The sequence below is a fragment of the Rutidosis leptorrhynchoides genome, chromosome 3 (genome assembly GCF_046630445.1).
Source record: "Rutidosis leptorrhynchoides isolate AG116_Rl617_1_P2 chromosome 3, CSIRO_AGI_Rlap_v1, whole genome shotgun sequence".
NCBI lineage: Eukaryota > Viridiplantae > Streptophyta > Magnoliopsida > Asterales > Asteraceae > Rutidosis > Rutidosis leptorrhynchoides.
The window spans coordinates 614,118,920-614,191,008 of NC_092335.1; the positions used below are offsets into that span (position 1 = coordinate 614,118,920).

The window sequence follows — 72,089 nt, forward strand, 5'->3', positions numbered from 1 at the left end:
ATCATTACCTGAAAATCTTGCTGGTTCTTCAGTGATGTTTCGAAATTAGAATCCTTGGGTTTATGGGGATTAAAAGGCAATAATAAATAAATAAATAGAAAAGGAAACAGCGAATAATAGGTTATAAAAGAAGAAAGCGACCCGGAATGTGGGGAATCCTACCGACGAAAGTGGTCGGCCGGGAAGGATTGGAAAATGTACCAGAGTACAACTATTTTGGCATAGGGTACATGTGTTATTTAATCAAAAATACATAGGATCTCGTAACAATTATTTGAGTATTTTATTATTAAACCCCACTTGTGAGTTGTGACTTGTTCATTTCACGGGTGTTATAATTACAAATATGTCTTTAAACTTCTTAATTCTAATAGTGGACCGAATTATAATTAAATGAAGTCAAAATGTATTTTTCATAATTATTTCGTGGAAACCTCGTCGGGTTTGGCCAAGGTGTTTTTGTACTCGTTTCAACAAATTAGTGTCTTTTTAAAATGTGGATGGATGTTTTGTTAAGTCAGTGGTAAAAAAGCTTCTATTGCCGCGAGAAAGCTACGACGTCCTTGAAGTTGTATGTTTGTCCGTGCATTTCTTTTTTGTTTGAGTTCGGTTGGACTTTATGGGTCGGTTGTGTTCTTAATTAGTTTGGTTGGCTTTTTTTAAAGTAAGGTTAGTTGTCTTTATATTTGGTTGTTTTAGCTCTTTTTGGATTTTTGTTGTTTGGTTTTGGCTTGGCTCGCCTTAGATTGACTGGTTACCTCTTTTGTTGTACGTTTCGCTCTCTAGTAGGGAGACATGCCGAGTTCCATTGTATCATTTTGCTTGGTCTTTCATCGGTTGATGAAAACTTCATAATAAATTATTATTATTTCGAGTCGATAATTTTATGCTTGTGAATTCGAATATGGTTAAATAGTAACACTTTATCAACATTGTATTTATGTAGTTTTTATCATATAATTGTGGATTGCTTATAATCTTGTATGTTACTTGTTAAAAGTTGCTTTGATGAAAAAAAAATTTATCGGGATTTTCGAACTAAGTGAATTCAGTTTTCGATTCTGTAACAATTTGATTTTGACATACGAGTTTCATTTTTTAATTGTATTTCGATTTTACTCTCAAATAAGTGAAATTCGAATAATACAAAAAGATATAGTTTCATAAAATAGGGAAATTAATTAAAAAAAAAAAAATATTGCACATTGTACACTTTTTTCTATAAAAATGTCAAAATACATCATCCATTCGACTTTGTTCGAATTCATCCAGTTTTCACGACCTCGTTCATTGGGTTCGAACGTATATGTATTCGAACTTAAGTTTGAACATGTATACGTTCGAATTCAGTGTCAAGTTGTTCGAACTCAATTTGAATGGATAACTTTTCTTATTCATATATCGTCCGCATAAGAGATCCTACTTTTTAGATTTCTTATGAAATACTTGGATTTTCTAGATAACATTTCTTATCCTAATTTGTATATATAACTACATGTTTCATATCACAATTCACATTATCCTTACAATTCAACCGACAATATCACCATTCTTAGAATCTAACTGAGCAGTATAATCATTCTTACAATATAACTGATCAATATAATCATCCTTACAATCCAACATATCGATAATCATCCTTACAATTCAACCCATCGGTATAATCATCCTTACAATCCAACAAATCAATATAACCACAATTCAACATATCAAGTTATCCAATCTTACAATCTAACAAATCAATCTAACCAGCCTCACAACCCAACACATCAATCTAACAAGCCTTACAATCTAACTAGCCAACCACCAACTTGGAATACATCGTCGAGCTTCCATATTCTGAGCAAAGTGATCCTGAACATGATGTTTATAAGATTGATACTTTTAAAAGAAAACAAATCACCTAATTACTAATTTGGACAGTGATGATGATGAATACATAGACTTCAAACAAACTTACGTCAATCTAATCCAATCTAATCTCAAACACGTTGATATTTTTGAAAAATGCAACCTTTATTATGTGATACTCAACCGAAGTCAACCTAGATTTGTCAAAATATACGAAATTCCATATCCAGTTAAAGTTGGTCAAATATTATGAACACGAGCCAGACTTTCTTCTGCAACCACATATTAAGTGCCTGATCGAAGGGTTCTAGATTTGATATGTCGGGTCGGATTAAAATAAGTCTATCATACAACTAAACGTTGAAAGTAAAATGTCATGCATTTGAGCTGTTGAGGGGTAGTATGCAAGAATCATTTCGAATACTAACTTCATATCTACATGATCATAAGTTGTGTAACTCAGGGATAATAACCGACGTTCTTATCGATGATGAAGATAAATTTGTTATGAGTTACCGTTTCATTGTTGCAGCGGTATGCTATTCAATTTTTATTTTCTTTTTAATTTAATGAGATTTGTAGAATGTTCTTGTCTGTAAGTCGTCGTTGTGTAGATACGTTATTTCGTTCACCATGCACGACCAATAATCATAGTTGATGGGGCTTATTTAAAATATGGTTACTTAGGGACTAACTTGATTGTTGTGGCTACGGATGCTAACAATGACATCTTTCTATTAGCCTACGATATTAGTGCATGAGAGACAACTAATCATTGGACATGATATATAGGGATTCTAAGAGATGCTTTAGCATACTTTGGATGTTGTGTTGAGTGACTAACCATTATTTATGATAAAGTTTCTTCAATAGCTACGGGCATATTGTGACGACCCGGCAATTTTCGACCAAATTTAAACTTAATCCTTATATGGTTTCGAAACGATAAGCAAAGTCTGTAATGTTGAATCTCAAAAAAACTTTGAACTGTGTTTATATATACACTTGACTTTTGACTATTCCCGACGATTCACGAACAGTTGTGTGCAAATATATATATATATATATATATATATATATATATATATATATATATATATATATATATATATATATATATATATACATACATAAATAAAAGAGTATATATATATATATATAATATTCAGAATTAATAAAAAATATAATTTAGTCATTTGAGTTAAAAAAATGTAAAATAATAAAAACGAATTCAATAAGTAATTATGAGAAGTAAATCTGTATATTAATACATATGACTTCTATGAATAATTGTTATTATTCGTATAATGTAATATATATATATATATATATATATATATATATATATATATATATATATATATATATATATATATATATATATATATATATATAAGTTATAACTAATAAATATTCAATGAAGATTATCATATTATTATTAAATATTACATGATACAATTTAAAATATAAATGGTATATTAATATTATTACTTTTATTACCATTAAAGATAGTAATACTAATATTAATATCAGTATTATTATTAATATTACATCCATATGAAATTTAACATAATTAAATTGTTATATCATTAGTAATATTATTATTATTATTATTATTAATGTCATTACTATTATAATTAATAGTAAAATTGTAATTATTATAATTAATATTAATGTTATTATTAGTATCATTAATAGGATTAGTATTTTTTTACTAGTATTACCATATCTGTATTATTATTGTTATCTATTTTGATATCATTATTACTAATATAACTATTAGTATTATTATTCGTATTTGGATATTATTATCAATGATATTATTAATTTATTACTAGTATTAATATTTGATTATTAATAACATTACCAATATCAAAATATGAATTAGAGATATACATAAACAAATATATAAAACAGATATATATATATATATATATATATATATATATATATATACATGAATACAGTTAAATAAATATCGTATATATATAAATATAAATACGAAAAATACATAAATAAAAATAAATAAATACTCAATCTGTTTTACATCCTTATCAATCTGTAGGAGGTTTGTTTTCTATCTTAAAAATCGCACCAATCACGGAATCAATCACAGAGTAAACAAAAGCAGTTACACATCAACTTTTATTTCATCTCATCCGTGATTAAATTGGAGATATTAGTGGATTACTGTACTAAATTTTGTTTGTGGCTCTTTTCAATAAAATCTATATTTATATATAGATAATCTATAGATATATAGGAACACATACACTTCCCCATGATCACACCTTCCACCCTCTTCAAGCTTCCATCTCCATCGACTTCCATTTTAACCACCAACAACTTCCACGACTTACATTTTATTCTTATCTATTTCTTTCTTTTCTTAACGGGCACCACAAACCACTCCCGAGCACCACTTGTGTTCTATGTTCTGTTCACGATTCGTTCATCATCCATCACCTTTAGACAACCAAGAACTCACCATCATAAACCATCATCCAAACCTCTTGTTTTCATTATTACTAATGTTAGAGAAGACCACCACTCCACCACCGTTTACCATTTCCCTGCTACTTGATTTAATACACGATTACAACCTTGATCCTCTTTATGAATCACCTTTATCTGAAAGGACCCGTCCTAATCCATCCGGACGAAGTCCATATCGATTATAAACGAATTACAACAGTTGATTACATCGCGAGGTACTTGACCTCTACATGATACATTTTACAAACATTGCATTCGTTTTTGAAAAGACAATATTTCATTACATCGAAAGTGGACGGCATGCATACCATTTTATAATATCTAACTATAATTGACTTAATAATAATCTTGATGAACTCAACGACTCGAATGCAACGTCTTTTGAAATATGTCATGAATGACTCCAAGTAATATCTTTAAAAATGAGCAATTGCACAGCGGAAGATTTCTTTCATACCTGAGAATAAACATGCTTTCAAGTGTCAACCAAAAGGTTGGTGAGTTCATTAGTTTAGCATAAATAATCATTTCATAATTTTAATAGACCACAAGATTTCATATTTCCAATTCTCATAAACATATGTCCCATACATAGAGACAAAAATATCATTCATATGGATTGAACACCTGGTAACCGACATTAACAATATGCATATAAGAATATCCCCATCATTCCGGGATCCTCCTTCGGACATGATATAATTTTCGAAGTACTAAAGCATCCGGTACTTTGGATGGGGCTTGTTGGGTCCGATAGATCTATCTTTAGGATTCGCGTCAATTAGGGTGTCTGTTCCCTAATTCTTAGATTACCAGACTAAAAAGGGGCATATTCGGTTTAATAATCCAGCCATAGAATGTAGTTTTAAGTACTTGTGTCTATCTCGTCAAACATTTATAAAAACAGCGCATGTATTCTCAGTCCCAAAAATATATATTGCAAAAGTATTTAAAAAGGGAATAATGAAACTCACAATACTGTATTTTGTAGTAAAAATACATATGACGTCATTGAACAATGCAGGGTTGGCCTCGGATTCACGAACCTATATCAATTGTGTATATATTAATACGTATAATGTAAGTTACAAAATTTCATTTATTAATATGTATTATTTATATATTATAGTTTTGTAGAATTTATTCTAACTTCTATTTTAAAACGTATACTTATATTATATTTTAAGTTATATTTTATATGTATCGATTTTATGTATATCTATTTATAATGATTTACGTTTATATAATTAGTGACATTAATATATTTATATACATATATTTGTGGTTAGTATTGTATTTATGAAATTTTGTTAGTTTGTTATGTGAATTAATAATACAATCCTAGTATATACCATAAGTATATATATAGTGTACAAAAGATTTATTTGTTCAAATAATAATTTAGATAATAATAATTTATTAATAATAATAATAATTTTATTAATAATGATAATACTAATAGCAAAAATGAAAATGATAACTGTTAATGATACTAATAATAATAACTCTAAAATAATATTAATACTAATACCATACCTATGTTAATAATAAGGGTTCTAATATTTATAAAATGATAACTAATAATCATAATAATACTAGTAAATATTTATGATGATACTGATAACTATGATATTATTAATTGTAAATGTAATGATGATACTATTATTTATAAAACGGTACAAATTCTAATATTGAAGATAATAATATATTTTTACTTCCTTCATAATAATAATGATGATAATCATAATCATAATCCTGGTGATGATAAAATACTAAAATGATAAGTTTATTACTAATAATAATATTATTAATACTTATCATAATAATAATAGTAATGTCTATAATACTTTCCAATATGATAACAAATATGATACTAATAATAACAATCACAATAACAATCAAAACAATCACAATGATAATAATAATACTAATAATAATTATAATTAATATATATAATAACAATAATAAAATTAGAAAAGAAAACTACCTCACATGAAAAGAGTTTTAAAGAAAAAAGAAACTGCCTTCCTCTGGACTCGATCTCGTGACCACATGCTCACACGCAAACACTCTCGACCATCCCACCAATTCTGATTCTTTGTACTAATATCGAATTTAAATTTTATATATAAACTGTTTTCTTCTATTCCTCTTCTTCTTCACAAGTCCCATGGATTCAAAAACATCACTAACCAAATAACAAAATCGGGGTTCCTTTTAAAACTTCAAAACATTTCAGAAAAAAAAAAATTTGGGTTCTAAAATAAAAAAAAAAAAAAATAAGGCCTACAGCAGCGTCGGTCTTGGAACAAAAAAAAAAATTGATTTCGTAAAAGATGACGTTATAGATAATGTTTATAACACGAAATAGTTTTCTAAACATGTATAAAATCTACTGGAATCGTCAATTTGATCAGAAACATATACACGAACGCAAATTTATTTCAAGAACAATTGTTGACTTTTTTTAAACTAAACTTTGACTTCAAAATTCAAGATCGATATAAAGATTTGAGAGTTGAGATTTTGCAGATAGATTCAAAGAAAGATTTCTAACCTTTCTGCATTTTTAGATTTTGCTAAATGGTTCGAAATCGAAATGTGAAAAAAAATATATATACAGAGGTATCGCTGACGAAAAAGAAAAAAAAATATAAAGTATCTCTTTCTGTATTCAATTAGCAGAGTGGTTGATAACATGCTGTTTGAAAGATTGATTTTTCAATAATAATGATCAAAGACCTGTGGTTTTGTTGATGGAAGCTATACACTCACGGATGAGTTTTAAAAAGTCAGGAGATAAAAAAAACAAAAAAAAATAACAATAATATATAGATGGTGATGTTTACTGAACATATCGTACTATATCTGTTTTTAATATATATTATAAATACGAATTAATTTACATTCATAACTAACAAACATACTAATAACTATAATTCCATTAATATTAGTAGTAATAATAAAAATACTAATATTAATACAATAATAATAGTATGAATGACAATATTAATAATTCTAATAATTATAATAAATACATATAAAAAAATATATAATCTGAATAAAATGATAACAATAATGCTATTAATAACCCTACTTATGATGATATTATTAGTAATGATAACCTAACAACTTATTCATATTAAATTTTATATATTTTTATAGTAAAAATATAATGATATTAATAATACAAATATTAATATTAATATTAATTTTTAACATTAATAATAATAATAATAATCATGAAAGTAATAATCATATTATTAATATAACACTTATACCTTGTCTTGTATTTACCTATAATATATTGACTTACATTAAGTATTACTTATTTTATATCTTAACATATTTGAATATTTATATATTACAATATATATATAATATTTATTATACATTGTAATCATATATATTTATATATAAATTTCATTTTAAATTTACACTTAATTATTCTGTAGCTTATTTACATATTTAACTTTAATGTTTACATTATGTTTTATAATTTCAAATTGTTATATATACTTTGGTTTATAATATATATATATACATGTATATCTATATCTACATTATTTACACACCAATGTTCGTGAATCGTCGGGAATGGTCAAAGGTCGAATAAATTCATAATACAGTTCAAAGATTTTGAAACTCAACATTACAGACTTTGCTTATCATGTCGAAATCATATAAAGATTAAGTTTAAATTTGGTCGGAAATTCTCGGGTCATCACAGTACCTACCCGTTAAAGAAATTTCGTCCCGAAATTTGAGTGAGGTCGTCATGGCTAACAATAAATATGTTTTCCTGATGAATATGAGCTGATAAATAGAGTTTTATCATTATGGAATAATACAGATAAAATAATTCGATTATTCGAAGAGCACGAATGAAGTTATCACAAAAGAGTGAAATGAAGAAATGAAATTTGTCTTCAATTCTGACGTAGTCACAATTGAATTTAGAAAATAAGGTGTGTCTTACCTTACTACTTTGCCTTGGTTGAATTCCAGAATTCAAGGGATTTAAAGAAAACCTTGAAGATCTATAAGATCTGATTCTTCGGGATTTATGGAAATTAAGATCTCTTTAATTAAATACGGTGATCTGCCCCAATTACTACGTCTGATATTTCCTTTATAAATTTACCTTTTCCGTTCCATTTATTTTCACCACTTCTATACTCAATTCCCAATTTCAAAGGATTTATGAAAATGCTTAACCCTGTTCTGATCCTTGTTCTTATTCTAATTATCGCAATGATCGTTCTTCTTTTCCAACTCCCACTTGAGGAATCTGTTTATTTCTATTATGCTCTAGGGATTATTGTATTTATAATCCTCCCGTGTCTTTATATTGCTATACGTACTGATATCTATGGTTTGTAATTTCGATGTTGTCATTGGGCTTTATATTTTCTCTTATATTTTGGATCTCTTTGCCTTTTTATTATTCTCCCGACCTCTAGTAAAGCGAGTAATGATCCAGAATTCGTAAGTATGGAATTTCGGATAAACATCATGTTCTAAATAAGAAAGAAGGTATTAGCACGATTTGATTTGTCAAATTATCAGAATTACTGAGTATAGAACTATCAAGAATATATTTTCTTGATATGTTCAGAAGTTAATCAGAATGAAAGAGTTATGTAACATGACACATGATGACGTTATAATATGTGAATCATCATGTTCCATTTAGAAACTCAGCATGACTTACTGTAATATAATCACATTGATCAAGTGTCATTATATTATACTAACTCATGCATCAGTTCCCAACATTACTTCAATAACATTCATATTTTAAGCTCGAAAGTTTACAGAATATAGAAACTAACAGTTTCTATATGATGTAACACTGATATCATGAAGAGATTAATGATTTCAGATAAGAATACTTATGAAAATATCTTCAGAAATATGGAGGAGATTTATAATGAAAGATACGATGATATCTTAGAATTTCTAAGATCAGAGGATGATAGAAACTATTGTCTGCAAGGGTTTAGAGTAAGGAGCAAGATATTCACTAAAGACTTTAGTAGACATTGAATCATTTGGATTCTTTGAAATCAAACTTATTCTTTGTGATTTGTCCACGGATTTCTTCATAGTTTCGCATAATCTGCTTTTCAGTACTAAATATTCTATTGAATGTTTACAATATAATGATACACAGGAATCACGAAGAGGTATATAATTTCGGACAAGAATATTTATGAAAATATCCTCAGAAATATCGAAGATATTGATGATGATATTTTGGAATTTCTAAGTTCGATGGTTGATGGAGAAAGATTTTCCGCAAGATTTTAACATGAGTACGGAGCCAGATATTCGTTGAAGGTTTCATCGGATCCAGAATTACCTGGATTCTTTGAATATATGGTATGTGATGTTTTAGCAGAGTAGTATATAAAATACCTTATATTTTAGCAGAAAATACTATTAAATACGATACAATTTTACACAAGATATTTATTTATTTATAGAATGGATATACTTAAACCTTGCTACAACACTTATAGGCAGTGTACCTAATCGTACAGTAGTGTAGTTTTTAGTAAGTCCGGTTCGTTCCACAGGGAATCTTTTTAAACAAAGCTTAACGCTATATTAGTTTACTTTTATAAAAATACAAATATATATATAAGTAATATTATTATTATAAAGGGGAGTTTTTACCGTTTAATGACCGGTTTGTCGATTTTAAAACTTTAGTCGCAGTTAAAACCAAATGTAAAATATTAAAAATAAATACAAGACTTAAATTAAAGCATAAAGTAACTAACGATAATGAAATTGCGAATAATAAAAGTGCGATAAAATAAACTTGCGATAATTAAAAAGTACGATAATTAAAAGTGCAATTAAATACAATAACAATAAAAATGCGATAATTAGAAGTGCAATTAAATATAAAATAAAGGAAATTAAATATGAAATAAAAGAATTATGCTTATTTAAACTTCCGTAATCATGATGTTTGACGTGTTGATTTTAGTTTTATGCCCATGGGTTAATTGTCCTTTGTCCTGGATTATTTAATATGTCCGTCTGGTTTTTGTCCATAACAGTCCATCAGTCATAAATATAAAGTGCGAGTGTCCTCGTCAAATTATCCTTATACCCGAAGTTAAATATTCCAACTAATTGGGGACTTAAACTGTAACAAGATTTTAATACTTTGTTTAATAATTACACCAGGATGTCGACTGAGTGTAACCCAAGGTTTTAATATTTTGTTATCAATTATACCAAGTGTCCTTGTACATAATTTCACCCCTATTTTAATTATTCTAATGGCTATTAATCCATTCCCGTGTCCGGTTAAATGAACGATTATTCGTACATATAAATACCCCGCCCATCGTGTCCGATCGAGTGTATATGGTAATTTATAGGGACGCCCAATTGTAAATCTTTATATTAACATTAACAAACTATCATTTAGTTAAACAAATATAAAGCCCATTAATAGCTCATAGTCTAATTTCCACAAGTGTCGTTCTTTTGTCCAAACCCCAATTATGGTACAAAGCCCAATTACCCAATTTTAATAATTAGCCCAACATCATGATTACTTCGTTTTAAATAAGCATAATAATAACTTAGCTACGAGACATTAATGTAAAAAGGTTGAACATAACTTACAATCATTAAAAATAGCGTAGCGTTACACGGACAGAATTTCGACTTACACCTTTACAACATTCGCTAACATACCCTTATTATTAGAATTATAATTAAAATTAAAATATAAATTATAAATATATATATATATATATATATATATATATATATATATATTTTACGTATGAATGAGGAGAAGAAAAAGATGATGATTAGGATCAGAATGCGCGAGCTTTATAGGGAGTTTCTGAAATTGGGGCTCCGCGACTCGCGGCCTTTTTGGCCTTCAAACTCCGCGAGTCGCGGAGTTTGCTTTTACAGCTCAGAGGAGTTTGGCTCTTTGTTTACCGACTGTTTTAAATAAATATAATATATTAAATAATTATAAGAATTATTTAAATATTATATTATATTTATGTGCATAGTTGACTTGTAATTTTTAGTCCGTTGCGTCGAGCGTTGAGAGTTGACTCTGGTCCCGGTTCCGGATTTTCGAACGTCCTTGCGTACAATTTAATATCTTGTACTTTGCGTTTTGAATCTTGTACTCTTGTAATTTCGAGACGTTTCTTATCAATAATTGGAACCTCTTTGATTGTCTTTTGTACTTTTGAGCTTTTTGGTCGTTTGCGTCTTCAATTCGTCGAATCTGTCTTTTGTCTTCACCTTTTATTATTTAAACGAATATCACTTGTAAATAGAACAATTGCAACTAAAAGCTTGTCTTTCTTGAGGAATAATGCTATGAAATATATGTTCGTTTTTAGCATTATCAAATATTCCCACACTTGAGCGTTGCTTGTCCTCAAGCAATATCATCTTGAAATACTAGAATCACTTCTTTATTCTTCACACTTTGTACATCAGTGATTTTCTATACGGTGGTATAAACAATGGTAGTAACGATATGGTTTACAGTCCCACATGACTATAAAAATTTAGATCCATTAAGGAAATTGGATCTTTATGAAAACATTTGATCTTTTAAAAATTAAATCTAGTTTTTACCCTAGATAAGTTTTCCGGAATAACCCTTTACCGGTGTTTGCAAAATATTTTTGTGGGTTTGGTGGGTTTCAGATTTGAAAATTTTAGCTCAAAACTTATGGTTTTGTGTCACCCACTTGCTAACCTTGTATTTGGAAAGCAACACGTCCAGTTTACTTGTCCCGTATATTACCTTTCGGTAAACTACCGTCCGGTTGTAAAGGAAAGTGTTGAACAAGCAACTGTTAAGGCAATGTCCCCTGACATGCTTTTAATTATGGTCTATAACGTGTCGGACGCAATTACTATCCTTGGTAGGAGCAATAGTAAAGCTCACCCTTATAATTTTTCGGTATGGCACAAGGTCCTGTCTTTGACCACTATGCAACCACCGTTCTTACGGTTGACACCCGTTTTAGTTCAGGTGACCTAATGAATTCCAGGTGAATTCCTAGGATTTTACGTTCAATGGTAATGAACGCATTGAAAATAGGGTTTTCAGAAAACAAATCGGTTTGTAATTTTGATCAAAATATTTTCTCGTTCAAGCTCGAGTTTAGATATCATTGAATTCCATGAGTTTGAATTCTCAATCTTTAAGGTCAATCTCTAGGATTGAGTAATATCAGTCTTAAAAGCTGATTTTTAATCTTTAAGGAGATTATCCTTTCTGGGGATCTGATTCATTAGTCTTATCCAGCTAATTTGCATGGTGCCCCCCCATTTTACAAGATAAATCCTTCTCATGGTTAGGATAAATCTGACCACTTGGCGACCCTGTTTAATGCTGAGGTCCGTGAATTTCCTGCTGATTTTAGTGATGACTTTTCTAGATTTTTCGTCAACCTACAGTTGGTCTGGACGACAACTTCATGACCTAAATCAAGAAGCGCGTGTCTTTTTCAGAAGACTTTACTTCCTTTTAATGATGGAATTGATTCATCGTGTAGATCCATCTCTTCTTTTCTTTCATCGGGTAAAACAGTTTAGTTTAGTCCAAAGCAAAAGTATTTTCAGTTATTTGTTACAGATATATGTGACATATGTTTAAGATAACTTGGTAAATTTTCCCACACTTGGCTTTTATTTTCCTTTTTATCGTCCTCTATTCCATTTTAAATGAATTTTAACATTTTGGTTTGTTTCTCAATTTATGTCCTTTCCGAGGTAACAATAATTTCGGTGTTAAAACCTAGTTTTATCGTTCATAAATATGCATAAACATGATTTTGAGTTCATTTAATTGAAAATTTTGAAAATTTTTTACTAGAATTGGGTAGTCAGTAAATAAGACTAGGGTTGTTCTTTATTATCAGAGAGCACTAGATTCTAATACAACTACTGCTTTACTAGTATTTTTAATGGTAACCAAGTGTATAAAGTAAAAAATTTTAAAATCCGAAAGAATTTAACCCCTTTCCACACTTAAGATCTTGCAATGCCCTCATTTGCAAGAAATCAGTAATAATTTAAATTATTGAGGGTGATTTGTGTGAAAATGATTAAATTTTTACCAAAGTTTCCAAATATGTTGGCGTTTGTTTGCTGAATGATAAATGGTGCACATCATTTGTTCATTCCGTCTTGTTGTTATTTCACATATATTTTGCATCTTGTCGTCAAAATTAGTTGCTTTTGCTAAACTTAATGCCAGTCTTTGAAAATGCGTTGTTTTACCCTGTTGTGTACATAAGATAAACTGCAAACATATATACATATTTTTGAAGTTTGGTATATTACCCCACATTCAAAAATTATTAAAATCTAAGAATAAAAGTTAGACAATTATAAAAACTATTACAATATTAACAAAAGTATTAAACGTATCAATCATTACAAATTACAAAATAAATAAAACTAAGTATACTAGGGATGATACTGGTACCAATAGGGGTTCCAGGCATAACCATAGGTGCTATAGAATGCTTCGGCAGGGTTATACGTAGGATACGGTGGTTGCATCTCTATAGACCAGGGAGGGAAGATGGGTTTCGGTGTAGGAATATAGTTTCTACCTATATGTTGGCAATGAGCTATGATTTGGTTCTGATGAACTTGCCAATCTTCAAATGCTCTCTGTCTAGCATTTTCGTACTCCTGTGAAGCTATAAACCTTTGCATTTCTTGCATCTCATTTCCCCCTCCTACATTACCTTGCTGTTGGTTTCTCTCAACCTGTGGATGTCTACCATGGTATGGTACTGCGGTGTTATTTCGCCTTTTCAAAACTTTCGCACCATGGTATACATTTAAACCTATAGTATCGCGGGGTTCTGGTTCTTCGACTAATAATCCCCCCCGACTTATATCCACACCGAGATATTCACCAATCAAAGTAATAAAAATACCACCTCCTATTATGCTATGCGGTCTCATCCCCCGAACCATAGCTGATAAATAATAACCCACACAATACGGTATACTTACAGCGCTTTGTGGGTCTCGAATACACATATGGTAAAACAAATCCTGTTCATTTACCTTTTCCTTGTTCTTACCCCTTTGTGTAATCGAATTAGCTAAAAACCTATGAATCACTCTTAATTCGGCTCTATCTATATCCAAATAAGAGTAATTTCCCCCTTTGAAACGGTGATGGCTTGTCATTTGACTCCACACACCGTGTGTATCAAAATTTTTATCTATCTTTCTACCGTTTAATATCAACCCTCTACAATCGGCAGATGCTAACTCCTCAGGCGTATATATACGTAAAGCCTGAGCCATGTCCAGTAAAGACATGTGGCGCATCGAACCGCCTAACAAAAATCTAATAAAAGAACGATCGGTTAAACTAGCTACCCGATCATTCAACTCTATACTACACAACAATTCTTCACACCATACTTTATATACAGGTCTACGCATGGTGAATAAACGTACCCAGTCATTAAAAGTAGAATTACCATACCTCTGTACAAGTAATTTCCTAATTGGCCCGGCCAATTCTACAGCTTCTAAGGGTCCCCATTCTATGACCCTCGGTACCTCAACAACCTTAGAATGAAGAGTATGCAAACCCCTTTGATATTTTGGATAATCTATCCAAAGTCTGTCAAATCTCAGGTTCGGGTGCAACTCTTCCAAGTGCATATCAGAAAATGTCATGACTGGATGCGGTATATCCTGCTTGTAGTAGTTATCCACCTCCTGTTGTTCCGCATTCTCAGCAGGAGCATTGCGAGCTTGGGATGAAGATTCACCCCTTTCAGTCTGCAAAACACATCAAACACAATTTTTGTGCATCCAAATATGCATTAGTGTCAGCAAAATCATCAATCAAAATAATTACAATGACATGATCAATTTATATCAAACTTAAGCTCATTTTCATATTTTCATCAAATCTACACTTTTTTCAAATAAGCATATACGAAAATGTTCGTCAGGTTCATAAGCATTCAATTCAAATAACATGTCAAAATAATCATTACTAGCAATTAAACAAGTTTCAAATGGCATTATCTCTCAAAAATCAAGTTCATGAATTTTAGACTTGAAAAAGTCCACTTTAATTCTCAAAATCATGTTTAGGTTCAAAGTTTGGATCATTTAACTACTTAGACATGTTACACTACTTAATTTAGCAACAATTCATGACAAAAATCGGCCATAACCTGTTTATATCAAAAAGCCCCAAATTTGCTCAAGAACACAAACCCTAGATTATTCTAAATTTGAAGTTTAAGGCTTCTAATCATGTTAAACAACATCAATCTAGGTTATACAAGCATAATACATAAACAATTTAAGCCTAATTACACTAAAAAGCATCAAAATCAAATTGAGAAAAAAAAATTGCTCAAGAACACTAATTTCGGATTAAATGGTGTTTAGGTGTAGAAATTTACCGTTTTTCTTGAGTAATTCCTTGATAGCATCCTTCTCAACATGATTTTAGTAAAAGATTTGATGATTAACGGTTAAAAATTGTGATTTTGGGGGTATTTTTGCGTGTATTTTCGAGGGTTTTCGTAGTGTTTTTATTTCTGTGTTGGGTGGACTGAGCTGTTTCAGCTCTTTTTATTTTTTTCTGTAATCCGATCCCTCCGCGACTCGCGGGGATTAAACCTCCAAACTCCGCGAGTCGCGGAGTTTGGTATATTTTTTTTTATAATCTTTAACTTATTAAAACAATTAAGTAATTAATTCTAAAATTTTGTTTCCCTTGTTATTTAGGACGAGGTCGTTTCGGATCGATGTCCTAGTCCGTCCCTCGACAAAATTTTAAAATTTGTCTTTTTGTAGCGATTGTTTTAAAAGCTAAGATTTTTGGGTTTTTTTTATTGTTTTTGGCATACTTTAATTCAATAAGATTAAAAATAATGATAATAAAAGTTCTCGTCCCTCCCTCGGGTAAAGCAATTTCGGTTCAAAGACCTAGTCTTCAACTTACGACGAATTTTAAAAATCATATTTTTAACTTAATGAGATAAAGTAAATTTTTGTTTTTAAATTCACACAATTTAAATATAAAATTCAAAATTAATATTAAAAATTCACACCAAACTTAAAATTTAAAATGCATAAAATTAAAAATTCATATTTTAATAATTAAAAATTCACACCAAACTTAATTTAAAAATTCATATTATAAATTCACACCAAACTTATATTAATTTTTCAAATATTTACAAATTTAAATATATTGTTTTTACAAAGTTTACAATATTAATTTAAGATTTAAATATTAATTTTAAAAACATGGTAAAAATAAAATTAAAAATCTTTTTGGCTTTTTATCCCACTTTAATCAATCAAATATTATCAAAAATATGCGCCCCTCTTTTCGGTAAAGTAATTTCGGTTCCAAAACCTAATTTAACTCATGACGAATTTTTGAAATATTTTGGGTTGATTGATTAAAGATATTTATACCTTAAGAATAAACGTTAAATTGCGCAGTGATGTAATAATTTTTTTTTGAATGATATCAATAATTTCGGTCGCCAAACCTAATTTTATTCAATACCAATTTAATACTTTATAGCGAACAAATTAGCGTTTATTATCAAAAGGTTAAAAATAAGAAAAAAAAATAAAATCTGTACAGACATACCTGTGAAATAGATTTCTTAGTTATATGATCTATCCCATTCATAAGATAGTCGGTTTAATTGGTTTTCCATAGCTACATAGGCGTAACCTCGAGCATTCAGTGTCTTTTCTTCTAAACATATGAACGGTCCGTCTCTGCATAAAGTAACAAATTCGGTATTTGAATAGGTTTGATTATTTGAACATTTACCTCCATGTGACCATTTTTCGCATTTGTGACATCTTTCTAGGTGTCGTGCTCTTCTTTTCGCTGCGGATTTTGATTTTCCTTTACCAAATTGTAATTTATTATCTTCGCATCTGGATTCTTTTCTAACTCCGTCCATTCTTTCTCTGATTACTGATACTAATTCACTCGGTAGTATGTCATTATTACGTTTAGTGATCAAAGCGTGTAGCATTAGACCATGGTTTAGTTCACAGGCAGTCTTCATTTTGTAAAAACCTAAAAAAAACAAAAATTCAGAATGGGGGGAGAAGACTAATTCTTTAGGGTCTGCTAGGGAAAGACCATTCGGGTTCCATTTTCGAGAACTACACGAAAACAGACAATCTAACTCTAAAAGAAATACATATTATCCTTTAAAGACTTGATTCTCCCCACACTTAGTTAGCTATGGGGTCGAAATTGTGATTAACTTCGTTGTCGACTTCCATCGGACCATGTATGTAATGTTTAACTCTGTGACCATTAACTTTAAATTCAATCCCATTTGAATTTATTAATTCTATCGTTCCGTATGGGAAAACCCTTTTGACTATGAATGGTCCAGACCATCTTGATTTCAATTTTCCAGGAAATAGCTTGAATCGTGAATTGAAAAGAAGAACTCTGTCTCCTTCTTTAAATTCTTTTGAACTTCTGATTCTTTTATCATGCCATTCTTCGTTCTTTCTTTATAGATTAACGAATTTTCGTATGCTTCATGTCTTAGTTCTTCTAATTCGTTTAGTTGACTTAATCGTAGACGTCCAGCTTCATGTAAATCAAGATTACATATTTTCAAAGCCCAAAATGCTTTGTGTTCAATTTCTACTGGAAGATGACATGCTTTTCCATAAATAAGTCTAAAAGGTGTGGTTCCAATTGGAGTTTTGTAGGCTGTTCTAAAAGCCCAGAGTGCATCCTCCAATTTAATGGACCATTCCTTCGGATTTGATCCTACGGTTTTCTCTAGAATACGTTTTAAAGCTCGGTTGGTATTTTCAACTTGTCCACTTGTTTGTGGATGATATGCGGTGGAGATTTTATGAGTTACTCCATATCTTTTAAGAACTTTCTCAAGTTGATTATTACAGAAATGAGTACCCCGATCACTTATTAAAGCTTTCGGTGTTCCAAACCTTGCAAAAAGACGTTTTAAAAAGTTGACTACAACTCGTACATCGTTAGTTGGGAGAGCTTGTGCTTCCGCCCATTTAGATACATAATCAATGGCTACGAGTATATATAGATTATTATGAGATTTTGGAAATGGACCCATAAAGTCAATACCCCAAATGTCAAATACTTCACATACTTGGATGACATTTTGTGGCATTTCATCACGTTGACTTATTTTTCCGGCCCTTTGACAAGCATCACAGGATTTGCAAAGAAGGTGTGCGTCTTTGTAAATTGTAGGCCAATAGAATCCAGCATCATAAACTTTTCTTGCTGTTAGTTGAGGCCCATAATGCCCTCCTGTTGGTCCTGTGTGACAATGGTTTAAAATTTTACTAGCTTCATCTCCGAATACACATCGGCGTATTATTCCATCGGGACAACTTTTAAACAAATGTGGATCTTCCCAGAAATAGTGTTTTATATCACTGAAGAATTTCTTTCGTCTTTGGTACGATAATCCTTTTTCAAGGAATCCACATACTAAATAGTTTGCATAGTCTGCAAACCATGGAATTTCTTTATAATCTATCTTCAATAGATATTCATCAGGAAAGTTGTCTTGTATGGCCGATTCATTTAGAACTTCTAATTCGGGATTTTCAAGACGAGAAAGATGATCAGCGGCGAGATTTTCTGCTCCTCTTTTATCTCGGATTTCAATATCAAACTCTTGTAAGAGTAAGATCCAACGGATTAATCTTGGTTTAGCATCTTGTTTTGAAAATAGGTATCTAAGAGCAGAATGGTCGGTATAGACCACCGTTTTTGCTAGAACGAGATATGATCGAAATTTGTCAAAAGCAAAGACAATAGCAAGGAGTTCTTTTTCAGTAGTTGTATAGTTCGTTTGTGCTCCTTGTAACGTCTTACTAGCATAATATATAGGTTGAAATCGTTTTTCAATCCTTTGTCCTAAAACGGCTCCCATTGCAAAATCACTTGCATCGCACATTAGTTCAAATGGTAGATTCCAATTTGGTGTGATCATGATCGGCGCATTAGTGAGTTTTTCTTTAAGAATATTAAAAGATTTGATACACTCATCTGAAAAGATGAATGGAGCATCCTTTTCTAGGAGTTTATTCATAGGAGTGGCAATTTTAGAAAAATCTTTTATGAAACGTCGGTAAAAACCGGCATGCCCTAGAAAACTCCTAACTCCTCTAACATTGGTGGGATGTGGAAGTTTAGCAATTACATCTACTTTAGCTCTATCCACTTCAATTCCTTCTTTTGAAATTTTATGTCCAAGAACGATGCCTTCTTTAACCATGAAATGGCATTTCTCCCAATTAAGAACTAGATTTGATTGTTTGCATCTAATAAGCATTCGTTCAAGATTAGCTAGACATGATTCAAATGTATCACCGAAGACTGAAAAGTCATCCATGAATACTTCCATGCATTCTTCTATCATGTCGTGAAAAATCGCCATCATACACCTTTGAAAGGTTGCAGGGGCGTTGCAAAGTCCAAATGGCATGCGTTTGTAAGCAAAAGTACCATAAGGGCACGTGAATGTGGTTTTTCTTGATCTTCGGGTGCTATTGGAATTTGAAAATATCCGGAAAATCCATCTAGAAAACAATAGTAACTATTTCCGGCTAATCTTTCCAACATTTGATCAATGAAAGGTAAGGGAAAGTGATCTTTTCTGGTGGCGTCATTTAATTTTCTATAATCAATACATACACGCCATCCTGTTACAGTCCTAGTAGGAATAAGCTCATTTTTCTCATTTGTAATGATAGTCATGCCACCCTTCTTAGGCACGCATTGAACTGGGCTTACCCATGGACTATCAGAAATTGGATAAATTAGACCTGCATCTAGCAGTTTAATAATCTCTTTCTTAACTACATCTTGCATATTAGGATTTAGTCTTCGTTGGCGTTGCACATACGTTTTATGACCTTCTTCCATAAGGATTTTATGTGTGCAATACGAAGGACTTATTCCTTTAATATCATGAATCTTCCATGCAATGGCTGGTTTATGAGCTTTCAACACAGAAATGAGTTGTGATTTCTCATTTTCAGTAAGAGAAGACGATATTATTACAGGTAATTCAGATTCACCATGTAAATAAGCGTATTACAAATGGTTTGGAAGTGGCTTTAATTCTAATTTCGGTGGTTCTTCTATCGATGATTTATATCGATATTTGTCTTCTTCTTTTAGCATTTGAATTTCTTCTGTTGTTGGTTCATATCCATTAGCTATTAGTGTAGCTAACATTTCAGCTTCATTAATTGGTTCATTACCTTCTCCTAAAGAACATTCTCCTGTTCCTTGTAATTCTGGAAATTCTTCTAATAATTCTGCATGTGCATCTATAGTTTGAATATAATAACATGTATCATCTGCAGATTGCGGTTGTTGCATTGCTCTATCAACTGAAAAGGTAACACTCTCATCCTCTATACTTAGGGTCAATTTCTTACCGAACACGTCTATCATTGCTTTAGCCGTGTTTAAGAATGGTCTTCCTAATATGAGAGGAACTTGAGAATCTTCTTCCATGTCCAGAACAACAAAATCTACTGGAAATACTAAAGTACCAACTTTAACTAGCATGTTCTCCATTATCCCTCTAGGATATTTTATTGATCTATCGGCTAGTTGTATGCTTATTCTGGTTGGTTTCAATTCTCCAAGGTCTAGTTTAGTGTATAGTGAATACGGCATTAAATTTATACTAGCACCTAAGTCTGCCAATGCTTCTATTGAACTAAGACTACCCAGAAAACATGGAATTGTGAAACTTCCTGGATCAGATAATTTTTCTGGTATCTTATTCAACAGAACTGCTGAACAATTAGCATTCATAGTAACAGCCGAGAGTTCTTCCATTTTCTTTCTATTTGAGATTAGATCTTTCAAGAATTTAGCATATCTAGGCATTCCTGAAATCACATCAATGAAAGGAAGATTTACATTTATCTGTTTAAACATATCCAAAAATTTGGATTGCTTTGCTTCAAGTTTCCCTTTCTTCATTTTACTCGGGTAAGGAAGTGGTGGTTGGTATGGTTTAACATAAGGTTTATCCTTAGCTGTGTTATCTTCATTAACCTTTTCAACTACCGGTTCTTTTTCCTTATCTTGATCAGGTTGTGGTTCTTGTGGAGTAGGAATAGCTTCATCAGAAGTTACAGGTATTTCAGGTGGTTTAAGTGTTGTACCACTTCTTGTGGTAATGGCTTTAGCTGTTTCATTCCAGGGGTTAGCATTTGTATCACTAGGTAGACTTCCTGGTTTTCTTTCACCTATTAACCTTGCTAGGTTACTTACTTCTTGTTCCAGATTTTGAATAGAAGCTTGTTGATTTCTAAATGCTTGAGCATTTTGTTCATTGGTTTGTTTTTGAGATGTGAAAAACTGCGTTTGAGTTTCAACTAGCTTCGTCATCATATCTTCTAAATTCGGCTTTTTATCATCGGTTTGTTGTGGTGGTTTGTTTTGAAAATTAGGTCTTTGCTGATTGTAAGTATTATTGGATACTTGTTGATTTCTAGGACCTTGTTGGTTGTTGTATGGAATATTTCGGTTATAATTTTGGTTTTGATTGTAAATTGGTCTTGGCGGTTGATAATTATTCTGATAATTATTTCCAGGCCTTTGGTTTATGTATGAAATATTCTCTCTTTGTTCCATTGTTAATTCAATACTGAGACAATCTTTTGTCAAATGTGGTCCTCCACACTGCTCACAACTAATTCGTATTGAGTGAATATCTTTAGTCATCTTTTTCATTCGTCTCTCCACAGCATCTATCTTTGCGAAAATAGAATCTAAGTCATGGCTAGAATCGGCTCTAGCTGCTTTAGATGTTCTAACGATATCTTTTTCTTGGTGCCACTCATGTGAGTGGGAAGCAGTGTTATCAATAATTTTGTAAGCATCAGTTTCGATTTTCTTCATAATAGAACCACCAGCTGCTATATCTATGTCTTTCCTTGTAGTGATGTCGCATCCTTGGTAGAATATTTGTACTATTTGACAGGTGTCTAAACCATGTTGCGGACATCCTCTTAACAACTTTCCATATCTAGTCCATGCCTCATATAGAGTTTCATTCGGTTTCTGTGTAAACGTAACAATTTCTGCTTGAAGTCTTACGGCTTTAGATGCAGGAAAGAATTGTTTAAGAAATTTGTCAACTAAAACATCCCATGTATCAATCGCCCCTTCAGGTAACGATTCCAACCAATCTTTGGCTTCTCCCTTTAAAGTCCAGGGAAATAACATGAGATATATCTGTTCATCCTCCACTTCTCGAATTTTAAATAGTGTGCAGATCCTATTAAAGGTACGTAAATGTTCATTTGGATCTTCCTTCGGTACACCACTAAATTGGCATTGATTAGTCACCATGTGTAGAATTTGTCCTTTGATTTCATAATCTGGCGCATTAATGTCTGGATGAGTAATTGCGTGACCTTGGCCAGTGCGTTTAGCTCTCATTCGGTCTTCCATACTTAAAGGTTCCAGATTCTCCATAATTGAATTTGTTGAATCGGAATCACTAGAGGATTCTGATTTAATGGTTCGTTCCTCAACAATCTCTGTTTGAATGATTGGTGGTTCCGGAGGAAAGTTTAGTGGTTCAGGATCTACGAATCGTTCCTGAATATTCTCCGGATTCTCAATTGTGATGTCGGGTTCAAAAAATGGATTATCGGAATTTTGAACTGAAGTACTTGGTCGACTGGATGACGATTCTAAAGAAAAATCAACGGCGGTTATATTTGCTAAATGTCTTGATCTAGTTACAGGTGGTGAACGTACAAAAGGTGGTGATCGTCTTGCTCGGTGCATTCACTGAATATCCTATTAGTTTTAAAAGGAAAGAAAAATTATAATAAGTTATCCAACCAATAGACTTTTCTGATTTTGCCCACGTTTTGAATAGCCAAAAGATGCAGCAGAGGGGCAGGATTCGTTTGGTCTCAATATAATTGAGGACTGTTTGGCTCCAATAACCCGGTCCACGTACAAATCCAACTATTACTACGAACCAGAAAATTTTGATGTCTATCAATTTAACCACTTAAAATAAATTTTCGTAATTTTAAGAAAATTAGATAAGAAGTAGAATAAAAATCTATGTCCTAAAAACTAGAATAGCGAGAAATAAGAAAGAAAAAGAGTTCGTCGGAAAAATGGTTGAAAAATAAAAATGGTTGAAAAATAAAAGGTGACGGAAAAATTAAAGAAACTTATAAAACTTAAAAGTACTTGACTAACCTAACCTTATTACTACAACTAACTTAAAATTATAATCGCAAATTGAGATTACTAATTGGAATGATAATTGATACATAGGTAAAAGGTGTCTAAAAATATTAAAGCTTACAGGAAAAACTATATCCCAAATGGAAATAACTTAAAAAGAAACTAAAACTTAAAAAGGCGTCGCAAAATTTCTAAAGCACCTAAATCTTAGTCTAAATAAAAAGCACTTAAGGGATTTTACGGCAAAGCCTAAAAATCTAGAAGTAAAAATAACTATGGCAAAAACTAAGTTTAAAACTAAATATGAGCTAAATATACAAATATTACGCTAAAACGATTAAAAAGGGACAAAATATAAAAATATACAAAAAGTTGTAAAAAGTACAATTTTTATAAAAATATTATTTTTATATTATTTTATAAAAGTATTAATTTAAATATATAAATAAAACTAATTAAAACTTAATATAACTAAATAATTAAAATTAAATATTAATTTAATTAAAACCTAAATCTTAATTAATTAATAATAATAATTATTACTCCGTATTAATTGCAATTAGGGTTTCTGGCAGGCGTGTCAGACAAAGCTCCGCGAGTTGCGGTATATCATGCAGAAAACCCCGCGAGTCGCGGGGTTCAAAAATTCAACTCTGGTACAGTTTGAATTTGACGCGTTTTTTTTTCTTTTCTGTTTTTAATTTTTCTGTTTCTAAAAGATATTTAAATAAAACTTTATATCTTTATAAACTAAAATAAAAATAAAGAAACTTATAAAACTTAAATATTTAACAAAATCTCAAAAATACATAAATTTTTGTTTTTCTTTTTATATTTTCGAATATTTAAAACGTATTTTTATAAAAAAGAAGTTTAATAAAAGTAAAATAAAAATCTTTTTTTTATATATATATTAGCGTTGCGCTTTCGGCGTTTAAGAGAGTTCCCCGGCAGCGGCGCCAAAAATACTTGATGTTTTAGCAGAGTAGTATATAAAATAGCTTATATTTTAGCAGAAAATACTATTAAATACGATACAATTTTACACAAGATATTTATTTATTTATAGAATGGATATACTTAAACCTTGCTACAACACTTATAGGCAGTGTACCTAATCGTACAGTAGTGTAGTTTTTAGTAAGTCCGGTTCGTTCCACAGGGAATCTTTTTAAACAAAGCTTAACGCTATATTAGTTTACTTTTATAAAAATACAAATATATATATATATATAAGTAATATTATTATTATAAAGGGGGGTTTTTATCGTTTAATGACCGGTTTGTCGATTTTAAAACTTTAGTCGCAGTTAAAACCAAATGTAAAATATTAAAAATAAATACAAGACTTAAATTAAAGCATAAAGTAACTAACGATAATGAAATTGCGAATAATAAAAGTGCGATAAAATAAACTTGCGATAATTAAAAAGTACGATAATTAAAAGTGCAATTAAATACAATAACAATAAAAATGCGATAATTAGAAGTGCAATTAAATATAAAATAAAGGAAATTAAATATGAAATAAAAGAATTATGCTTATTTAAACTTCCGTAATCATGATGTTTGACGTGTTGATTTTAGTTTTATGCCCATGGGTTAATTGTCCTTTGTCCTGGATTATTTAATATGTCCGTCTAGTTTTTGTCCATAACAGTCCATCAATCATAAATATAAAGTGCGAGTGTCCTCGTCAAATTATCCTTATACCCGAAGTTAAATATTCCAACTAATTGGGGACTTAAACTGTAACAAGATTTTAATACTTTGTTTAATAATTACACCAGGATGTCGACTGAGTGTAACCCAAGGTTTTAATACTTTGTTATCAATTATACCAAGTGTCCTTGTACATAATTTTACCCCTATTTTAATTATTCTAATGGCTATTAATCCATTCCCGTGTCCGGTTAAATGAACGATTATTCGTACATATAAATACCCGCCCATCGTGTCCGATCGAGTGTATATGGTAATTTATAGGGACGCCCAATTGTAAATCTTTATATTAACATTAACAAACTATCATTTAGTTAAACAAATATAAAGCCCATTAATAGCTCATAGTCTAATTTCCACAAGTGTCGTTCTTTTGTCCAAACCCCAATTATGGTACAAAGCCCAATTACCTAATTTTAATAATTAGCCCAACATCATGATTACTTCGTTTTAAATAAGCATAATAATAACTTAGCTACGAGACATTAATGTAAAAAGGTTGAACATAACTTACAATGATTAAAAATAGCGTAGCGTTACACGGACAGAATTTCGACTTACACCTTTACAACATTCGCTAACATACCCTTATTATTAGAATTATAATTAAAATTAAAATATAAATTATAAATATATATATATATTTTACGTATGAATGAGGAGAAGAAAAAGATGATGATTACGATCAGAATGCGCGAGCTTTATAGGGAGTTTCTGAAATTGGGGCTCCGCGACTCGCGGCCTTTTTGGCCTTCAAATTCCGCGAGTCGCGGAGTTTGCTTTTACAGCTCAGAGGAGTTTGGCTCTTTGTTTACCGACGGTTTTAAATAAATATAATATATTAAATAATTATAAGAATTATTTAAATATTATATTATATTTATGTGCATAGTTGACTTGTAATTTTTAGTCCGTTGCGTCGAGCGTTGAGAGTTGACTCTGGTCCCGGTTCCGGATTTTCGAACGTCCTTGCGTACAATTTAATATCTTGTACTTTGCGTTTTGAATCTTGTACTCTTGTAATTTCGAGACGTTTCTTATCAATAATTGGAACCTCTTTGATTGTCTTTTGTACTTTTGAGCTTTTTGGTCGTTTGCGTCTTCAATTCGTCGAATCTGTCTTTTGTCTTCACCTTTTATTATTTAAACGAATATCACTTGTAAATAGAACAATTGCAACTAAAAGCTTGTCTTTCTTGAGGAATAATGCTATGAAATATATGTTCATTTTTAGCATTATCAGTATGATACTTGTATTTGTCCTTGGTCTCCTTCGTGGTTAGCTCAATCCGTTTTCCAGTTTCAACTTTTCTGAGCTTTTCCAACATACTATTCTTTATCATCAAACTTTCGATGATTAAGGTCATTTACGGTTGTCTATGGTTTCTGTTGCTTCATTCAGCTTTTTCAGCATTCAGAGTATTGATTTGTGACTGAGTGCTTTTCAGAATTTCAGAACGAGAGCTCATAATTCTAAGAGATAAATGTCATACATATAACTGTGTATATAGATATGCTGTGAGTTTTCAAAGTACTGATTGCTGATTCCTGGTAATTGTTATGGTAGTTCTCGTTACAAGATGTGGATGAGTATATGATAGGATTTCAATGGATAAATATAGTGATTTATCGGAGAGGTTTAAGCCAAGGAGCAATGAGATTGCTGGTAAGTTTACTGCTAATGTGGTGGAATATAAACGATTCCCCGATAACGATGATGAAAGGTAAACTTATATATCAAAGTTATAATAAGACTTATTCGAATGAAAGGTCGATGTACTAGCTGGAGCTGTGACAAAATTTGCTACTTTGAAAAGGAATTGCAAAGTTTTTTTTTTTTTTTTTTTTTTTTTTTTGCTAATAATTGACAAAGGATCTGACGCGGCTACGTGTTAAACTTTTACTCAGTTGTCGAGAGCTTCTCAGGTGCATAACTATATGCACAAATCTTTCCTTCCGTAAATGAAGTGCGGTTGATTCATCCTATCGATTAAGGTGTTTTCAAGAATTATGAAAGTTTGAATGCAGATTGGAATCGTCAAGGTACAGTTAAGGTAATCAAGTGGCAACTTGAAGAATTGTTTAGTTTCATATGTTATAATCAATATTTTAATTTATTTTAATTGTTTAATGTTATTAGTCCACAGTTGATAGTCCACAGTTGTCAGTCCAATAATTAATATATATAGTTTAATATATAATATTCGAATTAATTAATACTTGTCGTGACCCGTATACGTCTCAGACTCGATCACAACTCAAACTATATATATTATTGCAGAATCATCCTCAACCCTGTATAGAGAACTCGATCATTACTGTATATAGAGTGTCTATGGTGATTCCAAATAATATATATAGATGCGTCGATATGATATGTCAAAACCTTAAATACGTGTCCCGATATTTAAAGTGCGTAAAATAAAAATAAAGTGCGTAAAGTAAATAATAGAAATTAAATAACAATAAATAAAATTGCGAGAATTAAATTGCGATAAAATAAATTGCGATAATTAAATTGCGATAAATAAAATGTAATACGGAATTAACAGTTAGCTAGGATTTTGTTAGCGTGGATTCTTAACAAAATTTCATATTGTTAATTAGTGTGTTTCTAATCAATTTTTATTGTGTCCATTTTTCTTCATTATGCCACTTGTTGGATTCTGATATGTCAAAATCCTAATATGAAATTTGAATTTGAATGAAAATAGTTATTCTTTGGTGAACGGATACGTATATCGGTCGGTGGATGTAAGTAGGATAGTATATGACTGTTGAAACAGATTCGAAGAACGTACAATGTAACTTATTAATGTGAAATTTAAATATTCCTCGGGTATTACCTACCCGTTAAAATATTTTCATCATCCACAGTTTGTACAAAAGAATTTTTAATTACAATCTTTATGAAAATATATATACATATATATTTTCTTCAGATATAATCATGGATTTAATGAGTTAATATGATATTAAACTCATTTGGTTTACCATTAGAACTAGAATACGTAATCTCTAAAACATTTAGAGATTACTTAATCGTCATGAAGAACGAAGATAATCGATGTAGAACGATACTTAGAACGATGATTATACTCAAGGTACATAATGAGATGTTGAGGCATGGATTGTTGATGGTACTGGTGCTGTTACTGATGGTACTGTTGGTGCCGGTGATGTTACTGAAGCTGGTACATTTTGTACCATATTCTCCAGATTGATTACTCGAGCGCGAAGTTCGTTGACTTCTCCTATTATTCCAAGATGATTGTTGGTCAGAACGAGCAGATGAATAAGGTTTAGAATTTTAGATAGTATATAATCGTGACGAGCTACCCTGGAAATGAGGCTGAAGATGGTGTTTCGGATAGGTCTGCCGAGGTGAATTCGGTTGGTGGAAGGGATCGACTTACTCTCATCTTCATTGATTAAGTCGACTACGAACCCATCAGATGAATTGGGGATGGCTGTTTGATTGATTCATTCTGGTGACACCATTTTCGAAGCTTAGGTGAATATCCATGTCAGAATAGTTGTCGGAATAACTATCGGAATAGTTATCGAAATCTGAGGGACACGAACTGGTTGAGGGATTCATCCCGTATAATCAGATGAAGGATTTTCGATAAGAAATAGATTATAGGAAGTAGATTAGTACCCTGCAATACATAATTTACATATGCATATATAATACTAAAATCCCATAAGTTACGGAGGAATCTACAGAAAATGTCAAGCAAAGTTTACAATAACAGATACGCTAAGATATGAATTAGCAGATATGCTAAGATATGAATTTTGTCCATACACTAATCATGCAATCAATGCAGTAAAACGTGTCTAGACTAAGAATGATAAGCAAGTGATTCTCTAAGAATGATAAGCAGGTAATTTTTGACACGGAGTGATAAGCAAAACTTTTGACAGGCAGACACGGTCGAAGTCCAGATTCACTAATGCATCCTAACGACTTATCAGTTAGACACACTATTGCAGACCTGGTTCGCTAAGACCATCGCTCTGATACCAACTGAAAGGACCCGTCCTAATCCATCCGAACGAAGTCCATATCGATTATAAACGAATTACAACAGTTGATTACATCGCGAGGTACTTGACCTCTACATGATACATTTTACAAACATTGCATTCGTTTTTGAAAAGACAATATTTCATTACATCGAAAGTGGACAGCATGTATACCATTTTATAATATCTAACTATAATTGACTTAATAATAATCTTGATGAACTCAACGACTCGAATGCAACGTCTTTTGAAATATGTCATGAATGACTCCAAGTAATATCTTTAAAAATGAGCAATTGCACAGCGGAAGATTTCTTTCATACCTGAGAATAAACATGCTTTCAAGTGTCAACCAAAAGGTTGGTGAGTTCATTAGTTTAGCATAAATAATCATTTCATAATTTTAATAGACCACAAGATTTCATATTTCCAATTCTCATAAACATATGTCCCATACATAGAGACAAAAATATCATTCATATGGATTGAACACCTGGTAACCGACATTAACAATATGCATATAAGAATATCCCCATCATTCCGGGATCCTCCTTCGGACATGATATAATTTTCGAAGTACTAAAGCATCCGGTACTTTGGATGGGGCTTGTTGGGCCCGATAAATCTATCTTTAGGATTCGCGTCAATTAGGGTGTCTGTTCCCTAATTCTTAGATTACCAGACTAAAAAGAGGCATATTCGGTTTAATAATCCAGCCATAGAATGTAGTTTTAAGTACTTGTGTCTATCTCGTCAAACATTTATAAAAACAGCGCATGTATTCTCAGTCCCAAAAATATATATTGCAAAAGTATTTAAAAAGGGAATAATGAAACTCACAATACTGTATTTTATAGTAAAAATACATATGACGTCATTGAACAATGCAGGGTTGGCCTCGGATTCACGAACCTATATCAATTGTGTATATATTAATACGTATAATGTAAGTTACAAAATTTCATTTATTAATATGTATTATTTATATATTATAGTTTTATAGAATTTATTCTAACTTCTATTTTAAAACATATACTTATATTATATTTTAAGTTATATTTTATATGTATCGATTTTATGTATATCTATTTATAATGATTTACGTTTATATAATTAGTGACATTAATATATTTATATACATATATTTGTGGTTAGTATTGTATTTATGAAATTTTATTAGTTTGTTATGTGAATTAATAATACAATCCTAGTATATACCATAAGTATATATATAGTGTACAAAAGATTTATTTGTTAAAATAATAATTTAGATAATAATAATTTATTAATAATAATAATTTATTAATAATAATAATAATTTTATTAATAATGATAATACTAATAGCGAAAATGAAAATGATAACTGTTAATGATACTAATAATAATAACTCTAAAATAATATTAATACTAATACCATACCTATGTTAATAATAAGGGTTCTAATATTTATAAAATGATAACTAATAATCATAATAATACTAGTAAATATTTATGATGATACTGATAACTATGATATTATTAATTGTAAATGTAATGATGATACTATTATTTATAAAACGGTACAAATTCTAATATTGAAGATAATAATATATTTTTACTTCCTTCATAATAATAATGATGATAATCATAATCATAATCATAATCCTAGTGATGATAAAATACTAAAATGATAAGTTTATTACTAATAATAATATTATTAATACTTATCATAATAATAATAGTAATGTCTATAATACTTTCCAATATGATAACAAGTATGATACTAATAATAACAATAACAATCAAAACAATCACAATGATAATAATAATACTAATAATAATTATAATTAATATATATAATAACAATAATAAAATTAGAAAAGAAAACTACCTCACATGAAAAGAGTTTTAAAGAAAAAAGAAACCGCCTTCCTCTGGACTCGATCTCGTGACCACATGCTCACACGCAAACACTCTCGACCATCCCACCAATTCTGATTCTTTGTACTAATATCGAATTTAAATTTTATATATAAACAGTTTTCTTCTATTCCTCTTCTTCTTCACAAGTCCCATGGATTCAAAAACATCACTAACCAAATAACAAAATCGAGGTTCCTTTTAAAACTTCAAAACATTTCAGGAAAAAAAAAAATTTGGGTTCTAAAATATAAAAAAAAAAAAATAAGGCCTACAGCAGCGTCGGTCTTGGAACTAAAAAAAATTGATTTCGTAAAAGATGACGTTATAGATAATGTTTATAACACGAAATAGTTTTCTAAACATGTATAAAATCTACTGGAATCATCAATTTGATCAGAAACATATACACGAACGCGAATTTATTTCAAGAACAATTGTTGACTTTTTTTAAACTAAACTTTGACTTCAAAATTCAAGATCGATATAAAGATTTGAGAGTTGAGATTTTGTAGATAGATTCAAAGAAAGATTTCTAACCTTTCTGCATTTTTAGATTTTGCTAAATGGTTCAAAATCGAAATGTGAAAAAAAAAATATATATACAGAGGTATCGCTGACGAAAAAAGAAAAAAAAATATAAAGTATCTCTTTCTGTATTCAATTAGCAGAGTGGTTGATAACATGCTGTTTGAAAGATTGATTTTTCAATAATAATGATCAAAGACCTGTGGTTTTGTTGATGGAAGCTATACACTCACGGATGAGTTTTAAAAAGTCAGGAGATAAAAAAAACAAAAAAAAGTAACAATAATATATAGATGGTGATGTTTACTGAACATATCGTACTATATCTGTTTTTAATATATATTATAAATACGAATTAATTTACATTCATAACTAACAAACATACTAATAACTATAATTCCATTAATATTACTAATAATAATAAAAATACTAATATTAATACAATAATAATAGTATGAATGACAATATTAATAATTCTAATAATTATAATAAATACATATAAAAAAATATATAATCTGAATAAAATGATAACAATAATGCTATTAATAACCCTACTTATGATGATATTATTAGTAATGATAACCTAACAACTTATTCATATTAAATTTTATATATTTTTATAGTAAAAATATAATGATATTAATAATACAAATATTAATATTAATATTAATTTTTAACATTAATAATAATAATAATAATCATGAAAGTAATAATCATATTATTAATATAACACTTATACCTTGTCTTGTATTTACCTATAATATATTGACTTACATTAAGTATTACTTATTTTATATCTTAACATATTTGAATATTTATATATTACAATATACATATGATATTTATTATACATTGGAATCATATATATTTATATATATATTTCATTTTAAATTTACACTTAATTATTCTGTAGCTTATTTACATATTTAACTTTAATGTTTACATTATGTTTTATAATTTCAAATTGTTATATATACTTTGGTTTATAATATATATATATATATATATATATATATATATATATATATATATATATATATATATATATATATATATATATATATATATATATATATATATATATCTATATCTACATTATTTACACACCAATGTTCGTGAATCGTCAGGAATGGTCAAAGGTCAAATAAATTCATAATACAGTTCAAAGATTTTGAAACTCAACATTACAGACTTTGCTTATCGTGTCGAAATCATATAAAGATTAAGTTTAAATTTGGTCGGAAATTCTCGGGTCATCACATTATCCTCTCCTGATCATTACCACCTTTTAAATTTTGGTCTTCTGCTCACCATCGGTCACATGCTCAAACAAACCGAATTCCATTTGTAGGTATACTACTCCAGGTAAGCTGTTAAAACTGAACCCAGACCCACGTGGTGTTTTCCTGTCTAAATTTGGCAATTCCTTACATCTCTTTCATTGCACGTTTTCCTGCTACAACCTGCTACAGTGGCAGCCTTTCGAAACAAACCCAGCCCATTTGAAATTCAACTCAACCGCCACAAACCACCTATCAAAATGGGCTGTTAACTGCAGCTGTATATTTTGTATTCTTGATCAGTCAACACGCAAACACAAACCAACATAGTCAACGAGTGATGATGATGTTTAAATAAAGGAGACAATGATTAGCCAACAATTACTTTACAATTGAAAACTGAATCAAACTTATTCTATTTTATTCAATAATAAAGGTATCCAATGCTAAAAAGAAACTGTACTACTACAGCTCTATTCTTCCTGGATCAATTTCTATTCGGTCACTACTCTTGGGCCTGTTTCAACCTCTTTATTTTTTTCCTGTTGGGCCAAGTTGCTGTCGTTGGTTGGACTAGGATCCAACTTATGTTGGGCCGAGACATAGTTTATGCTTCTATTGCAGCCGGTTAAGTGGAACAAAACCAAACACCTCCCACCACAATTGATTTGTGTTCTTTGCAATCTTCAAGATCATCACTTGAACCACCGTTCATCACCTCATCACCAACATTTAAAACCATATGTTACACCTCCAACTAAAACTGCTACAGCTGCTGTAAGTTATTTTTCCTGTTTATGTGGATAAATATCGATGATGAATGATGACCGAGAAAGATTGATAATGTTGGAACAGTGTCGATCGTAACAATGGATATTGATGATGACTGCTCACCATATTCGAAACCCAAAACCAACTAAAAATAGTCGAATGACCTACTGCTATTCGTTTCTGCTATTCGTTTATGTTATAATGAAGATGAACCGAAGTATTATTGGCTGCTGCTATCGATATTATTATTTTTTACCCGTGAACCAAACCATTCCTTTTTATTAAAGGATACAATTTGGTTAATTAAACTAATTATGAATTGGGCTAAGTATTGGGCCAATTGTGTTGAGGGTGGACTTGACACTTGTGCTTATTAAATGGTAGTGGACTTTCAATATAATTAAGGTGTTATAATAATCGATGATAAACGATTTCTAGCATGTTAAAATAAATAAAGTTCGAGTTATTACAACAATGTAACGTGTGGTTCACTGGTTTGGAAGGAAACTGTTTGAAAGAAAGGTCTTGGGTTCGAGACCCGGCCGTGAGCAATTTTTTTGGAACTTTTCTTTATAAGGTAGTTTACTCTCATTTATTATTATTATTATTACTATTACTATTACTATTACTATTACTATTACTATTACTATTACTATTACTATTACTATTACTATTACTATTACTATTACTATTACTATTACTATTATTATTATTATTATTATTATTATTATTATTATTATTATTATTATTAATAACATTATTACTTTAACAAGTAAAGATATTTTTTATGAATATATATATTATAGATAATAATATAATTATGTATGAAACCATTAATTCTAAAACATTATAGTATATAATCATATATATAAACTTTGATACATTATATATATTTTAATTAAAACACTTTAATATACATTTAATATATAAATATTAAGTATTTATGAAAAATATATAATTGGATGTAATTAAGCTATTTATTAATAAATATTAATATATAAACTTGTTAATTGTTATTATGTGTGTTAATATAAAAACTTGATATAGGTTCGTGAATCCGAGGCCAACCCTGCATTGTTCAATGTCGTCATATGTATTTTTTACTACAAAATACAGTATTGTGAGTTTATTTGATTCCCTTTTACTCTTTACATTTTTGGGACTTAGAATACATGCGCTACTTTTACAACTGCTTTATTAAATGCTTTTGAAATACATTTTGAACTGTGAATACATGAAATGCTTTTATAAATGTATGACGAGATAGACACAAGCAAAACATTCCTCGAATGAATTATGTGAACGTGATAATTGCCACCATTGAATTATGTGGACGTGATAATTGCCACAATTGATATGAATATTTTTTCCTGATTATTATTATTTGGTAACCTAAGAATTAGGGAACATCACTAATTTTGAGAATTATTGCACGCCTAATTAACGCGAATCCTAAAGGTAGCTACCAAGTTTAACACCCCTACCCAGAATGTTCACTAGACGGAAGAGCTAGTGGGCGTGGTGTTTAGTACTTCGAAGTTTATATATTATACAGACGAGATGTTATGTTTTGGGGATATTATTGATACGCATTATATGTTAAGGTCGGTTACCAAGCCAAGTTATGAAAGTAATGAAAAGTGAATGTTATGTATCGAGAGAATGATTTTATACACAAGTTATGTATATGTTATTTTTTTGTGCACGGAATATGTGTACGGTTACTATGATTTATGAAAAATGGATTTCGTACACGAGAAATGTGTACTGTATTTAAAAGATATCACATGTACATTACAGGTGGGTAAAGGATTCGGGCCCATTTGTACCATGCAGCATTTAAATCTTGTGGTCTATCAAAATGATGAATTTTATTGTTTTATGATAAACCTATGAACTCACCAACCTTTTGGTTGACACTTGAAAGCATGTTTATTCTCAGGTATGAAAGAAATCTTCCGCTGTGCATTTGCTCATTTTAAAGACATTATTTGGAGTCGATCATCGTAATGGGACCAGATGTTGGTGACTTCTTCCAGATGGATTAGGACGGGGCATGACATGTGGTATCAGAGCGGTGGTCTTAGCGAACCAGGTCTTGCATTATTGGTCTAACTGATAGTTGTTTAGATGCATTAGTGGGTCTGGACTTCGACCGTGTCTGCATGTCAAAAGTTTTACTTATCATTTAGTGTCGAAAATTATTTGCTTCTCATCTTTAAAGTCTAGACACGTCTTACTGCCTCTATTGCATAGACTGTGTATAGATAAATTCATATCTTAGCGTATCTGTTATTGTTACCTTTGCCTGACAGCTTTCGTAAATTATGTATTGCAGGGTACTAATCTACATCCTATAATCTATTTCTTATCGAAAAATCCTTCATCTGATCGTACAATATGAATCCCTCAACCAGTTCGAATTCCTCGGATTCCGACAGCTATTCCGATATGGAGTTTCACCTAAGCTCCGAAAGCAGTGTCACCAGAATGAATCAACCAATCATCCATCCCCAATTCATTTGATGGGTTCGTAGTTGATGTTAAAGCGAAGGGGTATAAAATACTATTAATTTTTACTAGGAAATACTATTAAATACGATACAATTTTACACAAGTTATTTATTTATTTATAGAGTGGATATACCTAAACCTTGCTACAACACTTATAGGCAGTGTACCTAATCGTACGGTAGTGTAGTTTTTAGTAAGTCCGGTTCGTTCCACAGGGAGCTAGCCAAGTTTAACGCTATATTTTTAAAAACTATATTTGTATAAAAATATATATATATGAGTAGTATTATTATTATAAAAGGGGGTTTTTACCGTTTAATGACCGGTTTGTCGATTTTAAAACTTTAGTCGCAGTTAAAACCTAATGTAAAATATTAAAAATAAATATAACTTAATTTTAAGCGTAAAGTAAATAACGATAATGAAATTGCGATAAATAAAAGTGCGATAAATAAAATGACAATAAATTAAAGTGTGATAATTAAAAAGTACGATAATTAAAATGACAATAAATTAAAGTGCAATTAAATATGAAATAAAGGAATTATGCTTATTTAAACTTCCGTAATCATGATGTTTGACGTGTTGATTTTAGTTTATTACCATAGGTTAATTGTCCTGTGTCCTGGATTATTCAATATGTCCGTCTGGTTTTTGTCCATAACAGTCCATCAGTCATAAATATAAAGTGCGAGTGTCCTCTTCAAATTATCCTTATATCCGAAGTCAATTATTCCAACTAATTGGGGAATTAAACTATAATTACACCAAGTGTCCTTGTATATAATTCACCCCTGTTTTAATAAGTCCATTGACTATTAATCCATTCCCGTGTCCGGTTAAATGAACGATTATTAGTACTTATAAATATCCCGCCCATCGTGTCCGATCGAGTGTATATGGTTATTTATAGGTACGTCCAATTGTAAATCTTTATATTAAATTAACAAACTATCATTTAATTAAACAAATATAAAGCCCATTAATAGCCCATAGTCTAATTTCCACAAGTGTCGTTCTTTTGTCCAAACCCCAATTATGGTACAAAGCCCAATTACCTAATTTTAATATTTAGCCCAACATCACGATTACTTCGGCTTAAATAAGCATAATAATAACTTAGCTACGAGACATTAATTTAAAAAAGTTGAACATAACTTACAATGATTAATAATAGCGTCGCGTCACACGGACAGAATTTCGACTTACACACTTACAACATTCGCTAACATACCCTTATTATTAAAATTAAAATTAAAATTAAAATTATAATATATATATATATATATATATATATATATATATATATATATATATATATATATATATATATATATATATATATATATATATATATATATATATATATATACGTTTGAGAGATGGAGAAAGAAAAAGAAGAAAAATTCGTCGACCAAACTTTTCAATTTATAGGACCTGAGCTGAAAAAGTATGCCATGTGATCGCATGGATTTTCTTCTTCCTGGCCATGCGATCGCATGGCCTGGGATTCCAGCTCACATATTGTTGTTTGCTTCTTGCCGACGGTTTTAAATAAATATATATAATATATAAATAATTTTAAGAATTATTTATATATTATATTATATTTATTTACATAGTTGACTTGTAATTTTTGCTTCGTTGCGTCGCGCATTGAAAGTTGACTTTGGTCCCGGTTCTGGATTTTCGAACGTCCTTGCGTACAATTTAATATCTTGTATTTTGCGTTTCGCGTCTTGTACACTTGTAATTTTGAGACGTTTCTCATCAATAATTTGAACCACTTTGATTGTACTTTGTACTTTTGAGCTTTTTGGTCGTTTACGTCTTCAATTTGTCGAATCTGTCTTTTGTCTTAACGTTTTATTATTTAAACGAATATTACTTGTAAATAGAACAATTGCAACCAAAAGCTTGTCTTTCTTGATGGATAATGCTATGAAATATATGTTCGTTTTTAGCATTATCAAATATTCCCACACTTGAGCATTGCTTGTCCTCAAGCAATATAGTCTTGAAATAAAAATACTAGAATCACTTCTTTATTCTTCACACTTTGTACATCAGTGATTTCTATACGGCGGTATGAACAATGGTAGTAACGATGTGGTTACAGTCCCACATGACTATGAAAATTTAGATCCTTTAGGAAATTGGATCTTTATGAAAACATTTGATCTTTTGAAAATTCAATCTAGCTTTTACCCTAGATAAGTTTTCCGGAATAACCCTTCACCGGTGTTTGCAAAATGTTTTTGTGGGTTTGGTGGGTTTCAGATTTGAAAATTTTAGCTCAAAACTTATGGTTTTGTGTCACCCACTTGCTAACCTTGTATTAGGAAAGCAACACGTCCAGTATACTTGCTCCGTATATTACCTTTCGGTAAACTACCGTCCGGTTGTAAAGGAAAGCCTTGAACAAGCAACTGTTAAGGCAATGTCCAGTGACATGCTTTTAATTATGGTCTATAACGTGTCGGATGCAATTACTATCCTTTGTAGGAGCAATAGTAAAGATCACCCTATAGTTTTTCGGTCTGGAACAAGGTCCCGTCTTTGACCATGCTATGCAACCACCGTTCTTACGGTTGAAACCCAATTTGGTTCAGGTGACCTAATGAATTCCAGGTGAATTCCTAGGATTTTACGTTCAATGGTAATGAACGCATTAAAAATGGGTTTTTAGAAATCAAATCCGTTTGTAATTTTGATCAAAATATTTTCTCGTTCAAGCTCGAGTTTAGATATCATCGAATTCCATGAGTTTGAATTCTCAATCTTTAAAAGTCAATCTCAAGGATTGAGTAATATCAGTCTTAAAAGCTGATTTTTGATCTTTAAGGAGATTATCCTTTTTGGAGATCTGATTCATTAGTCTTATCAAACTAATTTGCACGGCGCCCTCTCCATTTTACGAGATAGATCCTCTCATGGTTAGGATAAGTCTGACCACTTGACGACCCTGTTTGATGCTGAGGTCTATGGATTTCCAGCTGATTTTCGAGAAAACTTTTCAAGGTTTTTCGTAGACTCTACAACTGGTCTGGACGACAACTTCCTGACCTAAATCAAGAAGCGCATTTCTTTTTCGGAAGACTTTACTTCTTTTTAATGATAGAATTGATTCATCGTTTAGATCCATCTTTTCTTTCAAATATATTTTAAGAAATTGGGTAAAACTGATAAAATTGTCCAAAACAAAAGTATCTTCAGTTATTTGTACAAAAATATGTGATATATGTTTTAAATAACTTGGTAAATTTTTCCCACACTTGTCTTTTATTTTCCTTTCTTTGCCTTTTTATTGTCCTCTATTCCATTTTAAATGAATTCTAACATTTTGGGTTGTTTCTCAATTTATGTCCTTTCCGAGGTAACAATAATTTCGGTGTTAACACCTAGTTTTATCGTTCATAAATATGTATAAACATGATTTTGAATTCATTTAATTGAAAATTTTGAAAAATTTTACTAGAATTGGGTAGTCAGTATATAAGACTATGGTTGTTCTTTATTATCAGAGAGCACTAGATTCTAATACAACTGCTGCGTTACTAGTATTTTTAATGGTAACCAAGTGTATAAGTTAAAATTTTAAAAATCCGAAAGAATTTAATCTCTTCCCACACTTAAGATCTTGCAATGCCCTCATTTGCAAGAAATCAGTAACAATTTAAATTATTGAGGGTAATTAGCGTAGAAAAATGATTAAATTTTACCAAAGTTTCCAAACATATTGGCGTTTGTTTGCTGAATGATAAATGGTGCACATCATTTGTTCATCCCGTCTTGTTGTTACATCACATTTGTTTTTCGTTTTGTCGTCAAAATTAGTAGCTTTTGCTGAACTTAATGCCAGTCTTTGAAAATGCGCTGTTTTACCCTGTTGTGTATATGAAATAAAATACATACAATACAAATATAAACATGCATGGTAATTTGAAATGGAACTTAAAATCTCACTTTCAAATTAAATATGAAATATTAGTACAACATAATAAAAATATTAAACATTACAATAAAAGTAGCATAATATTATATGTTTAAACATAAATAAATAGAAATAATAAAAAAAAAATCATAGAAATCACTAACGGGAACTATATCAATCTGGATAGGGGTTCCAGTTCATGTCGTCGGTCGGGTTTCATGGTTGGTGATAGGTGTACTGATAGGCCTGGTTAGGGTCGTAGAGAGTAAATGGTGGTCTCATATCGGGCTGGTGTGGAGGATAGTAAGCAGGTCGGGTCGGTACGTAGTGATCCTGAGGTGATAGCCGGCTCATGATCTGATGCTGATGATAGTGCCATCTATCATGCTGTCGTTGCCTGGAATGCTCGTACTCATTCTGGGCTTGCCACTGCTCGTATCGATTATGTCTATCCTTGTTTGTCATTTCTACCTCATCTATACGCTGGTAGACGTCAGTCATAGCCTCCTTAATGACATCCCTAATGTCATATGCTTCCTCCATTTCCTCATCTGAACCTCTCTCTACCTGTAGATGACGACCAACATATGGTACTGCCTGATTGCATCTGCTCTTCAATACCTTAGCACCCTGATAGACCTTCAAGCCTAAAGTATCATCCTGTTCCCTACATACCAAAAGTGGACCCTCTTGATCCCTATCTACAACCAAATACTCTCCAATGAGAGTAACAAAAATACCTCCTCCTATTATTCCCCCTTCCTGTATTCCTTCCACTATCTTAGACAAATAAAAACCAACACAGTAGGGGATATTAACAAAGCCTCTTGGGTCTCGAATACACTTAAGGTAAAATAAATCATGTAAGGTCATTTTTTCCTTGTTGTGACCTCTCTGTGTAATCGAGTTAGCCAGAAATCTATGAATTATACGAAGCTCGGCTCTGTGAATATGTAAGTAGGAGTGTGTTCCTGCCCGCCCAAAAACATTATAATCTGACATACGCCTCCAGACGGCGTTAGCATCAAAATTCTTATCTACCCTTTCACCATGATAAATCAAATTTGTACAATCGGGTAATAGTAATTCAGCGGGCGTATATATCTGTAAAGCCCTGGCCATGTCCAGCATGGACATCCTATACATCCTACAGCCAAGTATAAATCTAAGAAAACTTCTATCATCTAATCTAACTACATCCGCATTTAATGCTATAGTACTCATAAGCTCAACGCACCATTCCTTATATACAGGCCTACGAATGGTGAATAAACGTTCCCAATCGGGAAAAGAAGAGCTGCCATACCTTTGGATCAAATGCTGTCTAACTGAGTTAGCTAGTTGGACCCTTTCCAAAGGCTCTCAATTGATTACCCTTGGCACTTCTACATTTTTCGTTACCAGTTTGAATTTGTTACTTTGATATGTCGGGTAATCTCTCCAACTCTGATCAAATCTCAAATTGGGATGCAACTGTTCTTTATGAATCGTTGTGTGTTGTACTATCGGATGCCACTACGTAGGCATCAACATATTCTTGTTGCGGATCATAATAAGGTACGTGTTGATCAGGTTATTGTTGTTGTTCCTGTTGTTGCTCCTGTTCAGGTTCATATTGCATTTCTGGTTCAGGTTCTGGAGCAGGTTGTCTAGATGATGATGATGCACCATTAGTATTAGTAAATCTCTGCAAAACACATTACACACAAATTTTGTGCATCCAAATATGCATTAGTGTTAGCAAAATAACAACTTGAAACAATTACAATAACATGTTTAATCAAAATTAAACTTATACACATTTTCACAATTTTAACAATTCTACACTTTTTCAAATAAGCATATATGAAAATATTTACAAAGTTCATAAGCATTCAACTCAAATAACATGTTAAAACAACCATTACTAGCAATTAAACAAGTTTCAAATGGCATTTACATCAATTTAATCAAGTTCATGAATTTTAGACCTAAAAAGTCTACTTTAATTCTCAAAAATCATGTTTAGGATCAAAGTTTGGATCATTTAGCTACCTAAACATGTTACACTACTTAATTTAGCAATAATTCATGAAAAAAATCGGCCATAACCTGTTTATATCAAAAAACCCCAAATTGCTCAAGAACACAAACCCTAGATTTCTAAAAATTTTGAAGTTTTTGGCTTCAAATCATGTTAAATAGCATCAATCTAGGTTATACATGCATAAAATACTAACAATTTAACTCTAATTACACTAGAAATTAACAAAATCAAATTAGGTAAATTATAGCTCAAGAACATTAAAAATCAAATTTAAAGAGGTTTAGGGGTGTAATTGTTACCCTTCTTGATAAACTTCTTATCAAATTCATGATTAGAGCGGATTATAGCAAGAAATTTGGTTGATTTTGGTGAAAAATTGATGAAAATTGAGAGAGTTTGGGAGTAGGTTCGTGTGTTTTGTGTGTGTGTTTGTGATGCAGCAGCAGACCCGCTGGAACTTTTGTTCCTGACCTGAAATTGGTCTCCATGCGACCGCATGGAAATGAAGGCCAAACCCCATGCGATCGCATGGGGTATATATATATATATATATATATATATATATATATATATATATATATATATATATATATATATATATATATATATATTTATTATACTTTTAAAACATAAATCAATAAATTTAAAAATTTGTTTCTTTTTAGAATGAGGGTGTTTCGGATCGTTGTCCTAGTCCGTCTCTCAACAAAGTTTTAAAATTTTGTCACTTTTAAGCGCGTTTTAAAAGCAAAGATTTTTGGATTTTTTAAATGTTTTTGGCATACTTTAATTCAATAAGATTAAAAATAATGATAATAAAAGTTCTCGTCCCTCCCTTGGGTAAAGCAATTTCGGTTCAACGACCTAGTTTTCAACTCACGACGAATTTTAAAAATCATATTTTTAACTTAGTGAAATAAAGTAAATTTTTGTTTTTTAAATTCACACCAAACTTTAATTTAAAATGTATAAAATTAAAAATTCATATTATTAATATTTTAAAAATTCACACCAAACTTATATTATATTTTTGTTTTTATACATACAAACTTATATTAAAAATATTAATTTTTCAAATAGGTACAAACTTAAATATATTGATTTTAAAAAGTTTACAATAATAATTTAATATTTATATATTAATTTTAAAAACATGGTAAAAATAAAATTAAAAATCTTTTTGGTCTTTTATCCCATTTTAATCAATCAAATATTATCAAAAATATACGCCCCTCTTTTCGGTAAAGTAATTTCGGTTCAACGACCTAGTTTTACTCCTGACGAATTTTTGAAATATTTTGGGTTGATTGATTAAAGATATTTATACCTTAAGAATAAACGGTAAATTTCGCAGTGATGTAATAAATTTTTGTATGATATCAATAATTTCGGTTACGCATACCTAATTTTATTGAATACCAATTTAATACTTTATAGCGAACGATTCAGCGTTTATTATCAAAAGGTTAAAAGCAATAAAAATAAAAACTGTACATATTTACCTATGAGAAAGAATTCTCAGAGACCTGGTTTAGCCGACTCATAGGAGAGTCGTGTGATTTGGTTCTCCATAGCTACGTAAGTATAACCTCGAATCTCCAATATCTTTTCTTCTAAACATATGAACGGTCCTTCTCTGCATAGAGTAACAAATTCGGTATTTGAATATGTTTGATTATTTGAACATTTACCTTCGTGTGACCATTTTCTGCATTTATAACATCTTTCAAGGTGTCGTGCTCTTCTTTTTGTTGTGAATTTTGATTTTCCTTTATCAAAATGTATCTTATGATGATCTTTTCTGAGTTCTTTTCTTACTCCGTCCATTTTGCCTCTTATGAATGATACCAGTTCACTCGAAAGTGTGTCATTATTACGTTTAGTAATCAAAGCGTGTAGCATTAGACCATGGTTCAGATCAAAGGAATTCTTCATCTCGTAAAACCTAAAAAAAATAAAAATTCAGAATGGGGGGAGAAGACTAGTTCTTTAAGGTCTGCTAGGGAAAGACCATTCGGATTTCATTCTCGGAAACTACACGAAAACAGAATAACTAACTCTAACAGAAATATATATTACCCTAAAAAGATTCGAACCTTCCCACACTTAGTTAGCCGTGGTGTCGAAATTGTGATTAACTTCATCTTCAACTTCCATTGGATTATCTATGTAATGTTTAACTCTGTGACCATTAACTTTAAATTCAATCCCATTTGAATTTATTAACTCTACTGTTCCGTATGGGAAAACTCTTTTGACTATGAATGGTCCAGACCATCTTGATTTCAATTTTCCAAGAAATAGCTTGAATCGTGAATTGAAAAGAAGAACTCTGTCTCCTTCTTTAAATTCTTTTGAACTTCTGATTCTTTTATCATGCCATTTCTTCGTTCTTTCCTTATAGATTAACGCATTTTTGTATGCTTCATGTCTTAATTCTTCTAATTCGTTTAGTTGGCTTAACCGTAGACGTCCGGCTTCATGTAAATCAAGATTACATGTCTTCAAAGCCCAAAATGCTTTTTGTTCAATTTCTACTGGAAGGTGACATGCTTTTCCATAAACGAGTCTGAAAGGTGTGGTTCCAATTGGAGTTTTGTAGGCTGTTCTAAAAGCCCATAGTGCATCCTCCAATTTCATGGACCATTCCTTCGGATTTGATCCTACGGTTTTCTCTAGAATACGTTTTAAAGCTCGGTTGGTATTTTCAACTTGTCCACTTATTTGTGGATGATAAGTGGTTGAGATTTTATGAGTTACTCCATATCTTTTGAGAACTTTCTCAAGTTGATTATTACAAAAATGAGTACCCCGATCACTTATTAAAGCTTTCGGTGTTCCAAACCTTGCAAAAAGACGTTTTAAGAAGTTGACTACAACTCGTGCATCATTAGTTGGGAGAGCTTGTGCTTCCGCCCATTTAGATACATAATCAATGGCAACGAGAATGTAGAGATTATTATGAGATTTTGGAAATGGACCCATAAAGTCAATACCCCAAACGTCAAATACTTCACATACTTGAATGACATTTTGGGGCATTTCATCACGTTGACTTATTTTTCCGGCCCTTTGACAAGCATCACAGGATTTGCAAAGAAGGTGTGCGTCTTTGAAAATTATACGCCAATAGAATCCTGCATCTTAAACTTTTCTTGCTGTGAGTTGAGGCCCATAATGCCCTCCTGTTGGTCCTGTGTGACAATGGTTTATGTGACGACCCGGAAATTTCCGACTAAATTTAAACTTTATCTTTATATTATTCTGACACGATAAGCAATGTTTGTTAAGTTAAATCTCAAGGATTTTAAACTATGTTTATACATTCATTTAAACCTCGACCAAATTTCAATGATTCACGAACCATTAAATGAACATATATGAATATGTATGTATATGTGTATATGTTATAAATTGAAAATGTCAACAAAGTATTTAAAAGTATAATGCTTTATATGAATGTATTTGTTTCAATATGATTATCGACGAAATTAAAAAAAAATATATATATATATATATATATTAAATGATTGAATTATCAGAAACATTGAATTATGATTACAAGTCTCTGTTGAGAGGTCCACTATGATTTGAGAAATCTATTCCTCTTAACGATATTCGGAATAATTTGTAAAGTTATTTATAAATAAAAATAAAAAGTGTCATTTACGAAAGTTAGACAAAAGCTATTGGAGAATTGGTTTCCATAATATTCTATTAATCTATTTTCAAACGTACAAAAACATTTTCAGTTTAAAAAGAACTTTATTATTAAAACGTATATAACTTTTATAAATATCTATAATCACTTTTGACAACTCATTACTTAACCAGTATAATAAATATAACGATATTTATATTTTATTTCATTAAATATATATAACGATTTAAATTAATATTATATATATTTATACACGTATTATACATACATAGTTTTTATATTTTTACTATACTTTAACTTTACCTTTACTTTACTTTAACTTTAATAATTCATACTTTAATAATTAACTTTAATAATTCATACTTTAATAATTTACTTTAATAATTCATACTTTAATAATTCACTTTAATAATTCATACTTTAATAATTCACTTTAATAATTCATACTTTAATAATTCACTTTAATAATTCAAAAATCTATTATAAATAGAATTCAATAGGTTTCATTATTTCATAGAAACTTGAAAATATATTTCTCTAAACTCTCTCAATCGATTTACATATATATATATATATATTTTTGCTCTGTATTATTTCAAGATATTATTAGTATACATAAAATATTACGACGGAGTGATGTCCGAGTGATTTCAAAATAGTTTTTTTGAATGATTCGAAGCTAAGAAAATTATGGGTTATAGCTATGGAGGTGATGGGTATGGTTCATGGGTATGCTCGTTAGGTCAATCTAGTGTTTATCATCTCCGTTGCGTCTACGTACTTTCCTGCAATATTGAATCTCAATATTGATACGTGAGCACTCATAACTTAACTTTTATATATCAATAGTGTATCCCTGACTAGTGCTCGAGTATATAGGATTATGCATGCTTGTACATTCGATATTGTCCTTAGACAGGTTTGTTGAATCCTGAATTAGATACATATGCTACTGAGATAGGGTATATGATATGCATGTCATTGGAAAGCTAGCGAAAAATTAAGAACTTTTCATTTAGATATCGAATGGTTTCGATGAACGGATTTGAAGTTAAAGTCAACTGAATTTTAGTATTATTGTTAAAATGATTATTATTACTATCGTCGTTATTATTTTAATAGAAATATCATTGTTATTATAAAATATCATTATTACTATTATGTTAGTATTATCATTTTATCATAATAACATTTTTAGTAAATATAAATATTGTTATTTTTTTTATAGAATAATAATAATTATTATTACAAAATAATACAACTTTTACTTATTATTATTATGATCAATATTATTTTATCAAATAAATAGGGGATACAAAGATATTTTTTACCACGCGTAATATAATTACATTAATAATACTTACCACTATAGTTTTACGATATTAAGTGAACTTTATAAATTTTACTACTTAAGATATATAAAAGTATATTTTATCATATATAAACGTTAATATAAATTTTTATTAATAAATGACTTTTATTATTATAAAATCTAATAAATATATTTAAATATATAAAACGACTATAGCTAAGTTATATAATAAACACGTATAAATTTTAGAAGTCATTTTGGGTCAAGTTGACTTTTGTTGACTTTTGCATATTAGTCTCGAGCATTAGGATTGTGGTACACTATGACTTGACCAAAAATTGTTAGACAAATATTGACCAACATATAAATATATATAATTAATATAGGTTCGTGAATCCGAGGCCAACCTTGCACTTGTTAAATGACGTTATATGTATTTTTACTACGAAATACAGTATGTGAGTTTCATTTGCTCCCTTTTATATATATTTTTTGGACTGAGAATACATGCGCTGTTTTTATAAATGTTTTACGAAATAGGCACAAGTACTAAAACTAATTCTACGTGGGTTTAAACCAGAAATATACCCTTAGCTTGGTAACATTAAACTACTTGTCTATGTACGGTAGGCGCGAATCCTAAAGATAGATCTATTGGGCCTAACAAACCCCATCCTGACTATGGGATGCTTTAGTACTTCGAGGTTATTTTAAACACACCTAATCTGGTGTACTTCAGAGGGTAAAACATGAACGTTAAGGCTTGTTACCGGGTGCCTACAACTTATAGAATACTTTTATACACTTGCGAGTGTACATATATTTATAAACGGAAATCTTGTGGTCTATTAATATATTGAAATGATTGTTATGATAAACCTATGAACTCACCAACCTTTTGGTTGACACTTTAAAGCATGTTTATTCTCAGGTATTAAAGAAATCTTCCGCTGTGCATTATCTCATTTTAAGGATATTACTTGGAGTCATTCATGGCATATTTTGAAAGACGTTGCATTTGAGTCATTGAGTTCATCAAGATTATTATTAAGTCAATTATAGTTGGATGTATTATGAAATGGTATGCATACCGTCAACTTTCGTTGTAAAGAAAGTTTGTCTTTTAAAAACGAATGCAATGTTTGTAAAATGTATCATATAGAGGTCAAATACCTCGCGATGTAATCAACTATTGTGAATCGTTTATAATGTATATGAACGGGTCCTTTCGGTTGGTATCAGAGCGGTGGTCTTAGCGAACCAGGTCTGCATTAGTGTGTCTAACTGATAGTTGTTAGGATGCATTAGTGAGCCTGGACTTCGACCGTGTCTGCATGTCAAAAGTTTTGCTTATCATTTTTGTCGGAAATTGCCTGCTTATCATTCTTAGTCTAGACACGTCTTACTGCATTGATTGCATGAATAGTGTATAGACAAAATTCATATCTTAGCGTATCTGCTAATCCATATCTTAGCGTATCTGTTACTGTAAACTTTGCCTGACATATCCCGTAATTTCCTCTGTAATCTACGAAATCTTTTGCGCTATATATATAGATATTCTATGTAATTAGAATACCACCCGATAGCCGAAAAATCATTTCATATCGAAAAATCCTTTATTCAATCGAACGAAATGGAATTCGTCATTAGTTCAAGTCCCTCGAATTCCGATATGGAATCCCACTCAAGCTCCGAAAGCAGTGTGACCGGAATGGATCAACCAATTAGCCATCATCTATTATGAATGAATTGGGGATAGGTTCGTAGCCTCCTCAATAATTTGAGACAAGAAGAAGGTGATCCCTTCCATCCACCACATTGCCCTCTTGGCGATGAACCTGAAGCACTTACCGGCGAACCGGTCCGAAACACCATTTTCTCTCTCATTTTCAGAGTATCTCGTCACGATTATATACTACATCAAATTCTAGATTTTATTTATCCGCTCATCCGAACCGACAATCACCCCGGTGTAATAGAAGAAGTCAATGAGCTTCGCGCTCGAGTAGTGGCTTTAGAGAATATGGTGCAAGGGTTACAAACACCAACAAATAACGAAGTATTAATTCATAATTTCAATTTTATTGAATAAATACTCCGTAAAAGTTATGTAATTTCTAAAGTCTTTAGGGATTATTCAGTTCTAGTTTCAACCGTAAATCAAATGAGTTTAATTTAATATTAACTCATTAAATCTATATTACATCTGAAGAAAATATGCACATATATATTTTCATAAAGACTGTAATAAAATTCTGTTGTACAAAATATTAATTGTGAAATTTTTTTTTAACGGGTAGGTAATACCCGAGAGATATATAAATTCACAATTAATATATTACATTTTTCGAATCTGATTAAGCAAATCATCAACTATACTCCCAAAATCTCACAACAATATACATTCTTGTATAGAAATCAAAACAACCATTCTCACCCAAATTTGATTACGCATTCTGATTTAGACAAATCAAAATCCAAGTCATGATTTAACAGAAGACATCACTCTTAGATTCCTACATCTTTCAAAGCTATACTTTGACTTCAAAACCGTGTTAGAACATCATATGTATATTAACGATTACAAACTGTGTTCAAACTCTCCGAAGTTTTCGAAGACACTTCAAACAATGAACAATCGAGATGATGATCCAACCACATATTACCCACATTTATGTACCTAAAAAGCTCTCGAAGCCAAAGTCATAGTTCGATGCGTATCCGTGCCAGACCCTTTGGCATTTATTAGCTAAAATGACTTTTCAATTCCTTTTCAAAGTAGACAGTTTTGTCACAGCTCCAGCAAGTCAACTTCGACTTTTCAGTCGGACTAGTCTTATTATAATCTCGATAGATACGTTGCCCTTTCATCATCGTTACTGGGGACCTTTCATATCTCGCCACCTTAGTAATAAACTTACCAACAACTTCAATTATCTTTGACTTTTCAAAAAATCATTATATTTATTGAAATCACATCATTTACTCATTCGCATCTTGTAACGAGAATTGTCATACGAATCATCAGAAAACAGTAACCAGTATTTTGAAATCTCGCAGCATGTCTACGCCAACAGTTATATGTGTACGTAAAACGTCTATCTCCTGGACTTACATACTTTGAATGTGAAGTTCTGAAAAATATTCTGAACTGCAAACTAGTTCTTGAAATGCTGACGAAGCATCAAAAACTGTAAACGATCTTAACAGTAAAAAGTTTGATGACAAAGAATAGTAAGGTGGTAAAGCTAAGAAAAAGAGAAGGTTTGGAACTGGAAAACGGATTGAACAGACTATGAAGGAGGCTATGGACAAATCACAAAGACTAAATCTGTCTTCAAAGAATCCAAATGATTCAGTGCCTGCTAAAGTTATTAACGAATACCTTACTCTTTATTCTAAACCTTTACAGACAAATCTTCATCATCATCCATCAATATTAGAAATTCTAAGATATTATCATATCTTTCATTATAAATATCCGCGATATTTCTGAAGATATTTTCACAACTAATCTTATCTGAAGTCATTTATCTCTTTGCGCTATCAGTGTTACATCATATAAGAAACTATTAGTTTCTATATTCTATAAACTTTCGAGTTTAAATTATGAATGTTTTGAAGTAGTGTTGGGAACTGAAGCATGAGTTAGTATAATATAATGACACTTAATCAACGTGATTATATTACAGTAAGTCATGCTGAGTTTCTAATGGGACATGACGATTCACAGACCATGCCGTCATCATGTTCCATGTTACACGACTCTTGTATTCTATTTAATCTCTAAAAATATCAAGAAAATATTTTCTTGATGATTCGGTCTTTTTCAGGGTATTCTGGTAAATTAACAAATCAAGATCGTGCTATTACCATTTCCTTCTTAGAACATTAACTATGTTCATTCTGAAATTCATATCTGCGAATACTGGACCATTACAAATGTTGCTTAATCGCAAGAAGAATAAACGAAAGGACAAAACTCCGAAATAGAAATTGGAGTATAAATCGCAGCAAATAGAAGGGAGCATTAACTATGGATGTCAATGATTATAGAAGACAGAAGCAGGGGCTTTGAAATATAAGGGAAGATATAAAATCCAACAACCACCCAAAAATTATAAACCGTATATATCGATGCATATAGCAATATAAAGACACGGAAGAACTAAAAACACTATAAAACCGAGAGTATAGTAGAAGTAAATAGATTCTTCCGGAGGCAGATGAAAAAGAAGAACGACAGATATGAAAGTGAGGAGTATATCGAGAATCAGTACTGGATGAAGCATATTGACAAATACTTTAAAATATGAGTTGAGGGAGAAAGAATAGAAGGTGTGAGTTGTAAGGAAACGAAGGAGGTGGATTTATAGTGAAATACCCGACAGAGAAATCAAGATGGATTATCGTATTAATTCGAAGAGAATCATAATCTCCTTAATCACCGAAGCATCAAATCCAACATAGATTACAAAGATTTTCTTTAAATTCGGAGATCAATTGTGATGACGTCAAAAGATATGACGAATCATTATAATCTTATTTCCTTTATTTACGATAACTTCCCTCATACGCTTTGAGTAATCGAATTATTTTATCCATACTTCTTAGACATGATAAAACTTCATAATCGTCATAATAACATTCTCATTGTTAGCCATAACGACCTCTATCAAATTTCGGGGACGAAATTTCTTTAACGGGTAGGTACTGTGACGACCCGGAAATTTCCGACTAAATTTAAACTTTATCTTTATATTATTCTAACACGATAAGCAATGTTTGTTAAGTTAAATCTCAAGGATTTTAAACTATGTTTATACATTCATTTAAACCTCGACCAAATTTCAATGATTCACGAACCATTAAATGAACATATATGAATATGTATGTATATGTGTATATGTTATAAATTGAAAATGTCAACAAAGTATTTAAAAGTATAATGCTTTATATGAATGTATTTGTTTCAATATGATTATCGACGAAATTAAAAATATATATATATATATATATATATATATATATATATATATATATATATATATATATATATATATATATATATATATATATATATATATATATATATATATATATATTAAATGATTGAATTATCAGAAACATTGAATTATGATTACAAGTCTCTGTTGAGAGGTCCACTATGATTTGAGAAATCTATTCCTCTTAACGATATTCGGAATAATTTGTAAAGTTATTTATAAATAAAAATAAAAAGTGTCATTTACGAAAGTTAGACAAAAGCTATTGGAGAATTGGTTTCCATAATATTCTATTAATCTATTTTCAAACGTACAAAAACATTTTCAGTTTAAAAAGAACTTTATTATTAAAACGTATATAACTTTTATAAATATCTAGAATCACTTTTGACAACTCATTACTTAACCAGTATAATAAATATAACGATATTTATATTTTATTTTATTAAATATATATAACGATTTAAATTAATATTATATATATTTATACACGTATTATACATACATAGTTTTTATATTTTTACTATACTTTAACTTTACCTTTACTTTACTTTAACTTTAATAATTCATACTTTAATAATTAACTTTAATAATTCACACTTTAATAATTTACTTTAATAATTTACTTTAATAATTCATACTTTAATAATTCACTTTAATAATTCATACTTTAATAATTCACTTTAATAATTCATACTTTAATAATTCACTTTAATAATTCAAAAATCTATTATAAATAGAATTCAATAGGTTTCATTATTTCATAGAAACTTGAAAATATATTTCTCTAAACTCTCTCAATCGATTTACATATATATATATATATATTTTTGCTCTGTATTATTTCAAGATATTATTAGTATACATAAAATATTACGACGGAGTGATGTCCGAGTGATTTCAAAATAGTTTTTTTGAATGATTCGAAGCTAAGAAAATTATGGGTTATAGCTATGGAGGTGATGGGTATGGTTCATGGGTATGCTCGTTAGGTCAATCTAGTGTTTATCATCTCCGTTGCGTCTACGTACTTTCCTGCAATATTGAATCTCAATATTGATACGTGAGCATTCATAACTTAACTTTTATATATCAATAGTGTATCCCTGACTAGTGCTCGAGTATATAGGATTATGCATGCTTGTACATTCGATATTGTCCTTAGACAGGTTTGTTGAATCCTGAATTAGATACATATGCTACTGAGATAGGGTATATGATATGCATGTCATTGGAAAGCTAGCGAAAAATTAAGAACTTTTCATTTAGATATCGAATGGTTTCGATGAACGGATTTGAAGTTAAAGTCAACTGAATTTTAGTATTATTGTTAAAATGATTATTATTACTATCGTCGTTATTATTTTAATAGAAATATCATTGTTATTATAAAATATCATTATTACTATTATGTTAGTATTATCATTTTATCATAATAACATTTTTAGTAAATATAAATATTGTTATTTTTTTTATAGAATAATAATAATTATTATTACAAAATAATACAACTTTTACTTATTATTATTATGATCAATATTATTTTATCAAATAAATAGGGGATACAAAGATATTTTTCACCACGCGTAATATAATTACATTAATAATACTTACCACTATAGTTTTACGATATTAAGTGAACTTTATAAATTTTACTACTTAAGATATATAAAAGTATATTTTATCATATATAAACGTTAATATAAATTTTTATTAATAAATGACTTTTATTATTATAAAATCTAATAAATATATTTAAATATATAAAACGACTATAGCTAAGTTATATAATAAACACGTATAAATTTTAGAAGTCATTTTGGGTCAAGTTGACTTTTGTTGACTTTTGCATATTAGTCTCGAGCATTAGGATTGTGGTACACTATGACTTGACCAAAAATTGTTAGACAAATATTGACCAACATATAAATATATATAATTAATATAGGTTCGTGAATCCGAGGCCAACCTTGCACTTGTTAAATGACGTTATATGTATTTTTACTACGAAATACAGTATGTGAGTTTCATTTGCTCCCTTTTATATATATTTTTTTGGACTGAGAATACGTGCGCTGTTTTTATAAATGTTTTACGAAATAGGCACAAGTACTAAAACTAATTCTACGTGGGTTTAAACCAGAAATATACCCTTAGCTTGGTAACATTAAACTACTTTTCTATGTACGGTAGGCGCGAATCCTAAAGATAGATCTATTGGGCCTAACAAACCCCATCCTGACTATGGGATGCTTTAGCACTTCGAGGTTATTTTAAACACACCTGATCTGGTGTACTTCAGAGGGTAAAACATGAACATTAAGGCTTGTTACCGAGTGCCTACAACTTATAGAATACTTTTATACACTTGCGAGTGTACATATATTTATAAACGGAAATCTTGTGGTCTATTAATATATTGAAATGATTGTTATGATAAACCTATGAACTCACCAACCTTTTGGTTGACACTTTAAAGCATGTTTATTCTCAGGTATTAAAGAAATCTTCCGCTGTGCATTATCTCATTTTAAGGATATTACTTGGAGTCATTCATGGCATATTTTGAAAGACGTTGCATTTGAGTCATTGAGTTCATCAAGATTATTATTAAGTCAATTATAGTTGGATGTATTATGAAATGGTATGCATACCGTCAACTTTCGTTGTAAAGAAAGTTTGTCTTTTAAAAACGAATGCAATGTTTGTAAAATGTATCATATAGAGGTCAAATACCTCGCGATGTAATCAACTATTGTGAATCGTTTATAATGTATATGAACGGGTCCTTTCAGTTTAAGATTTAACTAGCTTCATCTCTGAATATACATCGGCGTATTATTCTATCGGGACAACTTTTAAACAAATGTGGATCTTCCCAAAAATAGTGTTTTATATCACTAAAGAATTTCTTTCGTTTTTGGTACGACAACCCTTTTTCAAGGAATCCACATACTAAGTAGTTTGCATAGTCTGCAAACCATGGAATTTCACTATAATCTATCTTCAATAGATATTCATCAGGAAAGTTATCTTGTATGGCCGATTCAATGAGAACTTCTAATTCAGGATTTTCAAGACGAGAAAGATGATCAGCGGCGAGATTTTCTGCTCCCTTTTTATCTCGGATTTCAATATCGAACTCTTGTAAGAGTAAGATCCAACGGATTAATCTTGGTTTGGCATCTTGTTTTGAAAATAGGTATCTAAGAGCAGAATGGTCGGTATAGACCACCGTTTTAGCTAGAACGAGATATGAACGAAATTTGTCAAAATGCAAAGACGATAGCAAGGAGTTCTTTTTTAGTGGTTGTGTAATTTGTTTGTGCTCCTTGTAACGTCTTACTAGCATAATAAAAAGGTTGAAATCATTTTTCAATCCTTTGTCCTAAAACGGCTCCCATTGCAAAGTCACTTGCATCGCACATAAGTTCAAACGGTAGATTCCAATTTGGAGTTATCATTATCGACGCATTAGTGAGTTTTTCTTTAAGAATATTAAAAGATTTGATGCATTCATCTGAAAAGATGAATGGAGCATCCTTTTCTAGGAGTTTATTCATAGGAGTGGCAATTTTAGAAAAATCTTTTATGAAACGTCGGTAAAAACCAGCATGCCCTAGAAAACTCCTAACTCCTCTAACATTGGTGGGATGTGGAAGTTTAGCAATTACATCTACTTTAGCTTTATCCACTTCAATCCCTTCATTTGAAATCTTATGACCAAAAACGATGCCTTCTTGAAATGGCATTTCTCCCAATTAAGTACTAGATTTGATTGTTCGCATCTAATAAGCATTCGTTCAAGATTAAGTAGACATGTTTCAAAAGTATCACCGAAGACTGAAAAGTCATCCATGAAAACTTCCATGCATTCTTCTATCATGTCATGAAAAATTGCCATCATGCACCTTTGAAAGGTTGCAGGGGCATTGCAAAGTCCAAATGGCATGCGTTTGTAAGCAAAAGTACCATAAGGGCATGTGAATGTGGTTTTCTCTTGATCCTCGGGTGCTATTGGAATTTGAAAGTATCCGGAAAAACCATCAAGAAAACAATAGTAACTATTTCCGGCTAATCTTTCCAACATTTGATCAATGAAAGGTAAGGGAAAGTGATCTTTTCTGGTGGCGTCATTTAATTTTCTATAATCAATATAAACACGCCATCATGTTACAGTCCTAGTAGGAATAAGCTCATTTTTCTCATTTGTGATGACAGTCATGCCACCCTTCTTAGGTACACATTGAACTGGGCTTACCCATGGACTATCAGAGATTGGATAAATTAAACCTGCATCAAGCAGTTTAATAATTTCTTTTTTAACAACATCTTGCATATTAAGATTTAGTCTTCGTTGGCGTTGCACATACGTTTTATGACCTTCTTCCATAAGGATTTTATGTGTACAATACGAAGGACTTATTCCTTTAATGTCATGAATTTTCCATGCAATAGCTGGTTTATGAGCTTTTAGCACAGAAATGAGTTGAGATTTTTCATTTTTCGTAAGAGAAGACGATATTATTACAGGTAATTCAGATTCACCATGTAAATAAGCATATTCCAAATGGTTTAGAAGTGGCTTTAACTCTAATGTCGGTGGTTCTTCTATCAATGATTTGTATTGATATCTGTCTTCCTCTTTTAGCATTTGAATTTCTTCTGTTGTTGGTTCATATCCGTTAGCCATAAGTGTAGCTAACATTTCAGCTTCATCAATTGGTTCAGTTCCTTCTCCTAAAGAACATTCTCCTGTTCCTTGTAATTCTAGAAATTCTTCTAACAATTCTGCATGTGAATCTATAGTTTGAATATAATAACATGTATCATCTGCAGATTGCGGTTGTTGCATTGCTCTATCAACTGAAAAGGTAACAATCTCATCCTCTATACTTAGGGTCAGTTTCTTACCGAATACGTCTATTATTGCTTTAGCCGTGTTTAAGAATGGTCTTCCTAATATGAGAGGAACTCGAGAATCTTCTTCCATGTCCAGAATAACAAAATCTACTGGAAATACTAAAGTACCAACTTTAACTAGCATGTTTTCCATTATCCCTCTAGGATATTTTACTGATCAATCAGCTAGTTGTATGCTTATTCGTGTTGGTTTCAATTCTCCAAGGTCTAGTTTAGCGTATAGTGAATACGGCATTAAATTTATACTAGCACCTAAGTCTGCCAATGCTTCTATTGAACTAAGACTACCCAGAAAACATGGAATTATGAAAGTTTCTGGAACTGAAAGTTTTTCTGGTATCTTATTCAATAGCACTGCAGAACAATTAGCATTCATAGTAATGTAACACCCCAGCTTAACATGACCACAATATTGTCCGCTTTGCCCGCAGGCGCACGGCTTTTTCTTGGCGACCACACACGAGAAGCACTTTCCCAGGAGGTCACCCATCCTGGTAGTGCTCTCGCCCGAGCACGCTTAACCACAACGTACTCACACTTCTACTCAACCTGTGATCCTAAAACGCGTTGTGTCATTTAAGCGTGAGTATTACCTTATAATCCCATGATCACTCATGTTCGTGGGCGATGTGGGATTTGCCTAGGGTGTTACATTCACCCCCCCTTAGGGACTTATCGTCCTCGATGAGGTTTGCCCCACCACCCCCAACGGCACATGAGTGGCTCTGATACCATTCTGTAACACCCCAGCTTAACATGACCACAATATTGTCCGCTTTGCCCGCAGGCGCACGGCTTTTTCTTGGCGACCACACACGAGAAGCACTTTCCCAGGAGGTCACCCATCCTGGTAGTGCTCTCGCCCGAGCACGCTTAACCACAACGTACTCGCACTTCTACTCAACCTGTGATCCTAAAACGCGTTGTGTCATTTAAGCGTGAGTATTACCTTATAATCCCATGATCACTCATGTTCGTGGGCGATGTGGGATTTGCCTAGGGTGTTACAAGTAACAGCAGAGAGTTCTTCCTTTTTCTTTCTATTTGTGATTAGATCTTTCAAGAATTTAGCATATCTAGGCATTCCTGAAATCACATCAATGAAAGGAAGATTAACATTTATTTGTTTAAACATATCCAAGAATTTGGATTGCTCGGCTTCAAGTCTTTCTTTTCTCATTTTACTTGGGTAAGGAAGTGCTGGTTGGTATGGTTTAACATAAGGTTTAGCCTTAACTGTGTTATCTTCATTAACCTTTTCAACTACCGGTTCTGTTTCCTTATCTTGCTCAGGTTGTGGTTCTTGTGGAGTAGGAATAGAGTCATCAGAAATTATAGGTATTTCAGGTGGTTTAAGTGTAATACCACTTCTTGTGGTAATGGATTTAGCTGTTTCATTTTGGGGGTTAGCATTTGTATCACTAGGTAGACTTCCCAGTTTTCTTTCACCTATTAACCTTGCTAGGTTGCTTACTTCTTGTTTCAAATTTTGAATAGAAGCTTGTTGATTTCTAAATGCTTGAGTATTTTGTTCATTGGTTTGTTTCTGAGATGTGAAAAACTGAGTTGGAGATTCAACTAGCTTCGACATCATATCTTCTAAATTTGGCTTTTTATCATCGGTTTGTGGTGGTTTGTTTTGAAAAATAGGTCTTTGCTGATTGTAAGTATTATTAGATACTTGTTGGTTGCTAGGACCTTGTTGGTTGTTGTATGGAACATTTCGATTATAATTCTGGTTTTGATTGTAGATTGGTCTTGGCGGTTGATGTGACGCCCCGTACAAAACCATCGTGTACGGATCATCAATCAACAGGATCATTACATGGTCAAACACTATATGCTGTTTGAAAACCGATTTGCATTCATAAAAAGATAACATTTTACAAAAGATAGCGTGCATCCTACGAACAGGAGCATAAACATAATTATTTGACCCTAAGGTCGTTACAAAGCCATTGTTTGAAATTAACATAAACTACGAATGCAACAGAAAAGTTCCATGAATGAGACATCTCTAGTAATGCAGCGGATAACTAATACAGCAGGTCCTTAACAGCAAGACAGCAATTCTAACAGCATGACATCAAGTCTAACAGTGGAAGCAATAAACCTCTAGGCACCTGAGAAATACACGCTTAAAAGTCAACACGAATGTTGGTGAGCTATAGTTTAAGTTGTAACAATAACGTAAGGTAGGCCACGAGATTTCAGTGTAACAAACAGTATGAAAAGCATATGTATAACCGTGGGCACCCGGTAACTAGACTTAATGTTTATAACCCCCTGAAAGTACACTTGGTGAGTGCGTATGTTCACGAAGTATTAAACACCTGTTAAATGCTAGCGCGACTAGCCCGAGTGGGGATGTTAAACCCTATGGATCCATATCTAAGATTCGCGTTCACCGGTTCAAAAACCAATGACTAAACGTTACCGTGCTAAGGGGAATGTTTATGCCGTTGTATAACCCACACACATATAAAGTTTAAGTACTCGTGCCTAGTATGTAAAACGTAAAAGCGCATGTATTCTCAGTCCCAAAATAATTAAAGTAAAAAGGGATGCTATAACTCACAGTGATAAAAGTGGTAAAGTCGGTAATGAAAGTACGCAAGTAGTAAGTCAGTCCGAAAGGTCGTCAACCTAAATTAAATGTTACTAGGTCAGTAGGTTGTCTTTATAAATTCTAATAGTGCATAAAATAAGTTTAAGTGTCATCATCATCATCATTCATCATCATAAAAGCTAAGTAAGTTCGACAAGAATAGAGATCGAAACAATAGGCTGACTTTGGTCAGCTGCTACGACCTCTACGTAAATCAAAAAGATGCATAGTCAGTGGCTATGGATCCGTATATGAGTCCCCTAACAGCTGACCAATTTTCAGAACCTAACTCGTCTTCGTTTGACCGTGGCGACGGTTTAAGTGCGAGTAGGTCAGAAATTTCAGCACAACGTTAATAGGGTGTAGTGACTCTCGGAGGGCCATAAATCCTAAACCGTAACTCGGATTAAGACAAGGCCTAAATGGAAAATCATCTACTCGAACCGAACTAACTGAAAATCATTTTCCAGTAGCCCAGGTGGTCTGATCAGATATGAAAATCAGTGGACAATTGCTCCGGTGGGGTTCTTGGTGCTTGATGCTCATCACGATTCTCATCCTTGATGCTTGTAGCTTCAAGTGTACAACTCATTGATGGTTTAGCATCACTTTTGACCAAGATTCTACCATCAATACACAATATGTTAAGACCAAGTGGTAAAACAACTCATTTAAGAGTCTTAGATGGATGATGAACCAAGGTTACATCATATCCTTAGTCTTAACACAATTACAAGTCCTATTTACAACAAAGTTACAAACTTTACATCAATCAAATAAGTATGAACATGATCTAGGTCAAATGAGGTGATGGAACCCTAAGCTAGAGAGCTTGGATCCCTTTCACACAATTTATAAGGTCACAAAGCTAGAAAGCTTGAACCTTTAGGGTTCTTGAAGATCTTGAAGCATAAAGCTTGGATCTTGAAGATACATGAAGATTACAAATAAAAGTTTGAATCTTTTTCACAAAACAACATGATCAAAGCAAAAAGAACTTAGATCCAACAAAAAGATATGAAGATTCAAGCTAAAAAGCTTGCATCTTAATTGTTCTTGAAGATCTTGAAGCATAAAGCTTGGATCTTGAAGATGCATGAAGATTACAAACAAAAGTTTGAATCTTTATCACAAAATAACAAGATTAAAGTAAAAGAAAGATGAATCTACAAAGTTGGTGAAGATTCAAAGCTAGAAAGCTTGAATCTTCTATGTTCTTGAAGGATTCATGCTTGAATCAACAAGATATAATCAAGATCAAAGCTAAAGAGCTTGATCTTCCATGATGATGATGATATGCCACGAAAATTATGAAGGAAAAGAAGAAGAAAAAAGAAAACTTACAAGTAATACAAGAAAGGAAGGAAAGAAAGAGCAAGTGTGTGAAAATCAAATGGGCAAGTGATTGAATGAGAGGTAAATGGCTAGTATTTATAAGCAAAATTTTGACAAGGATTGATGACATGGAGGCCATATAGGCCGTAGGTTTTGAGGGAGAGGGGAGGAGACACCATTTTGCTTTTTGGTTAGTGGTTGTCTAAAGCATGTACTTATGCTAGAATCCTATGTAACAATATGGATAATCCTTATCCAAATGCTTGTATGACTCATTAATTAATTTATTTTATTTATTTTATTTATTATGGGTCACTAGTAATAATACTTGGGCTAATTAATTGGGCCACTAGCTAGTGTAGGGTGGGCTAAGGTCCAATAAGGTAGAAAGTCCAACAAGACTAACTATTGAGCTCTAGCAATTAAATAAATAAAATTAAGCATCCAAAGGCCCAAGTAATTATTATTATAAAATAATAATTAATATTTCGATGTCCAAATATTCCGGTTCCGACAAAAGTCAAACATGCGCGCAGTACGCGGTTTATTCGTAACGACAAGTAACACTAACGGTTATAAAGCATCCGGTGGACAAGTTAAGCATCCTACGTACTCTAAGGCATGTTTTAACATATAATTAGAAGTAAACCACATATATTAAGATTCCAGAGTATAAAGTAACACAGTACGCACAGATACGCAGTTTCGCTAAAATACAAGGCACAAAAACAAGTCGAAAAAGTCGGGTCGTTACATTACCCACCTGTTATTGGAAATTTTGTCCCGAAATTTAAGCTGAGGCAGGTGTTGGAGTCGGTAAAAGGTGAGGATACTTCTGCATCATTTGATCCTCTCATTCCCAGGTAAAATCAGGTCCACGCTTGGCATTCCATCGAACTCGGACAATTGAAATCTTATTGCGTTTCAAGGTTTTGACCTCACGGTCCATAATTTCGACAGGCTCTTCCACGAAGTGGAGTTTGTCATCAGTCGTAAGTTCTTTCAATGGTATGACAAGTTCCAGTGGAGCAAGGCACTTCTTCAAATTTGATACATGGAAGGTAGGATGAACCGCACTCAACTGAGTCGGAAGATCCAGCCGATAAGCAACGGGTCCAACACGTTCCAAAATTTCAAAAGGACCAATATATCGCGGGTTTAACTTTCAGCGCTTTCCAAAACGAATCACACCTTTCCAAGGTGCGACTTTCAACATCACACGGTCACCCACGTTGAATTCGAAGTCTTTACGTTTAAGATCAGCATAACTCTTTTGGCGATCACGGGCCATCTTAAGTCTCGCTTGAATCTGAGAAATCTTCTCCGTCGTTTCATGGACTATCTCGGGTCCGGTGATTTGCACTTCGCCTAACTCGGCCCAACAAATAGGAGAACGGCACTTGAGACCATACAACGCTTCAAAAGGGGCGACTTTAATACTCGAATGATAACTGTTGTTGTAAGAGAATTCGGCTAGCGGCAGATGCCTTTCCCAAGACTTTCCAAAGTCAATAACACAGGCACACAACATGTCCTCCAATGTCTGAATCGTTCGCTCGCTCTGACCGTCAGTCTGTGCGTGATAAGGGGTGCTCATGTCGAGACGAGTTCCCAAGGCTTCTTGTAAGGAACGCCAGAATATGGAAGCAAAACGGGGATCGCGATCTGAGATAATTGATAGTGGCACACCATGACGAGATACAACCTCTTTGATGTACAGTTGAGAAAGTCTCTCCATTGTATCTGTTTCCTTCATTGCTAGAAAATGAGTAGATTTGGTAAGACGGTCAACGATAACCCAGATTGTATCGTATCCGCCCACCGTCTTTGGTAGCTTTGTGATGAAATCCATCGTAATTGCTTCCCATTTCCATTGTGGGATTTTTGGTTGTTAGAGTAATCCAGATGGCCTCTGATGTTCAGCCTTAACCTTCGAGCAAGTTAAACACCTCCCAACATAAGTTGCAACATCCTTCTTAAGATCGTGGTACATTTTGCCGGCTCCTGGATGAATCGAATATCTCGACTTGTGGGCTTCATCAAGTAAAATGCTTCGTAAATCTCCATAACGAGGTACCCAAATTCTTCCAGCATAACATCGGAGTCCAGACTCCTTAACCTCGAATTTAGGGACCAGGATGTTCAGGTATTCACGAGATATGTTCTCCTCCTTGAGAGCCTCTTCTTAGGCTACTCGGATCTGGCTATGGAGGTTCGAATGGAAGGTGATGTTCAGAGCTCGAACACGAAGAGGTGTTGTTCTCTCCTTTTGACTCAGAGCATCGGCTACAACATTGGCCTTACCAGGATGGTAACGAAGTTCACAATTATAGTCGTTCAGTGTCTCAATCCATCATCGTTGTCTCATGTTCAGGTGTTTCTGGTCAAAGATGTGTTGGAGACTTTTGTGATCGGTGAATATGGTACTCTTTGTTCCATAGAGATAGTGTCTCCACAGCTTCAATGCGAAGACAACAGCTCCAAGTTCGAGATCGTGAGTAGTGTAGTTTCGCTCATGAATCTTCAGCTGACGAGATGCATAAGCAATGACCTTCGTTCTTTGCATCAATACACAACCAAAACCATTCTTCGAAGCATCGCAGTACACAACGAAGTCGTGACTGCCTTCGGGAAGAGATAAGATAGGTGCGGTGGTTAACTTCTGCTTCAGGGTTTGAAATGATGCTTCTTGTTCGGTTTCCCAAACGAACTTCTTTCCTTTGTGAGTCAGTGCGGTCAAAGGACGCGAAATCAACGAAAAACCTTCAATAAACCTTCTGTAGTAACCGACAAGACCTAGAAATTGGCGGATGTAAGTCGGAGTAGTGGGTGTCTCCCACTTGCTGATAGCTTCAATCTTGGCAGGGTCAACTTTGATACCTTGATCACTCACAATATGACCCAGAAATTGGACTTCCTTCAGCCAAAATTCACACTTGGAGAATTTGGCATAAAGCTGCTCTCGTCTCAAGAGTTCAAGCACTAACCGAAGATGTTGCTCATGTTCTTCTTCGCTCTTGGAGTAGATGAGGATATCATCTATGAAGACGATAACGAATTTATCCAGATAAGGCTTGCAGACACGATTCATGAGGTCCATGAACGCAGCTAGTGCGTTGGTTAATCCGAACGGAATCATGAGAAACTCGTAATGACCATAGCGGGTTCTAAACGCAGTCTTCATCACATCACTCTCTTTCACCCTCAACTGGTGATAACCGGATTGCAAATCGATCTTAGAGTAAACGCTTGATCCTAGCAGCTGATCAAAAAAATCGTCAATCCGGGGAAGAGGATATCGATTCTTGATCGTCAATTTGTTGAGTTCGCGGTAGTCGATACATATGCGGAAGGATCCGTCCTTCTTCTTCACGAATAAAACAGGTGCGCCCCAAGGCGACGAGCTTGGTTAGATAAACCCTCGGTCGAGCAATTCATGCAGTTGACTCTGTAATTCTTGCAGTTCTGAAGGTGCCAGACGATAAGGTGCGCGAGCTACGGGTGCAGCTCCCGGCACTAGATCAATTTGAAACTCCACGGCTCTCGGTGGCGGTAATCCAGGCAGTTCTTCCGGAAAGACATCGGGGAATTCATTCACGATCCGTACATCATTCACACTCTTCTCCTCTATTTCTAAAGCCTTCACGTGTGCTAAAACAGCAATTCATCCTTTCTTCATGATCTTCTGCGCTTTCATACAACTAATGAGTTTCAGCTTCGAGTTACATCTCTCTCCGTAAATAGTCAATGGCTCACCATCTCCTTGTGATATACGAAGAGCTTTATCTCCACAGATAATATCGGCCCTTACTTTAGTCAACCAGTCCATACCAACAATCACGTCAAAACTCCCCAATTTGATGGGTATCAAGTCAATTTCGAAATCCACACCAGCTATGTTAATAATAGCTCCTCGGCCAATCTGATCAACTTTCTCAAGTTTCCCATTGGCTACCTCAACTAGCATATTCTCTTCTAAAGAAACTAATGACCAATCTATCATAGAGCAAAAGTTTCTACAGACATAGCTTCTATCGGCACCAGTATCAAATAGGACAGAGGCTAATAGATTGTTGATAGTGAATATACCTGTAACCAAGTCGGGGTTCTCACGTGCATCCCTTGCATTAACGTTGAAAGCTCTATCACGCGGTGGTCCTCTGTCCTTCTTTTTATTGGGGAAATCATTCCTAAAGTGGCCCTGCTGTCCACACTCATAGCATTTCCTTGGCCCATTTTGGTTTGTCCTTACAGCTGGAATGGGAATCTTGCAGTTCTTGCCAACGTGCCCGATCCTGTTGCACTTCTCACAGACCGCATTACAGTACCCAGTATGGTGCTTGTAGCACCTTTTGCACTGCGGTAGAGTACCCTTGTAGGTGGGGTTCGAGCTGGTATTCGGGTTGGGGTTCCTTCCGTCGTTAGGCCTCTTAGCGGGGGTTTGATCATAGGTTCTCCCCTTATTTTTGTAGTGCCACTTACGCTTCTCACCACTGGCTCCCGATTCGGATTTACCCTTCTCCTGTTCTTTGCTGATAATTTGGTTCATAAGGGTGTGCGCCATTCGCATAGCTGCCAGGACGTTGGGTGGATTAGAAGAGGTGACATTCCCCTGAATGGACTTGGGAAGTCCCCACAAGTAGCGTTCCATTCTCTTAAACTCCGGGGTAACCATCGTGGGACACATCAGCGCTAATTCCAGATACCTACTGTTGTAACCATCAAGATCATTGCCCACAACCTTTAACTCCCAGAACTCAGCCTCCATTTTCTGTATCTCTGTCCTGGGGCAGTACTCTTCAATCATGGCCCCCTTGAATTCTTCCCACGGGATGGCATAAGCCTCATCAATACCCTTAGCTTGAGCCAGTGTGTTCCACCAGGTTAGGGCGCCGTCTGACAGCGTACATGAGGCATACTTGGTTTTGTTCACCTCTGAGCAGTTGCTGACGCAGAACACAGCTTCCAATTTCTCAAACCACCTAGTCAAACTAACTGGCCCCTCAGTGTCGCTAAAGTTGTGGGGCTTGCAGCTTTGGAACTCTTTGTAAGTGCAACCGTTCTGGACGTTCTGGTTAACCGGTGGGGCTGGGGGAATGACATTTGCTATGGCTGCGGCTACTTGTTCCACAATCATTTCCTCGATCTGTGCTGCTGTGGGTGCTGCTCGTCCGTTTGCCATTGCTCTTCTAAACAGAAATTTTGACTTAAGTCAAAATCCAGCATTTAATATATATAATAATATAGTATATGGTAAATAGGGGAACAACACAACGCATGCCAATTAAGTAACGCAACCAGGTACAAATACCGCAAAACCAACATACAGTAATGTAAATAGATCACTGTGCAAGAATAAAACAATACAAAGTGCCATTCATTAATAAAGAGTTGCATACATTCGCTTAGGTTCGTACAATACCTGAGTAAAACATGAACTACAAACGAGATTACATAATAAAATCTACTACAAAGCCCTATGGTGACGGTGGGTAAAGGATGTCCATTACGTGGGACATTTGGTCCTCGAGCTCAGTTACCCGAGCATGGAGGATCTCCACTTCCCTCGCCAGTTCCTCGACAGAGGGAGGGGATAGCAGAGCAGGCGGTGCTGCTGGTGCAGGTGGTGCCGGTGGTGCAGATGATCCGGCTCCAGAAGTAGAGGCTGCAAAGCGATAAGGCTTACGCACGAAAGGATCAGCAGGGTAAGGCACAACCCGCTTACGGGTGGTAACCCTACGACGCTGACCATGTATGTTAGAGAACGCTCGACCTTCGTTGATCCCCGAAATAACGGTGCCATCGAAACAGTACCGCTTCTTCGGCAGGGTGGAGGGTGGCTGTACAGGTGCATCATCAGGGTCCTCCTCTTCGGAGTCATTGTCACTAGTGTCGTCTGTGGATGAGTCGTCGGATGATGAATCGTCGAAAACAGCTGGAGGTGGCGGCGATCGGCGACCGGTAGTCATGATCCGGTATCTGAAAGGTGGGATCGGTATGACACGTCCATCAAGAAGGCATCGGCACCAATGGTTATGATCATTACGGAACGGAACGTCTCCGTATTCCTCGGGAATTACAACACCACCAGAGCGGGGTTGTGGCTCCGAGGGTCCTGGGGAAAGTAGAGCTGGAATCTCCCGGGGGTCCTGGGCTCCGTCTGAGGTAACCACCGGGGTAGGCGTACGGCTGCTGGTTCTGGAGGATGAAGCGCTGGGGTCACTGGTTAACGGGACCTGTGTGTCGGTAGCAGCAGTAGGTGAGGTGGCTAACGAGTCTGAATCGCTGCCCAAAATGATGACAGGTGGAATATCCGACATCTGAACAAGGAAAAATAACTTTTCCATGTCAGTAAGTCATAAAGCAAGCATGTATTAGGCACTACAGCAACCTAGCATGGCAGTAATAATAACAGTGCTAAACAGAAATAACATGCGGATACAGATAGTAACATGCATTAGTGGAAGTAAGCATACAGCAAGTTCGCATGGCAGTAAAGATAAGCAATAGCATGCAGTAAGATCATACTGCTGAAAAAGTAGACAAAAGCATGCAGTAAGTTTCGCAGAAACAAGTAAACTAGCAAGTTGTAGATTAGTCCTATTAGTGAATCCTACTTGGGTCGGTCTAGACTCACTAATGCAACCTAATTCCCTACAACCAATGCTCTGATACCAAATGTGACGCCCCGTACAAAACCATCGTGTACGGATCATCAATTAACAGGATCATTACATGGTCAAACAATATATGCTGTTTGAAAACCGATTTGCATTCATAAAAAGATAACGTTTTACAAAAGATAGTGCACATCCTACAAACAGGAGCTTAAACATAATTATTTGACCCTAAGGTCGTTACAAAGCCATTGTTTAAAATTAACATAAACTACGAATGCAACAGAAAAGTTCCATGAATGAGACATCTCTAGTAATGCAGCGGATAACTAATACAGCAGGTCCTTAACAGCAAGACAGAAATTCTAACAGCATGACATCAAGTCTAACAGCGGAAGCAATAAACCTCTAGGCACCTGATAAATACACGCATAAAAGTCAACACGAATGTTGGTGAGCTATAGTTTAAGTTGTAACAATAACGTAAGGTATGCTACGAGATTTCAGTGTAACAAACAGTATGAAAAGCATATGTATAACCGTGGGCACCCGGTAACTAGACTTAACGTTTATAACCCCCTGAAAGTACACTTGGCGAGTACGTATGTTCACGAAGTATTAAACACCCGTTAAATGCTAGTGCGACTAGCCCGAGTGGGGATGTCAAACCCTATGGATCCATATCTAAGATTCGCGTTCACCGGTTCAAAAACCAATGACTAAACGTTACCGTGCTAAGGGGAATGTTTATGCCGTTGTATAACCCACACACATATAAAGTTTAAGTACTCGTGCCTAGTATGTAAAACGTAAAAGCGCATGTATTCTCAGTCCCAAAATAATTAAAGTAAAAAGGGATGCTATAACTCACAGTGATAAAAGTGGTAAAGTCGGTAATGAAAGTACGCAAGTAGTAAGTCGGTCTGAAAGGTCGTCAACCTAAATCAAATGTTACTAGGTCAGTAGGTTGTCTTTATAAATTCTAATAGTGCATAAAATAAGTTTAAGTGTCATCATCATCATCATTCATCATCATAAAAGCTAAGTAAGTTCGACAAGAATAGAGATCGAAACAATAGGCTGACTTCGGTCAGCTACTACGACCTCTACGTAAATCGAAAAGATGCATAGTCAGTGGATATGGCTCCATATATGAGTCCACTAACAGCTGACCAATTTTTAGAACCTAACTCGTCTTCGTTTGACCGTGGCGACGGTTTAAGTGCGAGTAGGTCAGAAATTTCAGCACAACGTTAATAGGGTGTAGTGACTCTCGGAGGGCCATAAATCCTAAACCGTAACTCGGATTAAGACGAGGCCTAAACGGAAAATCATCTACTCGAACTGAACTAACTGAAAATAAACTTTATAGTAGCCCAGGTGGTCTGATCAGATACGAAAATCGGTGGAAAAGTGCTCCGGTGGGGTTCTTGGTGCTTGATGCTCATCACGGTTCTCATCCTTGATGCTTGTAGCTTCAAGTGTACAACTTTTTGATGGTTTAGCATCACTTTTGACCAAGATTATACCATCAATACACAATATGTTAAGACCAAGTGGTAACACAACTCATTTAAGAGTCTTAGATGGATGATGAACCAAGGTTACATCATATCCTTAGTCTTAACACAATTACAAGTCCTATTTACAACAAAGTTACAAACTTTACATCAATCAAACAAGTATGAACATGATCTAGGTTAAATGAGGTGATGGAACCCTAAGCTAGAGAGCTTGAATCCCTTTCACACAATTTATAAGGTCACAAAGCTAGAAAGCTTGAACCTTTAGTGTTCTTGAAGATCTTGAAGCATAAAGCTTGGATCTTGAAGATACATGAAGATTACAAACAAAAGTTTGAATCTTTTTCACAAAACAACATGATCAAAGCAAAAAGAACTTAGATCCAACAAAAAGATATGAAAATTCAAGCTAGAAAGCTTGCATCTTAATTGTTCTTGAAGATCTTGAAGCATAAAGCTTGGATCTTGAAGATGCATGAAGATTACAAACAAAAGTTTGAATCTTTATCACAAAATAACAAGATTAAAGTAAAAGAAAGATGAATCTACAAAGTTGGTGAAGATTCAAAGCTAGAAAGCTTGAATCTTCCATGTTCTTGAAGGATTCATGCTTGAATCAACAAGATATAATCAAGATCAAAGCTAAAGAGCTTGATCTTCCATGATGATGATGATATGCCACGAAAATGATGAAGGAAAAGAAGAAGAAAAAAGAAAACTTACAAGTAATACAAGAAAGGAAGGAAAGAAAGAGCAAGTGTGTGTGAAAATCAAATGGGCAAGTGATTGAATGAGAGGTAAATGGCTAGTATTTATAAGCAAAATTTTGACAAGGATTGATGATATGGAGGCCATATAGGCCGTAGGTTTTGAGGGAGAGGGGAGGAGACACCATTTTGCTTTTTGGTTAGTGGTTGTCTAAAGCATGTACTTATGCTAGAATCCCATGTAACGATATGGATAATCCTTATCCAAATACTTGTATGACTGATTAATTAATTTATTTTATTTATTTTATTTATTATGGGTCACTAATAATAATACTTGGGCTAATTAATTGGGCCACTAGCTAGTGTAGGGTGGGCTAAGGTCCAATAAGGTAGAAAGTCCAACAAGACTAACTATTGGGCTCTAGCAATTAAATAAATAAAATTAAACATCCAAAGGCCCAAGTAATTATTATTATAAAATAATAATTAATATTTCGCTGTCCGAATATTCCGGTTCCGACAAAAGTCAAACGTGCGCGCATTACGCGGTTTATTCGTAACGGCAAGTAACACTAACGGTTATAAAGCATCCGGTGGACAAGTTAAGCATCCTACGTACTCTAAGGCACGTTTTAACATATAGTTTGAAGTAAACCACGTATATCAAGATTCCAGAGTATAAAGTAACACAGTACGCACATATACGCAGTTTCGCTAAAATACAAGGCACAAAAACAAGTCGAAAAAGTCGGGTCGTTACAGTTGATAATTATTCTGATAATTATTTCCAGGCCTTTGGTTCATGTATGAAACATTCTCTCTTTGTTCCATTGTTGGTTCAATACTAAGACAATCTTTTGTCAAATGTGGTCCTCCACACTGCTCACAACTAATTCTTATTGAGTGAATATCTTTAGTCATCTTTTCCATTCGTCTCTCGACAGCATCTATCTTTGCAGAAATGGAATCAAAGTCATGGCTAGAATCGGCTCTAGCTGCTTTAGATGATCTAACGATATCTTTTTCTTGATGCCACTCATGTGAGTGGGAAGCAGTGTTATCAATAATTTTGTAAGCGTCAGTTGCGGTTTTCTTCATAATGGAACCACCAGCTGCTATATCGATGTCTTTTCTTGTAGTGATGCCACATCCTTGGTAGAATATTTGTACTATTTGACAAGTGTCTAAACCATGTTGCGGACATCCTCTCAATAACTTTCCAAATCTTGTCCACGCTTCATATAGAGTTTCGTTTAGCTTTTGTGTGAACGTAACAATTTCTCCTTGAAGTCTTACGGCTTTAGATGCTGGAAAGAATTGTTTAAGAAAATTTTCAACTAAGACATCCCATGTATCAATCGCCCCTTCAGGTAACGATTCTAACCAATCTTTGGCTTCCCCCTTTAAAGTCCAGGGATATAACATGAGATAGATCTTTTCATCCTCAACTTCTCGGATTTTAAATAGAGTACAGATCCTATTAAAGATACGAAGATGTTCATTTGGATCTTCCTTCGGCGCACCACTAAATTTGCATTGATTAGTTACCATATGTAGGATTTGTCCTTTGATTTCATAATCTGGCGCATTAATGTCAGGTTGAGTAATTGCGTGACCTTGGCCAGTGCGTTTAGCTCTCATTCGGTCTTCCATATTTAGAGGTTCCAGATTTTCCATGATTGAATTTGTTGAGTCTGAATCACTAGAGGATTCTGATTTAATGGGTTGTTCCTCTACAATCTCTGTTTGAATGATTGGTGGTTCCGGAGGAAAGATTAGTGGTTCAGGATCTCTGAATTGTCCCTGAATATCCTCCGGATTCTCAATTGTGAGGTCGGGTTCAAAAAATGGATTATCGGAAATTTGAATTGGAGTACTTAGTCGACTAGATGACGATTCTAAAGAAAAATCAACGGCGACAATATTGGCTAGATGTCTTGATCGAGTTACAGGTGGTGAACGTATGAAAGGTGGTGAACGTTTTGCTCTGTGCATTCACTGAATATCCTATTAGATATAAAAGATAAAAATTATATAA

At 32.8% G+C, this 72,089-nt stretch overlaps 1 protein-coding gene across 1 annotated transcript in view; it reads right to left on the reverse strand.

Annotated features, from left to right (window-relative positions):
- Positions 1 to 320, reverse strand: part of LOC139898896 (glutathione S-transferase TCHQD-like) — a 3,555-nt gene extending 3,235 nt beyond the window's left edge. The window contains exon 1 of the mRNA XM_071881693.1: positions 9 to 320. The gene's annotated coding sequence lies outside the window, so the exon portion shown is untranslated. The remainder of the gene's footprint in view (positions 1 to 8) is intronic.
- Positions 321 to 72,089: the final 71,769 nt, after the last annotated feature.